Below are 71,210 nucleotides of genomic sequence, written 5' to 3' on the forward strand. Positions count from 1 at the left end.
GGTGAGCTGTTTCAAGGAAACAGTCGATCCCTCATCATCTTTTAAGTTTTAGTTTCAGCTTTGATGCTCAAGGAGCTTTACTTACAAGAGGAAAAAATGCAAGATTTTTAACTTATAGAGCCAACGGTAGAACTTGTAGCCTCCGAAGAAAGCAAGCGAGTTCGCATAGCTGCTATAGTTGCGAATCTCGGCTTTAGCGACTTTACGAGCCTTGGCTCCCAGGACATGTGCTTCTTGTAGAAAGTAGAGGAATCCATGTAGCTATTATAGTCATACATTTCGACTTTAACGTCTGCATGAGCCTTGGCCCTCCCTCGACATGTTGATAAATTTTTAACTTGTAGAGCCGGCGGCTGGACAAGTGATTCCCATAAAAAGCAGAGGAATCCGCATAGCTACTATAGTTGTACAATTTAGCTTTAGCGGCTGCACGAGCCTTGGCCCTCCTGGGGCATGTTGCGAAATTTTTAACTTATAAAGTCGACAGCCTGACACGTGTTTCTCAAAGAAGGCAGAGGAATCTGCGAAGCTGCTATAGTCGTATATTTCAGCTTTAGTTCCTACAAAACTTAAACCGTAAATCGTTAACCATAAGCTTTGCTTTTAAATAAGCAGACAGGTCCACGTAGTCATAATAGGTATAAGCCTTAGCTTACAGATTGCCTAGGGCTGCCAACAATTAGGTCGTCAGGTGAGTGTCTTACTTACAAAAGCAAACAACCCGCGTGACCGCTTCAGGCGTTGTCCCTGGCTCTCGAAAGAGTTTTAGGCTTGTGGTGTTGGCAAAATCGTGCCTCAGATGCCATATCTTGTCGAGCTGCTAGTCATATGATGTGCTAAGTTATACGTAGCTCGGTACAGATCATTAAGGCAGCAATTGTAACTTGATTCCATAGGTCGTTTAACTAGTATTCCAACACGTTAGAGTCGAGTTATGTTCATGAAGACTTGCATGTTGAGGACAGATTATTTAGTCACGTGAATTCTTTCATGGGCAGGGATCCTACACTTAGCGTCTCTTTCGGTTAAAGACCCAAGCTTCTACTGAATTGAATCCTTCAGTCAACTAAGGCTTTTTAGGAAAAAGTCTCGAAGCAGTCCGACGTAGATAGTCGATGCATTCAATGGGAACTGAGTAGTCGTAAAACCCATCCACGTTTGGATATCTCGAATCAGTTTACCCACTCCTGATAGGAGAACACACGCTATGTCTGCAAGGGCAGGGGCGTCTTCTGCTTACATAGGGGTGGTTAGTTTGTTTATGCATTCGACCCAAGCTTGTGCATAATTCCTCAATCTTCATTGAAAATAGAGAAATGTATTAACTTTTCTTGTAAGCATTAATAGCATAACAACTGATGGTCCTCAGCATGTGAAGTCATGTTCGTTGAGCTGCTTAAGTCTTTGAACTTTATTTATCTTAAACAGGGTCCAAGGAATGGTGGGAGGTTACACGTAGTATTTTCTTAGGTTGTAGGCATTCCACTGCTTTTTGATTTCTTTGTCGCTCATAGTAGTGAGGGTATAGCTGCCATTTTTGCCTACTCAGCTGATTTTGTACTGACTTTCCCAGATGGGAGCCATCTTTTTGGAGCCTTCTCGACGGGCTGTTATAAAGGCTTTTATGAGGACTAAGTCTCCTGGCTGGAACTTCCGGATCTTCACCTTCGTGTTGTAGCTGGAGAAGAATTGATGTTGATAGGCCGCAAAGTAGGTGATAACCTTCTCGAACTCTTCATCTGCCAAGTATAAGTTTGTAGCCATCTCTTTCTCTTTCTGCTCAAAATTCGACAGTACAGTGTTGATGCTTAGTACCATGACATTGGGAGGGATGATCGCCTCAAAGCCATATGCCAGGAAGAATGAAGTTTTGTCAGTTGCTCATCTCTTGGCGGTGCGATATGGTCATAGAACACCGATGAGCTCATATAGCCACTTGCCCTTCTTGTCTGAGAAGAACTTCTTGAGGTAGTTAAGAATGGTGCTTTGGCCTACCCATTGCCTTGCGGATACTGGGGCATGGACATGTGCTGCTTGATGCCATATTTTTCGAAAAACTTCACCAAGTCTTTGCCCACGACCTACAAACCATTGTCTGTGATGATAGAGTGAGGGATACTAAAGCGGCATATGATGTTCTTCCATATGAAGCGCTTTATGCTCGTTTAGGTAGTTGTAGTCATGGGTTTGGCTTCGACCCATTTTGTGAAGTAGTCGGTCGCTATGATCATCATGCCTCTGCCCCTAGTGGCAGGCGGCATTAGTAAAAACTTGTTGCGTAAATTAGATAACAAAAATTAAACTCATTAAGTCTTGAATTTTAGTTTTTGCAAGTATATGAATCAGATGATTGTATAGCATATAAGCACAGATATCGTCCCACAGAGATTAAATTGATTCTAAAAGTCTTACTAACCAAATTGGAACAAATTATAATTGGGAAGCTTTAATTGAAAAGATAAAAGATTTGATTTAAACTAAAAAAGAAATATGACTTTAAAATAAAATACATGAAATAATAAAATTATAAACATAAGAAAATAAAGCCTAGGCATCCGAATTCACCATAACCAATTCTACTTAATTCCCTTAATATGTTATGCTCAAGTAGTTCCCCAATATTGATGATCAATTTTCCCTAAATTATTTGACAGCCATGGCATCTGGTTACATAAAAAATATCATTAATGTTAATCCTCTATGGTATCTAGATGGATTTAAACAAGTAAGAACCCATTAAGCTCTATGGAAATCGTTGGAAAATCACACAAACCCTAATTGTATGGCATCTGCCAATAAGTGGTTATGTTATCAATTGCAATAAGCTAAACCCAAGTTAATATGGCATCTACTCTAACTTGCATCAAATCAACCTAATTTAAACTTAGATGGTGATCAAGCATCTAAATAAAAATCAAGCGCATTATGAATAGCAAAAGATACTCAATAAGGAAGAAAAACTTGATAACAACAATGCCACAAGGCAATTAAGTATTCATGATTAGGCTACATCGTAGCCCTAGTAAAGAAAAAAAAAACTATAAACTTCTCTTCCTCTTCCCTTCTTTGCCGCAGCACCCTAAAGTGTGATATATTGTGGTGGCTTAATCCTTTACAATGGAGAACCAATCTCTATATATAAAACCCACGGCAAGCATTGAAAAGACCAAGTAGAAATGGTCAAATAAATGACTATTAATCTTAGCTCTAATGGACCTTTAAGTCCTTATTAAAGAAAATGAAAAATAACGGAAATAATAACAACTAATAATTTAATTCTCTCTTATACTCCAATGAATAGCATCTCCATGTCCATTTGATCTCCAAAACCGTTGCAGTTTCATGCATTTATCTTGGTGTAGTTAATTAGCCTTTTGCTCCACTGGAATTACTCTAGACACCCGAAAAACTTGTTTTTCACTCCTTTTTTGCATAACTCCGATATTGAATATCTATAAATTAAAACAATATAATTAGTGCATTTAACTCATTCAAATAGACAAAATCCAAAGGAAATATACGATAAGAATATATGAAAATAGGCACCCATGACCTACAAAGTCAATCGCACACTGCATGAATGGCCAAGGGCTCATTTGCAGGTGGAGTTCATTGGAGGGTAGTGCGAGCACGAGCTTGAAGTTTTGGCAGCTATCGCACCTTTGTACATATTCATTGGCATCTTGAAGCATGGTTGGCCAGTAGTAACCTACGTTAAGAGCTTTTTACCCTAGGGAGCGGCCTCCAGAATGGTTTCCACATATGCCTTCGTGGATTGAGCTAAGAATCTTCAAGTCGTTGGGAGGTGATAAGCAACAGAGATTTGGTTTAAGAATGATCTCTGAATGAGCACATCGTTTCACATGTAATGGTGTGCTGCCCTCATATGGAGCTTCCTGGACTTTAATCTGTTTATGGGAAGCGTTTTGTTGACTATGTAGTCGATGATGGGGTCTTGCCAACTCGGAGTTGTGTTGATCTGCGCCACCTCGACTGCTAGTTCCTCATCTATGCTCAAGTTTTCTAGTACTCAACTGGGATAGAGCGCTTGAGATGATGGTCTAAGGCAGAGCCTAGGCTAACTAGTGTGTCTGCGTGGGCATTTTCTGCTTGTGGAACCTGATTAAGTATGTACGCCTGGAACGTCTCTAGCTACTCTCACACCTTCTCGAGGTATTGGGCCATCTTTGGATGTTTTGCTACGTACTCCTCCAAGGTTTTGGTGGTAATCAACTGAAATCGGAGACCTACTAGTAAGGCTTCATACTTTGCTTCATTGTTTGACGCCTTGAAGCTTAGAGTGATCGCCTACTCAAGCATAAAACTTTTTTGGGTAATGAAAATTATGGCTATTCTCGATCCCTAGTAGTTATATGATTTGTTGACGTGCAAGTAACAAAAATCTCTTGCAAATAGGGCTGGTGCGGCTGGGGCATGCTCGACTACCTCTGGGGTATTTTTGAGCTGAGTTGCTGCGTCATTCAGGCTTAGGGTGAATTCTGCTACGAAGTCTGCCAATGCCTGGGCTTTTATGGTCGCGCAGGGTTGGTATGCTAAGCCGTATTGGCCAAGTTCTAATGCCCATTTCATCACTTGTTGAGAAACGTCCAAACTATGCAAAACTGACCACAGTGGGTACTTGAAAGTACCCATACTATGCATCTGGGTCATGACGATGACCGGATGTCCTTGAAAGTAAGGTCTGAGCTTCCAAGCTATAACAACTAGTGCCAAAATTAGATTTTTTGGTCTTTGGGTACCTGGTTTCCGCATCGAGGAAAACTTTGGATGTATAAAAGACAAGCAGTTTAGCCCCCAGCTCTTCTCATATGAGGGCAGAGTTCACTACTACCTCTGATACCGCCAGATAGATGTACAGGTTATCTGCTACTTCCGGCTTAGATAGTAGTAGAGGTGACGTTAAGTACTGCTTCAGATCCTGAAATGCTTTCTCACACTCATCATCCTATTTGTCTCTCTGCGCCCTTTTGATTGCCTTGAAAAAAGGCTTGCATTAGTCGGTGGATCGCGAGAGGAAACGATTGAATGCAGCTGCTCATCCAGTTAGACTTTGGATCTCTTTCAGAGTTTTGGGAGACTTCATGTTCAGGATTGCTCTAATTTGCCTTAGATAAGACTCGATTCCTCGCTAGGTTATAAGGTACCCTAAGAATCGGCCTGAGAAGACACCAAAAGTGCATTTAGCTGGGTTAAGGTTTATTTTGTACTCTCAAAAGATGTCAAAAGTCTTTGCCAAGTTGCCAAGGTAGTTTGACTATTGCTTGCCTTTCACCACGATATCGTCGACATATACTTTCATAGTTACTCCGATTTGCTTCTTGAACATTGCGTTTATGAGTCATTGGTAGGTTACTCTTGCGTTCTTGAGGCCAAAGGGCATGACCTTGTAGCAGTATGTGCCTCACTCAATCATGAATGCAGTTTTCTCCTTGTCAGACTCGTACATGGCAATCTGATTGTAGTCTTAGTATGCATCCACGAAGATGAGCTGCTAATTCCCGGATGTTGATTCAACGAGTAGGTTGATTCAGGGAACCGGGTAATTGTCTTTAGGGCACACCTTATTGAGGTTGGTGAAATCCATGCATACTCTTCATTTGCCCTTCTCTTTTTTCATCACCAGCACGACGTTGGCCAGCCATGCTGAGTGCATCACTTCCTCAATAAATTCAACCTTCAGTAACTTGTCGATCTCTGCCTTAATAATCGTTACTTGCTCGTGTGCAAATTGTCGACTTTTCTGGATCACAGGTTTGGCAATGGGGTCGACGTACAGTGTGTGACAGGCTATCGCTGGATCAATACTGGGCATGTCATAGGGTGACCATGCGAAAACATCACGATTTTCTTAGGGAAAATCATGAGTTCTTCATTCTCCGTCAGGCTCAAATGTGAGCCAATCCTAGCAGCCTTCTCGGTGTCCTCCTCGAGTTTCCATCCTGATTCATCTGCCAGGGCATTGTTAACTTCAATGCCATCTTCCTAATCCGCCTACTGTGTTTGCTATTTGGTGGAGGTTGAATTGTTTTTCTGCACTTTAGCTGCTATTGCTGGGGTGAAAGACTTCTTCTTCGACTCCTTGAGAACTTGTAAAGTGCACCGCCAAGACATGGCCTGGTCGTCTTTGATATCTCTGACTGTTTTTCCTAATATGTGAAATTAGATCTTCTGATACTCGATCGAGGTCACAACTCCAATCTTCACTAGCTAAGGTCAGCCTAATATACTGTTATGAGGAGATCCGTTGATGACGATCATAAAGGTTTGTGATGAGACAATTGAAAGGCTGGTTACGTCGAGCGTGATTGTGCCAATGGCAATTAAGGTAAGTCCGTTGAATTCATTTAAAACCTCTACTTTATGTTTGATTGTGCTCTCCAGGCCTATCTTCTGGATGACTGGCAGTTGTATGATATTGACTGAGCTGTCGTTGTCCACCATAATCATGTCTACGATGGCATGGGCCAGTTAAATAGAAATCACCAAGGCGTCATTGTGGGGAAAGTTTACTCCCTCAACATCCTGCTCGGTGAAGGTAACAATTGGTCCAAGTACAACATCTATGACATGAACCTGAAAGACCGATCTCTCCTACTGGATTTTCCTTTTCTAAGAACTATTGGTGGCCCTCAAATGCTCAAATCTGGCAAACATGTCGTTGATTTCGATCCTCTTAGCTAGCCTATCGACATACTGGTCGCACTTGCCTTCCTTCATAAACTTCTCAAGGTATTTCATCCATATGGTGCAGTCGTTGGTTGCATGCCCTGAACCTCTGTGGAATGCACAGTACTTCGTCTAGTTCGTCTTAAAGGTGTCTCCCTTCATAGGTTGTGACATTTTAAACCACGGCTTGTTCTTAAGGTCTTGAAGGATTTAGTTGATTGGGATTGAAAACTTGGTGTACGTCTTGGGTGCCGAACCTCCATTCACCAAGGATCGGTCCATGTATCTGTCTTCTGGCTTGTTTTTGTTATTGAGCGGTTTATCGCCTGCTTTTTTCTGAGTTGGCTCTACGTCTTTACACGACTGCTCAGGAGGCTTCTAAGAGTGTTTTTCTACCAAAGCATAAAAATTGACCAAGGTCAAGTTCTCGCCCATTATCAGTTCTTCAAAAAGTGGGTGATTTACTAGGAGTCATTTTCGGAAGACTAAGCATTCAATGTTGTCATCACATCCAACAATCTTCGCCTTTTCCGCCTAAAACCTCTTGACGTAAGTGCGGAGTGACTCCTTCGGGTTCTTCTTCATTCTGAATAGGTGGTCAGACTTCTTCTTGATCGAGCAGTAGGACGAATATTCCTTAGTGAAAACCAAGGAAAGTTCGCTGAAGTTCTAGATTAAACATGGCGGCGGGTTGTGAAACCGTTCTTGCGCCTCGCCCTAAAGCATCATGGCAAAGATTTTGCACATGAAAACGTCATTGTTGCAATAGAAGGTCATGGTGCTTCGGTAGTGCATTAAGTGTATGTCCGAATCTTCATCTCCTTTGAACAAAGTGAAATATGGCAGCCTAAACTTATGTGGTGGCTCCGTGTGCTCGAGCTTGTCTGTAAACGGTGACCTGCTCATGTTGGCCACATCATTATGAAAGGCATTGCCAGTAGTATCAATGCAATGGAATCCATGTTGCTGCTCTGCCACGAGCCTTTACACTTCCTCCTAGATTTACGCCTGGTGAGACAGCGAAGCCTCCAACTGCCCAAGTGTTCACATGCTGGTCCATGTTGCTCTTTGGCATGTCCTGATCGTCTGTGTCACGGTTGCAATGCACGTGGTTCATTCTGTGATGCTCGTCGTCGCGCTTAGTGGGAGCTCCTAGTGGAACTTAAGCTAGATTGCTCCCGTGCTCTCTTTGGTTTACTATGCGGTTGTCTACTCTGGTGCATCGCATGAGATTTTCCTTGTAGGCCTAGCCTCATGTGGACTATTCGCTTGGAATGTCCTGAGTGTTCATCGAAGTATGGACCCAACCTCGAATACACACTTACCCATGAGCCGAGTCAGGAATAAACGCTTCTATATGCACTGAGGCTAGAAAAAATGTTTTCTTGAAAGCCCAAATGAGAGTTCACAATATCCGAACAAACGGTTCGTGGCAGGCTATGTTGTCGGAACATCGCTGAAATGAGTCACATTCTTCTGCCCTCGTACTGCTTCGGGACACCTTGTTGGGGGAGCACTGCTTCTCGATCCGCTCAAGGAGTTGGTTCACCAAGGTGGTCTGTTGCGCAATAGCGCTTGTCAAATTGGTGAACTGCTAGGGCAGGTGGTGCTCACCATTTAAATTGGAAGAATCTGGATAATAGGCGTCTCTATGTGTGGTGGAAGTGTAGTGGACTGCATGTACAAAGCTTAAGCCCAAACCTGGCATTCTTGTAGAAAAGTGAGGTGAAAATAACCCTGGGTTGATCGCATGATCGGTGGTCGAAATCTGGATTGCTGAATATGGTCTCGAATTGGATTAGACAGTGGGCCAGGTCTGTAGAGCGGGTCACAAGGTAGGCCAACCTGGTTGGGTGGCTAGGCCGTGTATGTAGGCACACTGGGCTTGTGCATGTGGCAGCTGGCCTTAAGCCTGCACTGGGCGTTAGGTCGGTGCTTGCTCCTCACCGGCTTGGGCTTGGTTGGTAGCCAAGTGGGATCGAGCTACCTCTGTAGCGAGTTGGGCCTGGGCTATTACAACTTGGGCTGCTGGCTGGGCTCTAGCTGCTGCAGCTTGGGTTACAGTGGTTTGGGGCTCTTGGGCTCGGTCTACTTCTTTGCAGACCTAGGCCTTCTACCTATGGGCTAGTGGATGGACTTGGGTCTCCTGCCCAGGATTTTGGTGGTCTGTGCGTTGCAAGAGCTGTGGTACAGGAACTTGGGCAGCGGCCTGGTGGCCTTGCAGTGGCTCCTGGGTTGCAGTGGTGGTGATGGTGTAGCTCCGTGGCAATGAGGCTCCTCCTACCGTCACGTTAAGCCTTGAGGATCGCCGTCGTGGGGCTATGTCCTCATCTCTACTCTCTGATCCAAATCCTTGTACATACGGGGTTCCGTTTGTCGTGGTTTCTGAATTTCCTACCGTTGTATCCTTTCTTTAGGGATTCATCAAGAAACTTTTCTAGGAAAAATTAATTGATACGACGTGTGAGAAATTTAACTAACAGAAAATTCAAGAAACCAAATGCAAGAGGCTTATTTGAGTATTTGAATCAGCTCTCAATGGAAGCACCAATTTGTCGATGCAAATTTCTGTCGTCTTCAATCTTGATAAAAATGCACCTACAAAACAATCAACATCTTTGATCAATGACCTAAGCCTCACGCGCCCACGAGGTGGGGGTGAGGGTTAGGCCAATGGATTTCCAATGCCTAAGTTAGTTTCTCTTAGAAGAGTAAAGTGTTTAAGGCTTTTTAGAGTAGCAAAAAGCTTCTTGAAATTTGGTAGAATATGGGGTATATATAGGGGAGCGACCGGCCATAGTGTTAGGATTTTACCCTACACATGACGGCATCCTATTAGCCTAGTTTTAATGGAGAAATATTCTCAATATATTAAACAGGAAATAATATCTTGAGATAATGGAGTAATTATCCTTAATTGATTTAAATAGGGATTACTTACTTAAATGGAATCAATCTTCAATTGAGAATGTATTAAAGATAAGATTTGAGTAATTAATCCTTATTTTTAATGCTTTGACTTTTCCTTGCCAATGGCAGGTGAGCTATGGGCAGTCGTATTCAGCTGCTGGGACCTTCATGGGTATGAGCTGCGCGTGGGAGTATCTGAGAAGCATGCCCATTTAATGAGGGCAATCTTGTCTTTCTTGAGCAAAAGTCCACGTGTCGCCTCTAGAATTTTTGGGATCGTTTTAGGCTCCACAGATAATATCGAAATTTCCGGGATCCATACTGAACCGATCTCGAACCTTTCGATACAAGAATCGGGGTTATATATATATATTTATTTATTTATTTTGGTGGCATGCATGTTGAATGTTGAACACGATTAGTTTGATGGTAAACTATATTAGAATTATAAGTTGTTTGGAACTTTGGAATGTCAATTTGACTTGATATAAATAAATTGGTATTTCAATTGGTATGAAATTTCAAATTGGTATGAGGTAAAAAGCTTAAATTTTATTGAATTTTTTTCACAAATGGTCCCTAAAGATTGATCAAACTCATCATTTTGGTCCCTCACTTTCAAAACCAATCAATGTCGTCCCTAACATTAACTACCCCATATCAATTTGGTCATTCCATTAAGATTTCGTCAACTAATCTATTACTTTGTATGTGGGACCCACAAATCCAATGAAATGGTGACACGTGGATTACACAAAATAAGGGTTTTTATCACAAATGGTTCGTGACATTAATCCAACTTCTCATTTTGGTCCCTGAGTTTCAAAAATCGATACATCCCACAACCCTAATTGGAAAAAAAAAAAAAAATAAATAAATAAAAATTCAATCTAAATTCGATAAAATTGAATCGAAATTCAATTCAAATTTGATAGGATTATAACCCAACTAGAAAGAATGAGGAGTAAGTTCAGGAGGCCAAATACTTTAGTGGTGTCTACTGCTTCCTTTTCTTTTTTAGCATACCCTGATGATGAAGATGATAATTTTTTTTTCTTTTAGTTTTGGTTTTTAGTTTCTCATTTTACTTTTAGTTTTAAATCTTAAAAATATAGTTCTTATAGTTAATCCACGTGGCGCCATATGATTGGACTAATGGGACAACAAATATTGACGAAACTTTAACAGAATGATTAAATTAACGTGCGGTATTGAAAGTCGGGGACCAAATTTATAGATTATTCAAACTCAGGGACCAAAATGAGGAATTTGATCAATGTGAATGACCATTTGCGATAAAAAAAAAAAAACCCTTATTTTGTGTAATCCACGTATCACCATTCCATTGGATTTATGGGTCCCATATACAAACTAACATAATAGTTGATGGAATCTTAACGGAAAGACCAAATTGATGTACGGAAGCAAATGTTAGGGACGACATTACTTGATTTTGAAAGTGAGGGACCAAAATGATGAGTTTGATCAATCTCAGGGATCATTTGTGATAAAAATCTAATTTTAATTGATATAAAATTGGGCAACAAAATTTTAGGCCACAAGCCCAAATTTTAGCCCACAACCCATAAATCTAAAATTTCAGCTCAAGACCCAAATCCAATCCCGATGCCACAAAAAATGGTTAAAATATGGCGGTTTCAAAGTAGCCACCTGTAGAAAAAGATATATGGGCTGAAAAGTATGTTTCATTGATACATGAATAAGTATATATACAATTACATTCCTTGCATAGCAAGGACTATTCCTCCAAGTTAGGAATACAATCATAATTTAATTCTAACTATTTTCCTACTTGTCTAACACTCCCCCTCAAGTTGGAGAGTGGATGTCAAGAACTTCCAACTTGCGTAACATAGTCGAAAACTTTTCCTCACTATAGTCGAGAGACTTGGTGAACAAGTCCACCAATTGGTGCACCGTACCAACATACTTGGTCATTATAGTGCCATCTACAATCTTATCTCATATAAAGTGAAAATCCATCTCAATGTGACGAGTCTGCTTATGAAAAACGGGATTAACGGTTATATGCAACACCGCTTGATTATCACAAAATAAAACGGAAGGGCCAGCTAAGGGAATGTTCAAATCCTTCAACAAAAATCGAAGCCAAATTACCTCACAACAAGCACCTGCCATAGCCCTATATTCCGCTTTAGCTGATTTCGTCCGCCATGAAATCAAAGAATTTCCCAAGAATACACAATACCCAGTAGTCGAACGGCAAGTGATAGGACTGATAGGAGCATATTCATGCGACTTAAATGGCTTGTTCTCGTGCATTTACGTTATGTTTCTTTAGTTATTTTAGTACTTTAAGCTATTTTCGTGTGTTTATAGGTCCAAAGGGCTAAAGGAGCAAAAAGATGCATTTTGGAGACTTTTGGAGCACTTTTGGGCTAAGGATGGATAGCTTATGCTTGGAGCCAAAGTGTTGGACGAAATTGAAGACCTAATTGAAGACCAAAGTGTTGGAACCTTGTTCTCTTTAGTTTTAGGACATTTAAAACCTTTCCTAATCCCAATCATGTCATGCATAACACACATCCATTCTAACACATTGTCATTGCACATGCATTTCCTTTATTAGTTAATTCACATGCTCCATACTTATCATCACCACTCATTACTTATCACTTATCATTCACCACTTATCATATCATACATTCATTTATCACTTATCATAATCATTCACTTATCACTTAACATATCATACACTTATCACTTATCACTCATAATCATCTACAACATCCACCTACTTCACCTACAACATCCACCTAATTCACCTACAACATCCACCTACTTCACCTACAACATCCACCTAATTCACCTACAACATCCACCTACTTCACCTACAACATCCACCTACTTCACCTACAAATGACATAGCCATATGTTCCCTCCACTACTCCTATAAATACCCTTGCATTCATTCATTCATAAACATCTCATTTTCATACACAACACACCACAAACACATCTCTTTCTCTCTTAGCCGTGAGTCTCCCTTAGAATCCAAAAACCATCTATCTATTTCCACCACTTCCCAACCCTCCAAACCACTCCTCATCCATTTCCATAATCCCCCAAACCTCACCTTAGACCTTGTGCTACAACAACGAGGAAGATAAGAGGGCCTAAACGTTCATACAATTCAAGTTGAGTTGTTGGAATGTTTGGGTGTTTCTTTGATTTCAAAGTTTAAATTCAATTCTCTTTGTTTTGTACGTATAAGGATTGGAAGAGAAGAGTGTCTAAACATTCATACAATTCAAGTTGAGTTGTTGGAATGTTTAGGTGTTTCTTTGATTTCAAAGTTATGAGGAACTAAACCCTTTTTGGCTAGGGGTGATTTCAATACCATGATTATTTATGTGATATGAATTGATGAATTCCGGTTATGAACTCTTGATTCGTGAATGCAATTGGCTTAACTATTTGATGATTAACTTATTTGTGTTTGTTGATTGAGGGTCGACACTTAATTAGCATGCATGAATATGTGGCTAAAGTTTAAGAAGGTTTCACATAATCGTTACTAACTTATACTTGAAAGTAGTGAAGGTCGCTTGTCACGATCGCGTTAAGTTTAATTCTTAGCATGAGTAACATGATGTCATAGTTGCAAATGCTTTGTCAATGCTTATGGTTTTCATTATTCTTAATGATCTTCGATTGTATCTCTATTATGATAACATGTAGGGAACTTTTGAGAATGTTTTGGGTTGTCGAATGATGCCATCCAATCCAATAATATAAGGAAAATCTGAGGGTTAACTAGTGATGTCACGGTTAATTTGGGGCATTGTCGTTCATAATTCAATGAAGGAATAACTGGAAATTGATTCATATGCATAAATATCATGTGTGGAGAAAGAACCTCTAGCTAATTCACCAACCATCTTGTTTCACAACACTTGTTTACAATCTGTCCATTTTTGCATTTTGTTTGTTTATTTCAACTTCGTGAAAACTAAAACCCCTTTTTTTATTTTTCCTTGTTCCCAAGTGTCTTAAATCTGTTTTAATTTAGTTTTTATGTTTTTAAGTCAATTTAGAAGGTTTTAGCAAGCCCTCCTAATCCCCGGTCTAGAACGATCCCTCACTTATCCATTCTACTACAATTGTCAAACGAGGGTTTAATTTATGCGCGTATAATTCTCGCATCAAGGACAACCCGCCCAATCAGAGTCATAAAATGCAGTTAACTTGATCTGGTTGTTAGAACGGAATAATAAGCCTTAACTTGGACTAGACTTCAAATAACGAACAACTCGAAGCGCAGCATCCATATAAGGTATATGTGGTTCGTGCATGAAACAACTCAGAACATGTACAAGATAGGTAATATCCGGCCTAGTTATAGTGAGGTAAATTAATCATCATTTTGAACGCTGATACGATCCAGGATCCTTAAGAAGTTCTCCTTTATCAGATAATTTTGTATCGTCCATAAGAAATGCAATGGGTCATGCTCCCAAAAAACCATAATCCTCGAGAATCTTTAATGCATACTTACGCTGAGAAATGTAAATCTCACATTTGGATCGAGAAACCTCAATACCGAAAAAATATTTTAAATCACCAAGGTCTTTAATCCGAAAATGATCACGGAGAAGAGATTTCAAAGAATCAATAGCACTCACATCATTGCCTGTAATCACAATATCATCCACATAAATGAGCAAGGCTATGAAAGAAGTACCTGACTTTTTGGTAAACAGTGAATAGTCAGCTTTGGATTGTTGAAATCCAACATAAAGAATAACACTAGTGAACTTCGAAAACCATTGGCAAGAAGCCTGCTTGAGGCCGTAAAGAGACTTGTGAAGACGACACACAAGATTCTCCCCCTATCGTCAAATATCAAGAGGGTGAGACATATAAATTTCCTCATTCAAGTCACCATGTAAGAAAGCATTATTAACATCGAGCTGATGAAGAAACCAAGACTGACTACTAGCAAAAACAAGAAGACAACGCACCGTAATCATCTTAGCTAAGGCTAGGCACGGGCTGGGCTGGGCCCAAATTTGGAGGAACCTGACCCTACCCATTTGAAACAGGCCGGTTCGAGACGGATCCACAAATCCAATTACTTTTTCTTTTCTTTTTTTGGTTTTGGGCATACTGCCACCAACCCGCGACCCCTAATTTACCATCACAAAGTCCGCTATGATAAAGACATCGCAGCTGTTTAGGGCTGTGATAAAGTCATCACAAATTTCAATTACAGATTTCGAAATGGCGCCGATCTTCTCGTCAACCTTCAGCGGGTCTGCGAGCTCATCAGAATTAGCCTTTGCAATGGCCTATAATTTCTGATCTAAACAAACACAGATCGCCAAAAAACCCTAATCAATATCAAATCTCTGATACAAACTTCAAATTCAGAAACATTTACTCATAATAATGCATCGTTCATAATTCAACTAATCAAGATCTGCATAAACCCTAGGCATACCTTGATCGGGGAGAAGTGAGAGAAGGCAAAGCAGAAGCAGAACAGAAAGGATCGTCCACTTCCTCATTGTTGCAACTCGAAAACACTTTGAAGAAGAAGTTCTAGTAACTTCGCTCACTGAGATTTATATGTTTTGGGGTTAATTTCCCTATATCTAGAAAACCAAAATCCAAAAATCGAATCCTATTTCAACTCATGCATGCCCCTGAAATGAATTGAATTTCAAAAGCAAGAACACAGTAACCCCTGAATTGGCAGAAATTTCCCAAACAAAACATCATCGAAACAGAAACCATTTTCCGTTTGGTTCAAATATGCAGGCACAACAAGGATATGTACAGATAGGTATAAAGGTACAACCTTCTTAAGCTCGTCTTGGACCTCTTACGACTTCTCGATGGAGAGGACGAGCTTCTCATCGAGGATGAAAGAAAGAGAATCGAGATGATGAGTGGTGCGAATGCCTGGGTTCTCTAAGTCTAGGATGTCATCGAGGACTCGAGGAGGATAAGCAAAGAGCTTCCCAACGACTGTCGCATCCCCAAGACCAAGATCGTGCACCCTCAGCCCCTCTTCCCACTCGATCCTCATGGTTGACAAGCTTCTCAGGGATGGCATGAACGTTGCGGTGGTCACTAGACTTACGACGATGCTGATGTTCTGGGTGGTGAAGAAGATGATTGACAAAGGCAGAGGGTGGGTGGAAGGGAGGAGACGCAAGAGAGAGTCGGGTTTAATTGAGACCTAGGGTAAAAACTGACGGTTAAGATTTGATGATATTGTACTCCTCAATCTCGTCCGTACATTAAAATTACAAACAGGCTAATCTGAGTACCCATTTTTCTATACATTTGGAACCAGCCCTCCCCTAAAATTTCAAGGCCTCGCCCCGCCCCGTTTTTCTTATGTAAAAATTGGAACCGGCTTGTACTCGCCCCGACCCACAATTCCTATACCTGTTTGTCCACCCTTAATCTTAGCAGTAGGGGAAAAAGTGTCATGGTAATCAATACCTTTAGCCTGCGTGAAACCCTTAGCAACCAAACGAGCTTTGTAACGCTCAATAGAACCATCATAATTATACTTTAGTTCGTACACCCACTTACAATCAATGGGAACTTTGCCAGAGGGCAAGGTAGTCAATGTCCAAAACCGTTGGCATGTAAAGCATCAAGTTCCTTGTTCATGGCACGATGCCAATTAGGATCACTAACAGCCTCTGCAAAAGAAGACAACTTCATACTCCGACTAACAGAGTAAATATATGAAAGATGTTTAGGAGAGAAACGGTGGTAAGAAATAAAATTACAAAGTGGATATCGCATACCTCTGGTAGAACCGGGCTGCAAAGTTGAGGATTGGCGTGGAGGCAGAACCACCTTCGAGCAAACGTAGTTTTTTAAATAGGATAAAGGGGTATGGGTACAGAAAGAAGTGCGACTGGGTTGTAAAAGGGCTAGACTTGTCGTGGGTTAGGAAACATCAGGGTGGGTCGTGGGCTAGGAATGGGAGGATCTATGGGTAGGGTGAGGGAATTTGAGGCAATGTTGGTGGAGGGAGCAGGTGGGACCGAGAGTGAATCGGCGGGAGTGTTGGCAGGGGGTGGACAGGTGGGTTGACAGGCGTGGAAGTTAAGGTGAGAATGGGATAGGGATGGATGTAGTCTCGGTGAAAGAAGACAAGAGGGTGGGTGATGTGGCAGCATGGGAAGACAGCAAGTTAGGTGGCGTGGTGTCTAGAGTTAGTTGATAAGAAAAGTCCATGGGAGATAAAAGAGGCAGGGTAGCGTGGGGGTTGGGTAGATGTGTGGGTGATAGCAAAAGGGAAGAAATCTTTGTGAAAAATGACATCTCTACTGGTAAAGGTGCGATAGGTGTCTAAGTCCTATAAGTTGTATGTGTTCTGTCCATAAGGGTAACCAATGAAGTTTGAAAAAGTACCCCATTGTCAAATAAAAAATTGCGAAGAGAAAAAATTCTCCTCTATTATCGGTACGAATGCATTGTATTTTAGTACGAAACTGGGTATTGACATAGGCAAAAAAAAAATTTGATTAGTTGTTGAGTATCATATTTATGTTTCATGAGAATGATCACATGTAAAACGAGAAAAATCATCCACAATAGTTAAAAAATAATGAGCTCCAATAAGGGAAGATTGACGATTTGGACCCCAAATATCATAATGAATTAAAACAAAATGAGAAGTCGTTGAAATTGAACTTAAACCAAAAGGTTGACGAGTTTGTTTTTCCAAAAGAAAAACATCACAAATATGACTAGAATCAAATGAACAATTAAGAAAATTAGATGCTAAAACTTGCAAACAGGTAGAAGAAGGGTGACCAAGACGCCTAGGCCATAGGGAGGATGGTATGGTGATGATGTTGCATAGAGGTTTATGGGTGGGGATAGAGGAGGCAAAGGCCACAAGGTAATATAGATCGCCACGTTGCTTACCTACACTAATCATCGCATTCGAAACTAAGTCCTGCAAAACATACCAAGAGGGAAAAAAGGCTATGGAACACGATAATTCATCTGTAAGCTTACCAACCAATAAAATATCCACTTTAAAATTAGGGACAAATAAAACATCTTTCAAATTAATCGAGGAATTTAAACGAATAGTGCCAGCTAAAGTAATGAGAGCTGAGGCACCATTAAGCAAAGAAACAGGTGGCAAATGCGAAGCAGAAGTATTAACTAAACATGACGCGGAAGAACTGATATGATCTGTACTGTCGCTGTCAATGATCCATTGACCATGAAGAGAAGTGACGGGTAACAAACCTTTAGCAAAGTCATCACTGAAAACGGCATGGGCCTGAGGAGACGAAGAATATTCTGCGTTGTCATTAAAGGCAACAAAAACACAAGAATGCTGCTCGGTTGAAAGATGAGGTATTGCAACCTGCAAGTCGTGCAAAGTGGGCTGGCATTGCACGTGATGGGCTGATGGAGGGACATAGGTAGTGGTACAAGCCTGGTGGTTATTGTTGGGCCGAGGACCAGCAGCGCTGTTGTTGCATCCAGAACTTACAATGTTGTTGATGTGTGAGTAACCAGCAGAAACATTAGAAGTAGCAGACGTTGAGGATTGACAGGATGGCCTCCATAGTTGTCCATGAAAGGGATGGCCAACAGGGTAATCGTGAAGTTTGTGACAAGTTTCGTGTGTGTGGAAGTCATAGTTGCAATAAGTATAGTAGAGAGAAGGACGGTCGGAGGAAGTACAGGAAAAACCACGAGCCGCCATGGCCACAGGTTGGTCTGCAAAACAAAGTGAGCCCCATGAGCGTTGTTTTTCAACCTGAGAAATCGAGGACCAACCGTTAAAAAATCTGTTAAATTAACCGTTAAGTGATGATATGGCAAATATAGGATCCCCATTTGTGCAGATGTGGTTGCCACATTTGTCCACATGGCTAAACACTTAATAAAATAATTAAAATAATTAATTAAAGAAAAAAAAAACAGAAACTCCCTCTTCATCTTCCTTACCCAAGCCACCCTTCCATCCTCTCCATGACTCCACCATTTTCCCCCATCACTTCTATACCTTTCTCTAACCATAAATCCCCTTCATCTTCCTTCTCCTATCACTAATCCTTTGCCCTAAAATTTTCCCTCCCCAGGTCGCAAGCCAATCCACCCCTTCCCTCATCACTTCTACACCTTTATCTAATCATAAGTCCATTTCTTCATCTTCTTTCTGCCATCACCAACCTTTAGTGTAATAGCCCGTCCCGAGAATTTTAAAAACGTACACGTGAAAAGATGATTTTGCCCCTAGCGTGATTTTTCGTTGTGTAGTTGTTCTTTTTGGCTTGGTGTGGCTGGTTTTGCACCACACACTCACCCTCACTGTTTTCCCCTATCCCTGCACCTGTCCCGAGTTCCCTTTCCCATCCCATTTTCTATACAACGTACGGACACACACACAAACTCACCAAATCGTCCCAGATCGAAGAAACTAAGCACATATTCATGCTCGTGAGGCTCGTAGGAGTCTAACCATACCCATTTCAGGTAAGGATACCTTCATTTTCACGTCGAACTCAGGATACCCGATTTTGGGTACTGTTCATGCACACGTAATTTCTCATGTTTTTGGGAATTTCAAGCTTGTAGGAAGCTTGGTGAGGTCCCTAGGAGGCTCGGGGTGGTTCGTTTGAAGGTTTTGGACGTCGGGATCACGAGTTTCGAGGTTGGCCGGAGTTGGGGTGATTTTCCAGGTGAGATTTTGTGGATTTTAGCACTTGAAAGTAGTATGATTTTGTTCCTCTCGTTGTAAGCTTCATTTTGGTACCAATTTTATGAAATTTGGTCGAAAAACGAAGAAGTTACAAAGGTTTGAAAATTTCCCGATTTTCCAGCGCCGGCGACGGCGCCGGAGCCTCGTCGGAGAAGACGACGGAATATTCCGTCAAAACTGACGGAATATTCCTGACGCCGTTGACGGTTACCGTTAGGGATAATGGAATATTCCTGACGGCGTTAACTGACACCGTCAGCGTGCCAGGCACTTGCCTGCGCGTGGCCGGCGTGTGCGGCGGTGAAAAATTATTTTAAAAATATGGGGATATTCCTGAGGTTGAGTACATCACGTTGGTGTATTCATACACCCCATTTGAGCATTGTATGAGAAGTTATTTCTAAAGGTTGGTTATGTGTTTTAAAATTAACGTTTTTGTAGTTGTTTCGCATATAGGTGAATCCTATCCCGAGGACGAGCGTGGTCACTCGAGGCAGGGGGTTACGACCCTTCCACTTACCAGTGAGTGGGCTTTTGGTTTTCCGTATATACCTATATACTTATATTTTTCCCAGAAAGTGATTTAAAACGTTTATTCGTTTTTTGCCATATTTTATATTGCCGTTTGTTATGCATGGTTAGTTGCATATATATGTGTGTATGTATTGGTGCTGCGGACGCACAGGTAAGTGCCAGGTAAGTGTAATTCATGTTTACTTTCAGTAATGATTTGAGATGCATAGAGAGCTCATAACCTGCACCCCCGGTGTTAGTGCTCCCGCCCCGAGTTGGGCACAGTCCTTCACGTGATGTTCACCTCCCGCACCACACGCTCAACTTGGATCCAAGTTAGGTGCACAGTCCTGTCGTACAGACCACTCTAGGTGGTTCCGACTCTTAGGTGACCCGCGATTATTCGCCCAACCTTCACGTGATCATAGCACTTGAGCGTATATATATGTTACACCCAGGCCTGTCGTACAGACCACTTTAGGTGGTTCCGACTCGTGTGCAGGTCTAGTTAGTGAGATTGAGATTTGAGCTCTAGATTCAGCCGTACAGGTCACGTTAGGTGACTCCGGCTGACAGATTATTTGATGTTGATATGATTTTACCTGAGCACTTACATTTCATTCTGAGGTTTTGGCACGGCATATTCTTGAGCATGATTGGCATATATATATATATATATATATATATATATATCTATTTTATGGGAAGTATACAGGTTTTACGGCGAGGGGTTAGAACTTATTTGTTAAATGGTTTTCGAAAAGCTTTGTTTTTGCCCACTCACGCTTTTGTTTTGCACCCTTCCAGGTTCTAGTTGGCTAACACGTTTGGTGGTTTCCCTGAGGATTTTCTCGGCATATCTGACAGACGATCACCAGCGTAGGACCACCTTCGAGTGTACTTTTGTTGCGACATTTTCTTTTAAACTGCTTTAGGCTTTATGCTCTGAACTTAGCGTCGCACTTACGTTGCACTGGTTTATTGTTACCTTATGTAAGGCTAGTTTTTATTTATTCATACTATTTACATTATTATTTTATTAGCTTCCGCACTGTGCACATGGTTACGTCACTTCCACGTGACGGCCAGCATGCCCTGATCTAGGTCGGGGTGTGTCATTTAGCCCCAAATTTTTCCCACCCCAAGTCGCACGCTACCGCCACCCCTTACCTATCACGAAGGAATTGCATGATGAGGGTCTGATCTCAGGCAGCAGCGATGGCATGATACTGCTCGGTGGCGCAAATCTGGCTTAGCTTGGTGTCGATACTGGAAGTCCCGATTCAAGGAGGCTCAATGTCGTTGCTATCGAACATGAGCTTGGTGGGTGGTCGAAGGAGAAGGTCAAATCATTGGAAAACCAAACGGTGGCGGAGGTTAGAGAGGGTTGGCGTTTGATGGGGAAGATAGGTTTTTGGGTTTTTTTTTTTGGATTTGAGAAGGAGTTCAAAATTAATGGAGAAAAGGGTGGGTGATGAGGGATGAGAGAAGGGGGTGGGCTCAGGTGGGGAAGCCGAAGGGGATTTTTAGTTTTTTTTTTTTTTTTTTTTTTTTTTTTAAATTTTACTTTCCTTTAATTAATTATTTTAAATTTTAAATTTTTTATTAAGTGTTTAGCCACGTTAGCACAAATGGGGACCCCATATTTGCCATGTCATCACTTAACGGTTGTATGAAATTGAAATAAAATAATACTAAATGTATGAGATTGAAATGTTTTAAAGATATTGTATAATGTTGTAATTGCACCGAAACCTGAGGGGGTAAAATGTAATTATCCAAAAAAAAGCTAGGGTTTGAAACTTGCTCTGTATACCACGTAGAAAAAGATATATGGGCTGAAAGTTATGTTTCATTGATACGTGAATAAGTATATATACAATTACATTCCTTGCATAGCAAGAACTATTCCAACAAGTTAAGAATGAAATCACAATTTAATTCTAACTATTTTCCTACTTGTCTAACACCACCTCTCACCCTACCTATTAAAAGAAACACTAGAGCAGGTAGGCACTGCAATATTAAGACAAAAACCTTCATGCAGTTGTGAGGTGTGAAAGATAAAATCTTATATTGAAATTGGACAAGGACCAAACTTTGAAGGATTTTATTTATTGTAAGAGTTGTTTTACATTAATTCACATTAAAGGAAGATAGATTGAACTCGAAACACAATGAAAGACAAATCATTATTGACAATCGTGCAAGAGTTTATAAGGAGGTTTGAGTCACTCCTCGCACTGTTAATCAGTTTGCAGTAAAAACTCAATTTTCTTGTTCAATATGTTTTCTATGGTTTATTCTCTCTAGCGAGATGATTATTAAAAGATGAGAGAAAAGTTGTCTGAAAAAAAATGAGTATATATAATATGTAGGCATGTTTTAGTGCAATAAGTAAATTTTTGGATAAATTACACAAAAGTACCTCAATTATGGGTCGAATCACAATCTCATACCTCATGTTTTAAATATTGTAATGTCATACCTCAACTTATGAATTCGTTGCAATGTCAGACCTCCATTAAGTTTTTTGTCAATTTGGTTTTTAAATAATGACGTGGTAGGAACGAAACCACTCATTTGCCAAGTGGAATAAATTAATAATTAATTAATTATTTTGAGTCTCATTCCTGTCATGTCATCATTTAAAAACCAAATTGACAAAAAATTTAATGGAGGTTTGACATTACAACGAATTCATAAGTTGAGATATGACATTACAATGTTTAAAACATGTGGTATGAAATTATGATTCGACCCATAATTAGGTAGTTTTGTATAATTTACCCAAAATTTTTGTCCATATTCACAAATACAGTGCTCACCATTCAACCTCTTAGTTATAGATGATTAGAATACTGCTACATTGTAGGCAAATGAGAATTGATTTGTATACTAAAAAATGTTGTATGGTGTAAATGCTCATTGTAAAATGTGATCTACCAAGTATGATCATACCTTTACAAAATTGTCAAAAAAAATGTCTTGGTACGTTTATTAGGTTGAAAGGCACTTTGCCTATAAAACAATCATCTAAGTAAGAGAGGAGAGCACACGGAAGGGAAGAGGAAAGAAACACATCCAAGTTTACCTCTAAAGCTTCACCCCTGCATGTTCAAGTTTGTTTTTGAATCGTGTTTTTACTTTTTATATGCTACTTACAAAAGATTTAAATTTTTAACCAACGAGTAGTCCAGCACATAGGCATTATTTGTCTTAGCTAAAAGCCAGCTTTGTCATTTTTAGTTGCAAACTCGTTATTTTTTAGATTCGAATCTAAAATCTTACAAGTTAAAAGAATACTAATAAACTATAATATTAAGTGTTGTGCGGCTTTGTCTCTTAGTAATAGTATAGATAACAATGACTAATTGATTAAAAATCGTATTAGTGCTAAATTATGCTAGTAATCTTTGTATTTGTTTGGCATTTCCCTCTCCAGTCAATACCACCTCGCTGGTAAAACGACGCATGTATACGGTTAACTACACTTGCAAAACGGCGCTCGGTGGGCCACCAATCCTCTATGTTGAAGCACAACAGATATAGGAACTATTATCCTCATGAGCGTGAGGATGAAATCGGCGGTTAGGTACAACTCTCAAGCGAGGGAGCATCCTCATATGCTGTACTTGGTTACAAACACACGAAACCCCACGGGCCACGGAAATTTTTTTTTTTTTTGAACAAATAATATTATTTCCATTAAAGTGAAGATGTAGGCTAAGCTTATATGCTAATAATAATGTGATTCAAATTAACATTTGATAACAATCAAACTTAGATCTTTAACTTATAAATGAAAAGAAATACTATTGTCGCTGGCTCGTTATTCTCCAAAATATACGTAGACGCTGGCAAATCCGAAATTCCGCAAAACTACGGCGCCCATTTTGGGATCCCAAACGGCGTCGCTTGAAATACCGCGACGACCCACGTCATCGTCCTCAGAGCTTCCCAGTCTGAGACACAGCAGATATAGAGAGAGAAGGGCCCTTGACAATCAGATTACCAAAACGCAGCGTTTCGCCTGGAAAATCATGAGGAACCGGCGGTTTGCACAGGTCACGACGAGCGACGACGAAGACGACGACGTCGCACCCCGGAGCCACCAGCAGTCGGCGGGGGATACATCGTCGCGGAAGAGGAAGCAGGTGAAGCTTCGAGAAGGGGACAACGAAGAGTCGGGGGAGGAGGAGAAGCAGAAGAGTAAGAAGAAGAGGAGAGGGAAGGAGAAAGAGGCCGAAACGGCGTCAGGTAGCGAAGACGAGGAGGAGGAGCCACACGTGGTGGAGGACGCAAAGCCGATTGGCGAGGTCGTTAAGCTTTCCGGGAAGGGAAGGGGCCGGAGGCAGCATTACAAGGCGTTTGAGTATGACGGGACCCGATTTGACCTGGTCAGTTTGCGTTTTCGGGCTGGGTTTTGGGATTTTGTGTTTGGTGCTTGGGTTTTAGGGTTCTGATTTTCTCGCATTGTTTGAATAATTGGTTTGAATTTAAGAATTTAAGAAATTGTGAATTCTGGGTACTTTTTTTTATATCTTGAAATTTTTGGTTTTGATTGTTGGGTTTGTAGGGTTTGGCGAATTGGGTGGTTGTTTGGTTGAATTTTGTTTTGGTTTTGATTCATTGCTGCAAAGTAAGAATATTTACTACTTATTGTTTGGAAAATGTTGTTGTTTAAGCTGGCATTGTGGTATCATTTAATTTGGAACATCTCTGCCCCTTTGTATTAAGCAACTAAACTTCCACTGGGAATCCTAGAATTCGAGTTGCATTTTCTTCTAAGACAGTTAACGATTGGATGAAAACATATTATCCAAATTTCCAAAAGGGAATGATTGAGTTTTGTATGCAGACAAACTCGTTGGTGTCGTCTTCCTGTGATTAGGGAGGCAATTGAATGTTCTGGAATTTTTGTCTATTAGTTAAACATAGCTCTTTTTACCCCTTTTTTTGGATATATTTTATGTTTCCCCTCCCGGATAAACTCTACATGCGGTTTGTAGAGGAGAAGTAATTTTGCATGTTCAATTCCGAACCAGAGAATGTTAGATGTTGAAGCAAATAGTCTTCTTATGAGTTTGAAGCAAATAGCTCCTCAGCTAATATGCTACGAAAACATGGGATGAGTGTCAGCTCTAGGTACATGAAAGCTTCAGATTTGAGTGTTTTCCATAGACTTTCTGTGTTCCGAGTCTCCAGCAGCCATACTCTTCTTGTCCCTTTGACAAGAAGATGCTGTAAAATTCAAATTACGTGTCTTTGTAAAGATTTTTCATTGCTTATCGTTTTCTTCTGTTTCTTGCTGTTGGTATAATGTATATGCTTTCCTTACGCACAGAAAATTGTTATCAAGTGTTTCATGTTAAATGTGATATTTCTATATATTTTTATGCTCAGGATGTTTGACAAATGTTGTTGCCACTTGAACTTCTGTACACCTGTTGGTTTTGTGTACTGTCCCTTTTTTTTCATCTTGATATTGTGTGATACTTTTTTGTGTGTCTATATATATACATACATATATATATATATATATAATTTTCAAATGGTTTAGATTAAAGCTCATTTATTTGATTCAGATTCCCTAGGTTCTGAATATCTCTTGATTTTTAAATGAGGTATCACTTGTTTATTTCATTAATGTTTTGCGCTGATCATTTAATCACTCTGTAGGAGGATCCGGTTCTTCTAACTCCTGAGGATACCAGACAAAAGCCTTATGTGGCAATTATCAAGGTACATGCTTTATGAAATCATATTATCACTTTTGTATATGGATATTATTTTTGGTTCTTTTAAACATTTTGCCTTTCACATTGTTTAATTTATTTGCATTTCATTACTTGAGGTCCTAGCTTCTAAAATATATAGTAGATCAGAAGTGAAATTCAGGTTATGACAAATTGTTCAGATTGTGAAACATGGTTATTTTTTAGTATGGTGATATATTTTTGGTTGAAAACAACTAACTGTAGGGGTTTTTATATGATGAAGATTTCTATGTTTTCTTCTAGTATATGTTGATTTAAGATCACGAGGAAACAACTATACTACTAGCAGATGTGCATTTTCTGGCAAAAGAACATGTATAGATGTAACAAAGATATAGGGATCATATATACATATACATGGTGACAGTCTCAAATACAGGCGAGCCTCATGGGGATAAGCATGCTGATTGCTTCACATATTGTTATTCACTTCTCACCCTATGATTCACTTTGTCCTCACCTTTGACTATTTAATTATACATCTTTTGCTTGAATATTTTTCCTCAAGTTTCTTGGCATGTTGGTCTGTGTTCTATTATGCTTTTTGGTGGGCTTCTAGTTATTTGAAGTTATGGGCAACAGATTTGCTTTCTGTTTTTTTATTTGTATGCACTTATTCTCTTTCGTCTCCTTCACTTTCACAATGACTTAATTTTAATTTTCTGACTGTTGGAACTGGGGATTAATTAGGATATAAGCAGGACCGGAGGTGGGAGCATGATGGTATTAGGACAGTGGTTTTATCGTCCTGAAGAGGCAGAGAAAAAAGCTGGTGGAAACTGGCAGTCAACTGATACAAGGGAGTTGTTCTATAGTTTCCATCGTGATGAGGTTCCTGCAGAATCTGTAATGCATAAATGTTTGGTGCATTTTGTTCCGTTAAACAAACAGCTTCCAAGTCGTAAACAGCATCCTGGCTTCATTGTGCAAAAGGTGTATGACACCCAAGGGAAAAAACTCTGGAAGCTGACAGATAGAGACTACGAAGAGGATAAGCAACATGAGATTGACTTGCTAGTTCAGAAAACTATTAAACTATTGGGAGAACTTCCTGATATAGAGATTGCAGATAACAATGTTTATCAGGATGATCAGTTGAAGACTAAAAGAAGTCTGATTAAAAAGAATATATCACCCCTTGATGTTTCTAGGGTGGAAGAAGCAACTGCTAGGCCTGGTCACAATCAAAAAGCTGAAACACCTGGAAGCTGCCCAACAAGCAACTCAGAATATCATTCCATTTTAGCAAAGTCCATGGCACTAACTGGAGACACACTACGTGACAGATGGTTGGAGAAACTTCTACAAAATATCCGGCACCACGTATGGAACTCTGCTGACACTACAAACGGTATTGAAAAGAGAAAATCTGGCTTTGATGATATTGATCATGAAAGTGACCGTAAGCCCACAGAAGTTGGAAATGGATCTCAGGATAATGTCAAGGTATGTAGTGAATGCTTTTCCCCCCTCAGTTTGGCAGCTCTATATTTATCCTTTGGTTTTCTGACAAATAGGGTGCACTGGAAATCGGGAGTGGAGTCTCTGGGAGATGTTATAAGTTATAACTCACACGTTAACTTTATTTCTTTTCAGAGTGGCAACACGTCTTTTCTCTGGCCAGAGGATGCTGTTCGTGCAGTTACTTCTCTAGAGAAGGCTTCGCATGAGTCTCTCTCCTCAGATTTCCTAAAGTATAACCAGAAGTTGCGGCAACTGGGATTCAATCTCCAGGTCAGAAGGCTCTGTGTGCTTGTATGCTCATGGTCATGCATATGTGTGCAGATAACATACTCTTGAAAAGACCTTCCAACTGTGTTATAAGAATGTTGCATTTTTCCATTCATAAATGAACATTGTCTTTTTTATTTGTTTGAGGTCCAAACTTTTTTAGTCTTTAAACGTCTTTGTTTTCTATTCAAATGTCTTTTTTCTCTCGTTTTATTCTTATATTTCTTCTCTTGGCAGAAAAATTCATTCCTAGCCCGTCGTCTGCTAAATCGAGAGTTGGAACCTTTAACAATAGTGAACATGTCACCTGAGGAGTTAAAGGTATGGTCTTTATCATGGCTTGATTTGTAGGTGGTTGATTTTTATGGTGATTCTCAAGGAAGATTAATTCTGATTCGATTTTGATCAGACCCAGTTTTCTTTAGCTGTTTTTGGTCACACTGGACATATTTGTAACATCTATGCTGACTAATTCTTCCTTGTAGTCTAACTTACTGTTAGCTAATTTTGGAGGGATGGAAGGTATTTATGCCAACAGTGGTAGTAGACACGTCTCTTATATCTTTGGATGTTGTTCCTTTTTTTTTTTATCATGTTCATGTAAGGTTTTTCTAGGAAAAAAGTTTGGTAAGGCTGTTCAGTTGGTTGGTGGAGCATTTATCAAGGAAAGTGAATGACGATAAACGTGTTTGATAGTTGGTTCTTTGGGTTGAAGTGGGTTATTCATAGAGAATCTCTTTATGCTTTCAGCTTTAGGTCCAACTAGTCTTCAAAGCAGATAGCCATAGAGAAATTGTTGGTACTCTTAGGTTTTAGGTTCTGCATGTTGATTTGTTTGTTTATAAAAATCAATAAACTTCAATTCCTTTCTGGCAGCAAAATCTTGAATGCATATTTAACAATTTTTCAGTAACATCTAAAGAGGTCTATTTTGGTCGCGAGTGCTCCAATTTTTTTCATTGATAATGGAAAATTGCCTAATGAAAATGTATCCTATTATGGAATAGCACAGAAATTCATGTAAACTATTTCATTTCTGTTGAATTAAGGCATGTTTGAGTTGATTTGCTCTTTTCTTTTGCATATTTTTAATGTTGTTCATAAGATTTACTAAAGAGTAATTTCGTGGATGTTCATATGTGGGGTTTTATTGCCATTGTTGGACTAGATGAAGAGAAGGAATACTTAGCTTTTGGTGAAAGATGTAGAGTCAAGATTGCTTCAGCAAATTCTTTAGGTATTTATGCCTTGGCTGGGAGTCTGGGACTCGGGATTACTTGCTCACCTTTTCTCTCATAGTATGAAGGTGTCAGTTGAGAATAAAATAAAATGCTTCTGTGCTTCCCTCTGCCCTGGGTTGAGTATGGCCTCTTGAGATGTTACCTTTTGAGTATCCGTGTATAATAAGCAGACAAGATGTTGTTGCAAATTGCAATAGCCAACTTTTGGTTTAGACAAAAGTGATAATGCTATTGTTGCTCTTGCTGTCAAGGTTTTGATTTGTCATTAAACGTGACCTTTTAATGAACTTCAGGAGGGTTTAACAGCTGAGGAGAGAGCAAAGAAGGAGCCTGATGATTGGGAGCGTATGCAGGTGATTTTATTTGTACCCATTGTTGACTTCTTGCTCTGCAGCACATACGTTTTGTGCACATTGTTGACTTCTTGCCCGTGAAACAGATGACTGACGCTCGTTGCTCAAGATGCTCAGAGTTCAAAGTGGGAGTTAGGGACATTATTCAAGCAGGACACAGTGCTCGCTATCAGGTTAGTGCATATAGAGATTAATATATGATATGCATCCAACCATAGTCTATAGGCTAGTGGCAATTGCTTTTGCCACTATATTTTACTCTATAAACTGGGATAATACACTGTTGGGAGCAACACGAAATAATGGGTAATGTTTGAGGGCTAAGTATGGTGTCAAATAGTCCAGCTCTGACAAAAATACCAAGAAGAAAACATGTCTCTGGTATCACACCAATTGCAGAGTGGGGGTTGACCTAAGTAATCTGAAAGTCCTACCCACTGTCTATAAACCAAGCATCAACTATGACTATTGAGTTGGCAACACAAACCAATTTTCCCTTTAAATTAAAAGTTATAACATTTCATACATGTATCAAAACCTATGATCAGCGTATTACACATTGTGATCGCTACATCAGTTATTTTGTTTCAAAGTTTGAATTGCATACATTTAAGTCCCTAAACTTTTGATATTTTAGCTGTAATCTAACTAAAATAGGTGGTGAAGATGGATGAAAGAAGTTTTTGCGTTATCTCTATCTACCAAAGTTTTCTGGTTCTCGTTGGGTCCTCTTTCCGACATTTGATTGTTTATTTCACTGATAGGTGATAAGGCCATTTGCTCTGTTAACTTCATTTTCCTTTTAGTTAAAAGGAAGAATGCATGAACATTGTTTTTTCAAGGGTAATTTAGATTGTGACAGAGCTATATCCCTAGTTTGCTTGTTGCAAATTTACCCTCTCATGCTTTTTTTTTTTTTTTTTTTTTTTTTTTTTTTAAAGCTGGAGTGTATTGCCTGTGGTCATTCATGGTATGCTGCCCGGGATGCGGTTTCAATGCTCACAATTGATGCACCCAGTTCTAACAAGAATGTGGGGACGGCTCCTTTGGCCACTGCCAAGTTTGAAGATGTTGAAAAGAAGCTGGCGAGCCCACGTGAGCCTGACAAGACAACCAAGGACGCTCTAAGAAAAACAACTGAAGCATATATGCCGGTGTTGGAAGCGCAAAGATCACTTAGCAAGTTCAAAAGGGAAGAAAATTCTGATTCTGCAAAGAAAGCCGAGTAGAGGTGCTGCGGTCTTGATAGTTTATGGATAGGTGGATGAATTATGTAGGAAATGCAGCCTTGGTAATTTTTGTACAGCCGTATACACATGCATATGTTAGTTAAAGCGGTCTTGAACCCCCGGGGGATTAGGGTAGTTAATTTTGACTTGAATTCTGTATCTGCTGCTGATGCTCCAGAGATAGAATTGCACTAACCGAGCAGACAAGTAAAGGAGATAGAGATGCCTTGTACTTGTTTTCTCTGTCACCATTATTCTGTTGAGTTTCGTGGGTGTTTATTTCCTTGTGTTTGCTTACACGTGGGTTGGGTGTTATTTTCTTTTGAGTACAACGATATAATGATGTATTTTACACTAAGGAGATGGAGAGTTCTGTTAAGTCACATAATAGGCAATCTATTTGATATTGAATTTATTATCCACGAGATTCAAACATAAGATTTCTTACTTACAAGTGAAGAGGAATACCATCAGACCAAAATATTGAACAGGGGTTGGGTGTTTATTTGTTTACCCGATGAGAGTTACCATACCAGTTACAAAATCCTTTGACTAAAATATAAAGGTATTAAAGCCAAAATAGTCCTTGAGATTGTCATAATTTTGTACTTTGCTGCTTGAGTTTGAAATCAATAGAAGTGGTATAAGTTTGTCTACTGTCAATTATTTTGGTCTTTTTATGAAAAATCTTTATTAAATAAGGATTAAAATAATAAAAATATCCACAATTCAATAAATAATTAGCCAAAATGATTAGTGAAAATAGTAAATTTGACATTTTGTCTTTATTTAATTGTGATGTACTGACCAAAAAATAAATAATAGTGGACAAATTCAGAAACCAATTCTATCGATTTTAAATTTTAGATACCATTTTAGATAAAAGATAATGCCACGAAAATTAAATTTTTTAAAATTAAATTTACAAATCAAATAATATGATTATTGATAATTAAATTTTTACTTAGGCATTGATTAATATTCTTATTTTGTGACACATCATTTTCGTCTCTCTATCGTTACCTTACTAAAAGCCTAAAACTAAATGGGATTGCGTGACTCGAGTCCAAGATTCCGTGGGCTTGATGTAACCGACCGCTCGGCCTAAAACCAATCACATGCATATGGATTTACCCATTTTTCCTTTAGCTTTGGGGTCCATGCCTTTCCCATTCCCCAACAGTAGACTTCCCATCATTTTCATTGACTCACTTGTGTCTTCTTCTTTTTTCATTCTGAGGGACCACTTGACTTAAATAACCCTCCTAAACTAAACAATTTATAGCATGTGATTATATTTCGTTCAAATTAATGTTTTAATTTTTAAAGTTTTATTTTCGATTTTCATTATTTTTATCGAAACAACCCATATCGATATCGATCTTTGATATATTCATCGATATTTTCACAAATTTGCATTTTGATATTTTCGCTAATGCAGATATTTTAAACACTAATTATACCACTTAAAAGTTGTTTCATTACACATTCTTTCCAACTAATCTTTTTAGTGTTGGCTTTGTGCTTATTCCCTTTTTTTACCCTAATTTTTCTCAAATCTCATTAGTTTGAAATCATTTAATAAAAATAATCCAATAAAAAAGGAGATCAAATCTCCTGCATCCAAAATAGATGTAGCCTTAATATGGCCCCAATTATTGATTGACATATATTAATTTTATGACAAGAAAGTTAAGAAAAGTTTAATTTATAAACACGTGTCCATCAGCGATTGAGGACACAGAGAGACCACATCCATTTTGGACGGAGAAGATTTGATCCCATCCAAAAGTGATCCTATTGAGAAGATGGCATTTGAAGATAATACTAGAGGGCTGTCTTGTCAACTAAGAAGTATCTAAATTTTGAAAATTTGAGGAGTTTTAGGGTAATTATAATTAAATTATAGTAGGGCAAGATCTGCATTTCACTAAATTAATTTAATGATTTGATTAATTGATTAATTATAGGGAACCGTCAGATTAATTGCGGGATTCCAGTCTTTGATATTTGCAATTTCCCAAAACCATAAAACATAATAATTAATTTGTGGCAGTGCGAGGTAAAGGACACCAACCTTAATCTAATCAATGGCATCAGAATTCCAAAAATACCCCTTAAACAAGGCATTTCAATGGTCCAGAAGAATGCTTTATAGTCTTTCTAAACATGGGTGCTCTCTCCAAGGGCGCCATGTGTACAAATAAATTATAACCCAGAAAATTGAAATTAAAAAAAAAAAAAAAAAAAAAAAAACACAAAAAGAAAGAGAAAAAAGTTACAAAAAAAATGGAAAAGTTAAATCCACACGATATTTTGTGGGTTCAATTCTTACCAATAGTGAATAGCAAGATGGTGGTCAAGAAAAAGTTGATATGCTTCTGTAAGTCTTTCTTGATCTCTAAAAGGGTGGACTGCTTGAAGAAACCTCTAACTAATCTTGGTTTTTTTTTTTGTTTTTTTTGGAAACCCAACTAATCCTGTTTTGAAAGAGAAATAAAAAAAAAGAAAAATTAATGAAAAGAATTTAAAAATTTTGAGTTTTAACTATAATGATAAAATAAAAAGTAAAATAAATAATACTATGATTGATTTTTTTATGTAAAAATGTAATTTTTTATTAAACTAAACGGGTTTAAAGAGTAGGCAGCAGCCCTTTGTCTCTTCAATGCTACAAAACTCTTGTTTGCACTCTTCCTCTTGTGTGTGTGGCTTGAGGACAGATCTTCACTGTGAAGTGTGAAGTCACACACTCTCTCTCTCTCTCTCTCGGCATGCTTTCTCTCTCTGATTACATTGTCTCACCCTTCATCCACCTTTTTCTCTCTCTCTCTAGACCTCACTTTTTGTGTCTCATGCTTTACTGCTCTTGGCCTTGTTCTGATTAGTCTCCTTTTCCTTTTTATCTCGAGTGAAATATATATTTACACTTTTGGGAGTTTTGGGTTTTTTTTTGCTGTTGAAGATTCAAGGAGACTTTGAGTGGAAGAGATTGAAGAACATGATTGCATCTGCCGGTAGCTTGGTGGGTTTTCCTTTGGCTTCACTTATCTGAGAGATCTGCTCTGTGGTGGGGTAAGCACATTTTCTGCAACCATTATTTTTTTGGTTGCCTTCAAATGCAAGTGAAAATACAAGCAACTTCTTTTCTGGAATATATAGCTTTTGGCTGTACTGCTTTACTCATTTGGGTGCTTTTGAAGTCATTAGAATTTCTTGTGTGCTTTTGGGTTATGGGTTTTCATTTTTGGAGAGATCAAGTTCTGGTTTTTTGAGGTTTATGTGATCTCAAAGTTTGGAATCTTTGATGGGTTTTGTGCCTTTTCAAACAATGGTTTCTGCCAAGGTGAGGATTGTTCAACTATTTTTTTTTTTTCAATAATTCTTGGAATTCTGCAAATTAGAGATCTAATTTTCTGCAGATAGAGAAGTGCATTGGATTCAGTATATCTGTGCAAGTAAATTGCTATTTGAAATATAATTTCTTCGTTTTTATCAATTTTGCAGAAAGCGTATCCCTTTTCATAGTGCATTGTATTTAGACAGATTTATTTTGGCAGATGAGATGTAGTAACTGCCATTGGTGTTAATTTTTGTTGCAGCTGAATGCTTTTCTTTGGTGTATTTATTTCTGTTCAATGTATTTGCCTGCCTATTTTGGGGAAAGAATTTAGGACTCGTTTGAAAGTGCTTTTAAAATGGCTGAAACTGCTTTTGATGAAAATGTTTTTGGAACCAATCCTTAGTAAAAATGCAAGTGAATCCTGGAGAAACACTGCTTCCTACAAGAAGCACATAACTGGTGCTTCTTGCAGGTAGCACTTTAAGTACTTCTAAACGAGCCCTTAATTTTAATGTAGAAACTGCATGTCATTTTTAGCAGTGTTGTTAGGATTAAATTATATCCTGCAGGTCTTGATTTTTGTTGATATTGTTTCCATCTTTGTTGCAGAGTTTCCGATCTGTCAATGGGATTAGAGATGGATTTCGATAGAAATTGCACGGTAGGTTTGAGTCCTAACACTGTGCTTCCAACTCATTGTCCTCGTTCCCATGGTGAAAGAAGGAGCACAAAAGGAAAATTAAAACGTAAAGATGATTTATCGAGCATAAAGGAGGATTTCGTGGAAGTCAGCTTTCATCACTATCGCAGCGCTTCTTGTAAAAGTGTTCCATCTAGGCCTGTTGTTAACGTAGACCTTAAGCGTGGTTCTATATATCAAAGCTCCAAGGAGGTACAAAATATTAAGAAAATGGGCACTGTTGAATTTAGGAGAAAAGTTGGAATGCCGCGAAGTAGTGACACCTCTTTCTCTTACCGAATTGTTGACACAATGTGTAGTTCAGATGAGGAGAGTACACAGAATAGGTCTTCAGTAGCATCTTTGAAATCAGACTTGAATGCACCATCTGTTGGCCGGCCTCATGTTGAACCATGCTCATCAGATAGTTTGATTGATATTTGTATGGATCCCGATTACAGGGAAAAGCACTCTGCTGAAGCTTTACGAGAATTCTCAGTGGATCTGAAACTAAGAAGTGATGCTGTTGCTGGACCTCTAAATAATGGTAATGAACTTCTGGAAAGAGACCAAGTTCACACATTGCACAAGTCTTTCTCCGCTAAGGTGGAAATGCTCCAATCTCGTTCCCCACCAGAGAGTGCTCGCTCATCCAGGGTCAGCTCAAAGACCCGGTTCAGCCCTATTATAAAGATGTTTGATCCATTCATGAAGTCTAAGTCTTTGAGAACTCCGAGTTATGTAGTGGAACCTGGCAGAGCCAAAACGACTGAGCCGGCAAACATGACAAGAAACAGGTCACATAAAAAATCTTTGTTGCCAGTCTATTCAAATACAGCACAGAGTCCAGATTGTGATCCTCCGCGTATCAACCGAGATAACCACCAATCGGTTGTTGCATGCTCGCCAGTTCACCTACATGGCCATCTCAAGTTACAAAATAAGCACGGAATGCCATTTTTTGAGTTCTCGTTGAAGTGCTCAGGAGACGTCTTGGTGGCCAGGACATGGAAAGCAGATAATGCTATTAATTGGGTGTATACCTTTCACTCCATCGGAAGCAGAAAGAAGAGCAATGCCAGCGGTTGGGGATTATATGGTATTGACAGAGATTCTTCAATGGTGGGACAGATGCAAGTGTCCTGTTACCTATGTTCGGAACTCAAAGATGGAGTTTTTGAAAATTCCATGGTGACGGAGTTTGTGGTGTATGATATCGCTCATGCAAGGAAAACGTTTGCAGCCCAAGAAAACTCTAATAGTAGCCTTGATGATGTTAAACCTCCCAAAGGTTCTAGTCCAGGCACAGTTGGGGCAACTATAAAGTTGGATGAGTCTTGTCCCACCAAGGTCAAACTTCAACAAAAACATGCTTCCAACAGCAGTGATAACGATACTTCAGGCTGGCCGTCTGCAGATTTGCATCCAAGCCTTGAAATTGCAGCCATCGTTATGCAAGTTCCTTTAGAAAAGAGAGAGAGCTTGAAATACAAGAGAGGGGATAAAATTAGTGATAAAGTACATCGAAACCTACTGTCCATGGGAGAACAGAAGAAGGAGGCTGCCCCTGATAGCCAAAGTCCAGGAAACTTACAGGTGGTGGTACCAGCTGGAAACCATGGCACACCGAGTGCTGAAAGCAGCGGTCCTTCATCATTACTAGATCGGTGGAGGTTGGGTGGAGGCTGTGACTGTGGTGGCTGGGACATGTCCTGTCCTCTTACTGTCTTAAGCAATCCCCACACCAAAAGCGCTGATGATCAACTATTGGCAGAGAATCAGAAGCTTATGGAACTTTATGTTCAGGTTTGACGTTGGAGAAAATTTTCATGATCATAGCTTGAATTGAATAAATCTTCTTTTTGTTAAATTCTGAACTAAAAAGAATTCTAGAGACAACGGGTTTGATTTTGCTGGTTCCTCCCCATTGAAGAATCGTAGTTGACTAGCTGCTAATTTCGTTCTTCATTAATTTTGTTCATGCTTGGTAACATATATGTAGGGAATCTCATAAGCTATTGCTCAACTTTGATTTGTTCGCAGGGATCGAAGGAGAAGGCACCAGCAGTGATCATGACAATGGTTGAAGAGGGACACTATGCAGTTGATTTTCATGCCCGGTTATCTACACTACAAGCATTTTCTACATGTGTTGCCATTTTGCACGGTACAGAAACATCCGCAGCCGCAGGGCAGGAGAGGAACACACAGTTGTCACAATGCAGTTCATTGAAAGTAGTGCTTGAGGAAGAAGTGAAGTACTTAATTGAAGCAGTTACGGCAGGGGAGAAGAAGGAAGTAGCTAAGAGGGTGAAAAAAATCCAACCGTCTTATGTACTGAACCCTCCCTTCTCTCCAATTGCTCGGGTGTAGATTTCCTGCTGCATCTATGGTTTGCTCCGGAGAATCCCACAAGGGATTTAGAGATGACCCCGAGTCTAACCAGCACCAAGTGGAAGGGCATCGGCAACAGATGGCCGAGACGACATTTACACAGATACTGAGGGTCATTTAGTATAAAAAAAGTTGTGGCAAGGCTCAACAGGCAACTGAGTGAGGCGAAAAGGACTTGCTGAAGCGGGCGAGGCTTGCCATTGCCGGAGGGAGGGTTAGCACCATCAAGGAGGGTCTAAAATCTAGATCATTTAGAATTGTATCATTGAATATGTTCATCGACGACGTCGATAATCCAAATGCAGCAGCATACAACACTGTCCATATAGAAACCTGTAGGGGAAGCATAAAGAAGTAAGCATATGAGAATTGGGAGATAGCAGTTAGCATAGCGGTCCTTTCTCTTTTGCAAATTTTTGTTTTTATCAAATTTGGTTGATTTGTACTTTATAAATTAGGAGGGAGAAGACAACATCCATGACTAATTACTGTATAATATAAGAATACAAACTTTGTTAGAAAATAATTATCTCATAAATTTATGTCACTGCTTAACGGCCTGTCGTTTTACGCAACAGAGTAAAACATTAAAATTTTACACCGGGATCAAACTCGGGTCACAGGCAGGAATACTTACCACTATACTACGACGACCTTCTTGACAACAAATAGGTTATTTAGGTATTATAAATCAATTGAGTAATTTAAAGCAAGAATTCTGGCTGTGTAATATTATAATAAACCCAAAACCAAGTAGGTGCTTCTATTTCCAATTTTGAAAGAGATCTAAGTTCGAATCTCCCTTTTTCATTTTCTTGAAAAAATTATAGCAGCGTTTTCACGGAAAAAAATGAAAATGAAAATGGGTTTGCCCTCCTTGGAATCATGACACGAAAATTAGTTTAGACCAAGAGCTACTCTTTTTTCCGTATATTTTGTAAGAATTTGAAATGCGAATAAAGTTACACTAGTGTTAGAAAAATGGACACAAAATTATACATATATCGATACACATCTGCACATATTGATCCACATTTGCACCTACGCCGACCGTACATCCTTTTCTTATCAACAACTTTCACATACAAAATTTGAATGCAATCATTCTCCTATAAAAGCTGAAGAATTCTTGTATCTCTGGTCATGAATGTTGAGCATGCAGTTCAGATGATGCTTGTGAAGATGGTGATGGAATTGATGATGGCAGCACTGGATCATTGTCCATATTTTGTTTGTATTGAATTCTTTGAACATCGGTTTGGGGACTCTCCAAAGAGAACAATCTCTTGAAAAATTCGTACGATGCAAAGAAGATCGCTCCTTGAGACATATACATAATCAATCTCGGAGTCAATCCCCTGACAATGACAATAAGAAAATCAGTCATGCTATCGTCATATCAAGCATACAGCTCAATGGAAATTTTGTTTGCAAGGGTTTCCCCATAAAATTGCTGGGTAGGACGAGATGAAATCAGCTCATTGATGATAAAAAGAACGATTCTTCTGACCTACGAATGAGAAGAAACGGAATAAGAAATACCTGTAGAGGCCTTGCAGACCTTCACTCTTTCCTATTTCCTGAAGGGCATGAATCACACCATTATACTGGCTCATAGAACCCGGAATCTGCATAACACAAACTTTTTAAGAAGCACAGACAACATATATAAAGTTCGTTATAGTATTTACAAAGTGTAAAAGTCCAGGTAACATGCGACCTGTTCAAACTCTACAGACACAAAATGTCAAAACAAATGTCCTCCCCAGTCACATTCTACTTCAAAAGTCTCAAGTGGATAATATCTTACCCTTGCAATGCTCTTAGAAACCTATTTTGGGAAGCTAGTACAGAATCTATGGACAAAGTAGCTGGTGTGAATCGCTAAATAAAGGCTGAGACATTTTGGATCATGAAATACCCTGACTGTAATTGTTCAACATCACAATAAGTTCAATAATAAATGCGTCAAAATTGCAAACCTGAGTCTGCAATCTTGTCTTCACAACATCAAAAGGAGTTGTAAATAAAGCAGCAGTAGATCCCGCTATTCCTCCACAAACTAGCTGCACAAGCGGAAAAATAATGTTAATAAAAATCAGATGATAAGAGAAAGAAAACACTAGCTAAGCCAATTGCAAGAAGGTAGATTATAGTTAAAACTGAAGATGTTCGGCATAGAGGAAGGAAACAAACTGTTTGTAATGTGGTGGGTTGGACACCAGCTTCTTTTGGAGACAGCATAAATTGCTTCAAGCTTTCATATGTGTAGAACTACAGTAAAGACAGAAAGCTAAAATAAGACGAATAAAAATAACCGTAGGCAGTTGAATGAATCCACAATACAAACAAAGCAAGAGGACATGTCTGATACTGTCTCTCCTCGCGCATGTTTTTTGTTGACTCAAATTCCTTTCTCTAGCACAAAAACTAAATCGTACGTAGAAACAACTGACCTTGACAATTGAGTGAGGAACGTTCCTGCAGAGTACAGCTCCCCATCCAGCATACAGTGATGGCAAACCTCCCTTCCGAATGATTCCAACAAATGCATTCCTGAAAAAATAAATGAATGGGGGAATCTGAATACTAACAAAACAGAAGTTCTATGTGTGGACCATGCCAGAACCAGAGTTGATAGCTAAAACGAAGAAATGTCTAAAGCCGCTACAAAGGAAATGACATTGACTTTACAGTACTATTACAAATAAAAGTTCAAATACTTTAAAATAAAAATCTGAATGGATAAAGCAATCAAAATAAATGGCTACAAACACTTGACTAAATACCATGTCAATTGTGATATAGGCAACAGATAATACAAGGATCTTAAAGATATACCAGCAGCTGTGATAGTGTGAACCAACTTGCATCTGCTGCTTTATACGCTCACTAGGAGTAAAAATAAAGGAAGTAGCAATGCTTGCACAACCGCCTGCCACGCAGTGGGCAAAAGAGTAATACTCCTGCAAAAAAATGAAATGGGTGAGACTTTGAAAGCCTAAATGCAACGCATTGGCAATAATTACCAATAAGGCCTACGAGTCTACGACTCCACAACATGTTATGGACTTTTTTTGTTCTCCCCCCCCCCCCTCCCTCCCACTTCCACATGACAATTAGAGTTGCAAATAAATAAATTAAACAAATTAATTAGTTGAGGAGACAGAGAAGTATAGGGACCAAGCCAGAGGGAAAAGCAAGATGGTAGAGATAGTAAAAAGTCAAAATGGTACCTTTGGAAAAAGAGGAAGTAAAGCACCCTTGACTGATTCATATGTGAAAGTATAAACTGCAGAAATTGGAGCCGATGATGCAATGTTGGTCGCAATACCACGATAAAGTCCAGTTAAACCTAAAATCAATTTCACCGCTATCAGTTATGTGACATCTTAAGAGAATGCCTTCTAGAGGGTAACGAAGATAAAATTAGTCAATAACGTTTATTCTCCTGAATTCCCATAAATCAACTCACCTCTATCAGACACAATTGATTTTCCAATGTCGTATATAGACTTCTGCTCAGCTCGGCAGGATTGAACAACAGTCTTAATTGTATCAACAGGATGAAGACAAATGCTAACAAATACTCCAGACAATGCACCTGCAAAGGCATGCTCTTGCTTAGGAAGAGTATAACGACGCTTTTCACATGCTAATGCACAGATCTCTGCCTTGCATTCATCTTGGATAATATACTTTTCGGATCGTTTCTTTTTGTTCCCAAGTAGTTCATGATGATCTGTCTTAGGATGACATTCTTCAAACACATCATTACAGGAAACAATCGAGTCTATATGATAGTCCGTATATAGATTAGAATATGGGGTCCTTGAAATACTACCATCTGCCACACTGCCTACTGAACTCAGGAAGTAATCAGAAGACAGAGAGGTGCTTCTATCCATCTCCAAGTTTCCATTCTCATATGATGATAAATGGTATTTGTAACATTCAATTACAGCAGGATTTTCAGCATTTGCGGCCAATTTCTCTGAATGACTAGTTGTATCTCCTGAAATAGATCGGCCTGCAATGCTCACTGTTTCTCCTGGAATGCAGTACTGACCAGTTCTGTTATCAATCTCAGTCACTTTGACTGGGCAGTTTAACCCAGAAGAAATCATATCACCCATCCATCCATATATACTTCCCAATTGGTATGAGACTTCTAAACTTGCAAGCCCATTTCCCCTCCAAGATTCTTGAGACACACTCGCACCATCATGCAAAAACCTCCAAAATGATGAATGAGAATAACTTCTACTGCAAGGTTCGAATACTGAAATCTTTTCACTTACCTGCAGAAAATCTAAACTCGATTGGATTGCGGGTGGAAATGGACCAAAATTCCTGAAATCAACAGACAAGTACTCACTCTTGGCTGAAATAGGTGCCGTGTCATTTCCTTCCCCACCTATATCAGCCAAGAATACCTCCTTCTGACAGCCACCGTCATTTTGGTTTGAATGTGCCTTGGGTTGAAAAAAACCAAGAGGACGACTTGCACAATCCCATATCTGGCCAACTGCTGCGATGAGCTCAGCAGTGCTCAATATCTCACGAGGCTTAGGCTGCAACTTTCTACTGCATTGCTTATTAACTTTATCAGAAATGGCGGGGGCAGATTCTTCATGAACAAAACCAGGAAGCCCAGAGGATGCCTGACCAACTGGGTACCACCTGTATTTGATCGAAGGTTGATCATTCTTATGCAGTTTATTGCCCCCTGCCATTTTCTTAAATCTCTTAAGGTGTTCCTTGAAAAAGAAGAGTACAATGTCTTGAAATACAAGCAACTGCAAAGGGAATTAACAGATTGCATCACTGAATGGAACTAAAAACATAGAAATAACCATATTTAATCTCACTTATTGCCATTTGATCTCTCTCCCCTCATAATTACATATCATTGTATAAACTCTAATCGGAAGAATTCAGCCAACCACTTTCAGTAAGAACAACAATAGAAAACATTTAAACGGCAATAATGTTACTTACCAGTCAATTTCCTCCCATTTCTTATTAACTGCAGATTATATAAAACGAACTCGGCCCCAGCTTCCCCAATCCACAGGAGCACAACGACCCGATTAACGACACAGAAACCCTGAATAGTAATTGAAAATTCACAAAGTGAGACATAATTCCATCTCAATTAACACCCTCAAACATTTTGTCCAATAAAAAACCCTAAGGTGCAACACATTCAACTTTCATATGAAATACCATTAGACTATATAATCCACTTATATATGAAACATAATAATCTTCTAAAAACATTCAATCAAGTGAAAATTGAACATAAAAGCATTCAATCATCTGATTATTTTCTCTTCCAACTTTCTCAGCAACCAAACAGGAAAAATTATCAAAAGAACAAATCATTTCTCCGGAAAAAGAATTGAACCTCAACAGAAGCGGCCGCGGGGGAGCCGAAGTCAGAACCTCTGTCCTTCTGCGGAACATTTCCAGGGAAAAGAATTGGGGAAAATATTAGGGTTTAAGGAGCAGTGGTGTAGGGTTTTATACAGTGATTTGTGCGCAGCATAAATTCAAAGTACGCCTTCATATATCACAACGCCTACGCTACCAAATTCAAAGTAAGCCAAAGTATGCCTCTCACTTACGTTGTCCGTGCTTCCCTGTTTATGTGGTAACGGTTAATTCATGTTAATATTTTATATTACTATTTATTTTTGTCTTATTATCTTTATAAAAAAAATAATATAAAATATTGACGTGACTTAACCGTGACCACACAAAACAGGAGGGCACCAGAAGTGGAAGGGCAGACAATTCTTGTCCAATTACGATGATTCTAAAATGAGGAAATTACATGGGCAATACACCTTAAAAATATTTGTTATTACAAATATGACACTCGCAACTCCCACGATGGTGTCTAGTCAAGTTGCGACTGCCTAGGTAAACCGCAAAATTTTGAATCTGAATATTTTTCAAACAATTGGAATGCATTTAAAGATTTTGAAAATTCTAAATTTTCGATCTGAATTTTTTTAAGTGTTTTGGAACTTACTCCGATAAGACCAACTCTAATTTTTTAGTAAGTCCTAAAATTTATCTTTTATTCCCCTCAAAACACTCCAACCCTTATTCTGAAATGGGGCTAAGTGTTAGAACACACTCCAACCCTTGTTCTAAATATTTTGGAGTAAGTCCTCAAATTTCCCTTCTTTTCCCCTCAAAACACTCCAACCCCCATCTTTACTTGTGCATGTTCTGTGTAATGATGGTCTTCCTTGCCCCTCCCCCACCCTAAGTTTTCAACTGGTAGTGTGAGGAGTGACACTTTTAGCATTAGATGCGGCATCATGGAATCTTGTACCTCCTTACATTACTCGATCTAATTGTCGTCTTTGGCTGTTTTCCTCAGGGTAGGCTCTCTCTGTAAAACTTTGGCATCTCTTACTCGGATAATGTTATATCTTGTTCACCAAAAAATTTTTTTCAAATTTCAACCAAGATTTAGCCCAAAATTTGTGGTGGAGCTCACATGTGAGAGTGAGAAAGGACAATTGAAGCTCACCCGTCAAGCAAGGACACACGGCACGCGCCTCACCCAACAGGTCTCCTGACCCCACCCATGTGGCCATGTCAACCACTTGCCTGCAAGAAGAATGAGCCTAACTGCTCTTTTCCATCATCCAATGGCTCTAATTCAAATGGACCAATTGTCCAGAATTATATTTGTATTGTTTTTGTTTTAAATTTATAATTTAATAAAATGCAACTGCTGATATTTAATATGATCAAATCTAATAGTATAAAAAAGATCTAACGGCCCAAATTTAAATCCAACAGTTAAAATAATTTTAAAAAATAATTTAACTCAAAATTCACCCAAAAACTGTATAAATACCTATGTATTTGTTCAAACATCCGCACAAACTCACTTTTCTCCTCCAATTCTTCCAAATTTTCTTTCTACCATCTTCCAAAACCATTTCTTCCCATATATTTGTTTCATGTGTTTTGTGTTTATACATCTCTATCATGTGTTTCATATTCTTCCATAATGTTTCATGAGTTTTATGTGTTAATTTAGTGATTTTTCAATATTTATCGGAATTTAAATATTTTTAGGTTAAGATGTTCATAAAATTAATTTAGGATAGTCTACATAAATTTTTTTTTAAAGTTAATTTTAAAAAAAATTAGCCTAAATTCATTTTTTAATAATCTGGGGTTAAAATTTTAGACCAAAAGGGTTGGAGCAGAAATATTGTTTCTGGGTTAAAGCCTAAATTTTCTGGGCTAAAAATTTTAGGTTTTACTCCAAGGGTTGGAGATGGTCTAAAAATACATACGAATTTTTTTTTTATTTTTTATAGTTATTTACTCAAATTATAGTTTTTCAATCCACTTTTTATTTTATTTTTTTTTGTCATTTTTAGATATATTTTGTTCATTGTTTTTAGAATTAAGTACCCAAAATCTCTCAACCTTTTAGTGTCATCCCAAATTGGTGTCAATTTTTTTAAACATTTCAAACAAGTACCTAACCTATTGAAAATCTCACATTTTTTAAGTCCCATTTAATATTTACCATTAACTGCACATGTGGCAATAATGGGTCCCACTTATTTGCTTACTTGGACACTAAAATAATAATAAAAATAACTTCAAAAAAGACATGAAGATGAAAAAATAAAAATAAATAAACAAAGTCACGAATAAAATGGAAAATAAAAATGAAGATTGGGAAAATTCCTAACACAAAAGAAGGTTAAGAATTCATATAGGGTCTTGATGAGCTTGTTTCTGCTCATGTGATTTCCTCATTTGCCAATTTTTAGCTAGTAAAGCTACGAGTTCTTCTTTCTAGGCGGTGAAGATGGTGGTGGCCGCATCATGGCAGTCCATACCATTTCGACAACCTCCATGGCCTTTTTCTTGATGTTGGTCGCTTGATTTGTAGGGTGAAGTTTGCAGTTGTGCGTTGGGTTTGGAAGTAATGGCCTGAAGGGGATGGTGGTGACAATTACTTGGTGGAGGCCATGCTTTCATGACCTTATATTGATGTAGGATACAAAGCAATACCTAGTTAATTTAACAAAAATGTAGTTACGGGTTAGCGGATATGACATTTTTAATAGGTTGGGTACTTGTTTGGAATGTTTAAAAAGTTGAGACCAATTTGGAATGACACTAAAAGGTTGGAGGGTTTTAAGTACTTAATCCTTGTTTTAATACTAAATATACATTTATATATTAAAAAGAATAAGCATACCAATGTACCATAAAAATCAATTGAATTTATACATAACCATTATCAAATATTTCAAAAAAAAAAATTTATTGATGTACGAAAAAGTTAGAGCTATATGAAAGTTAGAGGAATATTTTTAGATATGCCAAAAATTCTGAATTTAAGAATTGTGGTCCGATTCTGAAATTTTGAAAGAGAAATTGAAAACCTCGTTTTTGATACAAACCTTTCCAAACACACCCCTAGCCGGCACATCAATCGTTGGTAAAATTACTTGGCGACCAATTAAGCCGGGGACACGAAATATCCCAATACGCGAGGGATTTAAAAAGCATCTTCTTTTTTTTTTTCCCATATCAAATAGGTAATAATTAAGCAATTGATTTCCTAATCCAAACTGGTTCAGTATTCACATCCTACAAATAGCTAGCCGGTCATTCTATTTCATTTATCACTAACCATTATTCTATCTCTCTCTCTCTCTCTCTCTCTCTCACGCACATATACAGTGAAGTTGCACATCATGGATATTATCACCAGAAACCTTAGCTCCGATGAGGTCTTTGTTTCTTCTCATGAACCAAAACCCTATTTCGTGTTTCGCCCCTTCTTTAAATATTCAAGAATGATGGAAGACGAAGACGACGAACAAGCAGAAGAAGAAAGTCTCCACAGAGCTAACCCCAAGCCCTGCTTCCAGCACTTCATATGTTCACCAAGTCTCAACTACTCTGACGTTAGGGTGCACTTCACAATATATTCACGAAGTTTCAACTACTCTGACGTTTGGGTGCACTTCTCAGTGCCCACAATATGTTCACAAAGTTTCAACTACTCTAACGTTAGGGTGCACTACCCACAATGTGTTCACGAAGTTTCAACTACTCTAACGTTAGGGTTTCTGTCTTCGATGTTGTCCGCCAACAAGAGAGAAGCAGATATTCAAAACCCTTCTCCTTTCCGTTATCCGAACCGTCAACAACTACCACCGCTCAAAGTGAACAATATTAAGCAGGAAGCCGAGGAGGAGGAGGAGGAAGAGACCTGGAAAATCAAGAAGATGCTGATGAGAGGTGACCTCGGAAACACCTGCAGATTTTTGGAGACAAAAAGTTTGGTGGCATGATAACTCATATATTTCATGCATTTATGCCATCCATGTCTAGTCTCTTTGTGATGTTTTTGAGTTAAACTAGTTGCATTTTATCTTATTTTGTGTTAATGTGCGGTTACATGTACTTTAGGATCAATTTGAAGGCAAAAGAAATGAAAACATGTCATTTTTGGGGTTGACCCTTATTCAAACGTGGAAAGAAGTTTAATGACCTGTTTTGAAGCCCAAATAAAGAATCCAAGACGAATCTGGCTTGTTAGAAGAAGAACATAATGGAAAGGGAATTGGGATATCTAGCTTGATTTGCAGGTGCTAAATAAGGCAAAAACGTGCAAAATAAAGGCTAAGTTGCTGGGATCACTTTGGAATATCTTGCAACCCCATTTAGCATATAAATACTAGGGTTTCATATCACTTTTACACAAGCGCCCCTTGGGGTCGCCTAGAGCTCTCTCTCTTCTCTTTCTTTAGCCTTTCTTTTAGAAACAAAACCCTATTTCCTTTCACCATCCGCTGCCACCAAAGAAACCACGCAGCCGCACTATTCTTGAATGATTTCCACATCAGAATTGGTTCAAGGGGGTTTCTTCTATGAACTTTAATTTCACTCATGTTGTTCTTGATATTTATATATTATGTAATCATGTTGTGTAATTAAGTTCATAGCTAGGGAATTCGATGTAGCCTTGCAAACCTACTCTATGTTATTAAGTTAAAGTATTCAAATTATCAATCTATGTTCTTGTTTCATTCACTGATTTTATAGTATAATTTGTTTGTTAATCTTAATGTTTGATCACCATTAGGACTGCTTATGAATTATTTGATCAGGGTTATAGTGCACATCATGCTTAATCTTGGTGGACATGTGAATGAATGAAGAAACTGATATGCATACATCCTGTCATGTGATTTCTTTGGTTCTTTGAAGTTTTCTTGTTCTTAATGGATTCTTACTAGCATTTGATCACAACCACACATCAAATGGATGATCATAAATAAGTAAAACGAACACTAGTTGCAGATTGGAGAGTTGAATGCGTTTTGACTTAATTTTCATGGAATTGACTTGTAATGGTGAAATCAGTATCCCTATTCTGTTCCCATTGTTTCTGAATCAATCTATCCTTCATCTTTATCTTGTCTTGCATTTAAGTTACTTTAGCTTTCAAAACAAAAATCTAAATTCAGTTTTCATTTTCATTGCTTAGTTAGGGTTCTCAAAAAGCTAGTCATTTGTAGAGTTCTAATCAATCCATGTGGTTCGACACCCTTACTTGTGTCATTATCCTATCCTTATATTTGCATTTGAAAGGAACACAACATGGCTAACCATCTGCTGCGTTACTGGAACCACGAATTTGTCGAAAGAGTTTTGGTTAGCAACTAGCAAGGGTGCCAGAGTTATAGTATGCAACTGCGATACGAATTCAAACCAAAATTTGAGTGTCAGGTATTGAAGAGCTCCCACAGTTACCTTCTCAATGGAAGGTGGGGCAAGTTTGCGAAGAGGAGAAGGTTGAAGGAGGGTGATGAAATTGGACTTTACTGGGATGCTCCGACTTTCAGGTTCATGTTTTCGGTTCTCCGACGGGCAGACCAACCAACCAGCTGCTATTCAACCTCAACAGTCACGGTAGCAAAAAGGATCGGAGAAAGAAGAAGAAATTTTAGTCAATTCTCTGTTAATTATCATCTTTAGTGAACTTATTGATTACTTCTCTTTATTGTCTTTTCTTTTGGTACATTCCAATTTTTCCATTAGCTTTATGGACGACTTTCTTAATTTCGTTTTACGAGGAAGATCTTGTAACATTTTCTCTTTCAACTCGTTTACCTTCTTTAATTCGAAAGAACAAGAGAATTTGATTTATGTTTATGTACTCAATATGTACGAACATACAGAAATACGGTAAGATTATACTGTACCTGAGCATTGTCACGTGGTATATCATATTCACCTATGTTCAAACAATTGGTTGTAATATTATACCTAAATTAAGAAGAAATAAATAATTCATCCAAAAACTATCCGCCACCTCGTACTTTTGGCACAATATTTTATAATGTTGGCACGGGAATTATGCTAAAAATATGAGGCGGCGGAGGGTCAGAGTTCCACCTTTCAGAGATCTCCTTAGCATTTCTCTAAAAATAAAGGATTGTGAAATTAAAATAGAGAAAAATAATATAAAAAAAATAAGGGTAATAGTGTACAAAATGGAGAGATCCCAAAAATCGAAGTTTTTTATACTATTGATTCTTAAGTACATATAGTACAATGTCAAAGTCTGAAGTCTCCAGTTGCCATTTTTCAATATCAAGACAAATGGAAACTACTAATAGACTACTAGTAGGAGCAGAAATTCAAATCGCATTAGTACAGTGAGTTTCTGAGAACAATGCCAGGGAAGTTAAACTCTATCGCCGTCCAGATCACGTTTTAATTCCAGCGTTTGGAAGACCTCACTGACGAGCTGCTGCCGGCAGTAGATTTCCGAGGACCTGTAATGCATTAGGGGAATGAGTAAAGAGAAGGGGCGGCGTCGAGAGAAGGAAATGAAGGGGGGAGGGAACGGAGGTTTGGAGAATTACAGTAGCAACGGTTAAAGTAAATGAATGGCTACTAGTCTAATGCTTGAATACAACACAACTGTTAAATGCAGACATAAGGATTCAGATACATACTTGGCAAAGCCTTTGAGGAACTTCTGATAATTGACATCCGAGTAGCCTTTGTTTCTGCTAACTTAGGTGATGGCTTTGGAAGTTTAGATGGTGCAAACCTTGAATCCAGATAAAAAGGAACAATTGAAGCATTAGATTTGAAGGAATGAAGCGTGTTTAATGACTAGAGTTGGGTAAATATGAAACCTTCCAAGTTCCAACCTCAATTCAAATCAAAATTTTGAAACGTTGACCAATTAACAAATGGTGCATAAAAAAGTTGAGAATTTCAGAAGGAAAAGTTAGCAACCTTTTATACTGTCAACCAGCATTCTGGCAATTTAGAAAATGTCAAGCATGACAAGTGCAGCCAGCAACAATTAAATAATGGCCCAGATAATTTCAGCAATTAATTATTGTTCTTACTAACAAAATAGCACGTTATCAATCACACGAGGTTGTGAGGAAATGGGAAACTCACCTTACTGTGCGCTGGGATGGTGTCTTCTCGCCTCGAGCATTCTCAGCTTGAGTTTTTGTGACATCTGTATTTCCAGCATTTGTATTTTCTGTTGGTTTTGTAACATCAGGGAAAAAAGAAAACTCCATAAAACTGGCCATGGAACCCTCGGTTTCTGTTCCCATTGAGAGACCGCCATCAGATATGTCGCTTAATCTCTCCCCAGAATCTTCCTCACCAAAGCCCAAGAGCTCAAAATCTTCAATGATTTTTTGACTTGACTCATCTCCATGCTTTTGTTGAGTCGAGTGCTCCTTGTGACGTCTAAAGTCATCTATTGACTGCTCAGAACTGCCGTCAGAATGCTTTCCTCTACCTCCATACTTTGGTTGAGTTGAATGGCCATTATGATTTCTAAAGTCATCCAGTGACTTATCAGAACCAGCTTCGGGATTCTTTGTCTCACCTCCATGATATGACCGAAGCGAATGTTCCTTAGTATCTTTAAAGTCATCTGCTGACAGCTGAGAACTATCTTCAGAATGGTTTGCCTCACCTTCATGCTTTGTATGTTCCTTGTGATGTCTAAAGTCATCCATTGACTGAGAACTACCTCCATTCTTTGACTGAGGAAAATCTTCCCTACGATTTCTAAGGTCATCTATTGACAGCTGAGAACTAACTTCAGAACGCTTATCACTATAATATCCTGAGTGTCTTCTGCGTGGACTTTTTTGGCTCAGTCGAGGAGACCCAATTGAATGTCTTCTTGGAGAGGAAGACGCAAATCTTAGTGAGCTCATGCCACGGTGTAACCCATTACTATTAACCTTCAGCAATCGTTCAATCTCCTCATCTTTCTTAGCAATTGTGTCCCTGAAGGATGCCACCTGCAAGATTTAACAGAATTACACAATGGAATAAAAACATTTTCTCTCTAATTCTGAGGGGATACAATATTTGTCAGCTTTGCAGTGTTGCAACCCCAATATTTCATCTTGCCAGCTGATAATGTCAATATTATTAATCTGGGAACTTTTTTTTTCTGGCCAAAGGAAAACCTCCTACAATCATTGAGGCTTTATTCCCAAAAGCCACAGTATTGGGAGGTCATAATGTGAACATGAAAAATACCCCTCCTATGAGCTACCATGGAACAAATGCTTTCAATCAACATATCCTTTATTACATACACCAAGTCATTGAGTATGCAAAGTATTCTCAACTATTCTCAACAGTCTACCAGGAATAGACCCAAAGGCAATGCTGGAAACAGCATCAAAATAGGGCGCCTAAACAGAAAAAGGCAAGTTCATGTTAGAACTATTCTCTATTGGTAGTTGACATGCTAAGTAGGGCACCATCACACGTGGCAGGTGCATGCTCTGCTCTCTGAGCAGCAATTTGAAGTGGGAAGCCAGAAACACTTAGCATTAAAGGAACTACAGATGCAGTTAACTCTCGTTATAGCAAATTTATTCCATTGGTGCCTGCAATGCTCACTAAACCTCCGAGCTACTTTTTTGCCTTTTTTTTTTTTTTTTTTTCAATGGAACAGAGTTAATGACCAGCAATAGCATTCCTAGTTGACAACCCATTACTTTCATAGGAAATAAAGAAAAAGAATCAAAAGGACATTCAATTTTCTTTAACCTCTACTTATTTTACAATATAGTGAACTAATTTGAAAAGGTAACAGAAATTATCTTAACTTAATCCAAAAGGCACAAAGGAACTACATCTGTATACATATTCAAAAAATAAGTATTTGTACCTGTTCCATAAGTTCTCTCACATATCTTCCCTCTTTGTTGCTCCGGGCAGCACCTAATTCAACACCAGAAACCCTCTCTGCAAACTTCAGTGTACTTGTAGTTTCAGCAAAGGATTGAACATCCGGATTCAGCTGTACAAACATAAGTGTCTTTGCTTGACCACCTACAGTTAGGGAAGCAAAGCAATAAATAAACAATCCACAAATTGAAGATGGTGAGAATTATAGAACATAACTTGCATACCATAACAATGAACTTGTCATCAAGAATGAAACCAAATAATTGAACAAGTACCTAAAGAACTCTGAAGCACTTGAGTTAATTTGCTGTTTCTATACGGTACATGTGAAGACTTCTGTGCAAGAGCAAAAATCACATCCCCGAGAGCAGACAGTGATTTGTTTATGTGCTGTGCCTCCCTAAGCCTATCTCCAGTAGCTTCAGAGCGATCCACTCGTTCGCTTCCGGCAAGATCCACGAGGTGTAGACTACCACGCATTGAAGTGTCAGACTTCAAGTCCACGCCACGAACATGAACAGTCAAAACACTGCACCATTTTTATTGATTAAAAAGCATGTCTCATGGCAGAACAATTAATAGAATGTCGGTCAAAAAACCTCTCTACTCAGAATATAACCTATGAGATCTGCTGCTTCTTTCATTTAGGGCCGTGGCACCAACTGCCCGGTTCATCAACCCAATATTCATTAACTTTAGGACATCTGCAGTTGAATTAACTGGATGCATGCTTGCATCAGGGACAGCCAACCCATTTGGTTGGGTAGTATTCCAAATCCCAAGTGTGTGCAAGTTAAAGGAAACCAAATCTTATGTAATACCAAAATGAGGAATCATATAAAATAAATAAATATGAACAAAACTATTAGTCAACACAAGCACCCACTTCTCAACCGTGGCATTTGAAAAGGTAACACAAATTAACGTAAGGAAGGATATCTTTTTTGGGGACCCTCACTTGAGAGTAGATCACGAACTTGTTCATTATATATCTCTACCATTTGAACACCAACTTCATAAGCTATGGAGTGTTCCCTGCTCTGAGATATTTGGAAAAGATCATTTAATGCTCGATAGTTGACACCCCAGTCATCTGTCGATGATACACTAGGCCCAGTCTAGAAGTAACACAAAAAATATGTCAAGACACAGGTAAAAATAATTTCAACTGTTGATCTGAGAAATCAAAAAACATACATAAACTCTTACCATGGTATATGTCTTTCCTGAACCAGTTTGACCATAGGCAAATATACAAACATTGTATCCATCAAGGACAGAACGAATCAATGGTTGGGTGTCTAAAAATACGTCCTCTGTTGACATAGGTGAATATAAGTTTGCCAATAGTAATGACAAAAATCAATGCCAACATCCGTGTTATACAGTATTAGATATTAAATACCTTGTGTAGCTGCAGGACCAAATACTTTGTTAAATTTAAACAGCCTGCGACTGTCTTTTCCTTGTTTAGAGGGATTTGCAATAACTAGATCACCATTTTCACCAACATATTCTATGGTGGTTTGCTTTTGGCTTTGACCCGGAAGGAATGGTCTTATTCGACAGTACACTCTAATATTACCTTCATAAAAAAAGCATCATAACCAACCAACCCGAAATCAATTCAAAATATGATAATAACATTATTATAATTGACAATATACCTTTCAAATCCTGAACCTCATTATACAATTTCCGATTTTCATCAAGAACAGCATGATACTTTTCAGCAGCATCTGTCAGTCCTTTAAGCTTCAAACCTTCAATATGAAAAGCATAAATTGTGAAGAGATGCCCTTCCCAAGAAAACATTACAAATTATCAGAAAAATTAGAAATTAATTATCAATCTTACCCAAGTAATTAAAATCTTCGGAGTAACTTCTTTTTGTCTTCAAGATTTCATGTCTAGTGGACTCCAAAGCGCCACTTAATTCCTGTCAAGCATCAGTATATCAGGTTGTAGAATCAACGTCAACACATTGAATCCATGAGACAAAATTAAAGCCAATAACGACAAACCTGCAAAGCTCCAGATTGGTAAGTTACGAAACTTTGATATGTGCGTTCTTTATTTTTCCATCTCCCTGATTCATTTTCCAAAGATGCCTCTAGTTCTTTCTGGTTCTGCTTTGAATCTGTTAGTATGCTCTCAAGTTCTTTTAACTTCCTTTCCAGTTGAAGTTTAGCTTCTTTTGCATTTGCCTCTAACTTCTGGCAGTAACTTTCATGTCGACTTGTGGCCAATTCTAGTTCTTGTTTCAGTGTTGAAATCTCTGAATCCCTGTGATACTTCTCTTCCTTTAATCGCACCGCATCTTCCTCCTCAAGCTTTTTCTGCTCCTCTATATCAAACTTCTCAAGCTGCAAGAAAATAATAACCATATTATAACAATTATATAAAAGTTTCCTAAAACAAGAACTAGAAATCGCCTGCCTTTTTCTACATATGAAAACGTATCCCACAAATAATATCCGAGAGTCTTGTTTTGTTATTTAATCAGCATTTTCATAGTTTAGATGAGATGAGAATATTAAAAAGTTAATTATCCTTAATTCAATAGCGGGCTCTTCAGCAAATCAGGTATACACACATACAACAACCACCACCAAGCCTTATCCCATTAAGTGGGGTCGACTGTATGAATCCTAGAATGCCAATGCGCTCAGTTTTGCACCAAGTCTTCCGTTAGCTCCAAGTCTATAGTTAGCAAATTAGGTATAGATGGAGACAAGATTAATAAAAATAAATCATGCATGCTTCCCCAACAAGTGTTATTTCATAGAATGTCAACCAAGAAAGCATATGAGAACGGCATACATGTTACACATATTACACAGCTATCTACACTAAGTCATAGATTCACAGGTTGGGTTTGTGTAGCAGAATCAGTTTTCCGGACTTCTGTACCTATACCTTGAAGTAGGATTCTTAGGAAGAAGTGAAAAATAGCCATTCTCAGTTCAATATTTTAGAAATAGTTGAAGTATTTTATTATCAGGACCACCAAAGACTTTTTCCTTGGAAGCACCGAGTTAAGGGCACGGTCATAATTATGACTCATTTATGAAGTCAAAGCTAATGGGTCCAGGAAACCCACTTCTTTCCCAGGGTTTACAAAAAACTTTTGCATTTAGACATGGGAAGCAAAACACAAACTAATTATACCAACCAAACATGAAAATAGAACACTAAACCCATTCCTTAACCATGATTCCATAACAAACACATATGCATAGTTCTTAACTCACACGGCGATATCATTAACAAAAAAGAACATATGAATTTGAATGGATGAGATATTCAAAAGATGGGTAAAAGAGAAGATGTGCAAGAAATACACGTGTTTCAAAGAGTTTTAAGACAAAAAAAGTCATTGAAATCAAAGAATCAACAGTAATAAACACTTCGTCATTGCTAAATTCAAGATAGGAATAAAAGATTGAAATTGCACCTTGATATTCTGAAGCTGTTTCAGAACAACCTAAAGGAAGATGGGAAGAAGGAACAACAAATGAAAATCGATTAGATTAATATCGAAAATGATAATTTAAAATTAAAAAGGGGAGCATCAACAAAAACATATTAGTCAGTGTACCTCATTTTCTTCGGTAGTCCCGGATGCAAGGGTTTCAAGTACTTTTATTTTCAATAGAAACTTCTCCTCACGGGCCTTATATATGTTGTTTTGCTACAAGAACCCAACATGAAAATTTGAACCCTTAAAACTCATGAATAGAATAAGAACATGATATTTCTTGAGAAAAACAAAGCCTGAAGAATTTACAATTCTCAAGTTCACCGCCTGATTTGCGAATCTCTGTTCAATCACTTGCATGACTTTTCTTAGAAGATATGCTACACACTGAAATTTTTTATAACAGATAACAGTTAGAGATACAAAATAAAATGTACAGCACAAAAAAGAAAATAAATAACTGTGAATGGATTCATGAACGCTTTTACTGGTGTCCATGTATCCTCTTACGGCCATACATGAGGTACATCACCATTGTTTCTGTCGATACTGTCATCCAGAATCTTATTCCCAACATTGAAAAGTGCTCGAGTAGATGCATTCTGCAACAGAGAAAAATTGCAATATAGAACTAAAGTTTCACTAAGATACAGCAATAACTTATCATTATATGTACACCTAACAGAATGTAACAAGAAACAAAAGGGTCAAGAGATTACATCTAAACTGCTTGATTTGACGGATTCCAAAATCTTCGCATCTGAGAAATCAACAAAACTCCCCTGCTTCAGTTGCTGTCCAATATGATGTACTAAATCAGCTGATGGATCTGAAAACAAGGGGGGAAAGGAAAACAAAAGTGATGTATTAACAATATTGTCGCACATATGCAAAAACAAAATCAAAATAACATGCGCAACCCGCCACCCTTTCACTCCGAACATCCAGTCTAACTTTATAAGGCTGTTGCACTTAAGTATTAACAAAAGTACCCCAAAGAAAAAGGGCTCACACATCTAGCTTCAAACCCTACCCCTCTAACGCCTAGATTCACCCAGTTGAGCACTAATGCTGCTTGGCACACAGTCTACATGATCTCATATACGCAGCATATAATTGGAATAAAATCTAACACAGACCAGCATCATGGACAAAATTATATCACTACAAAAACATAGAGAACAGTCATAGTCATAGATACCTTTCTAGGGAGGATTTCTCACTTGAAAGTGGTACAAATAATACCTTCAACCCTAAACAACTTACCACATTTAATTTTATGTATGCTCTTCTTGATCATGTTTGCAAGCAAAGCTGAGAAAAAAGTAGCCTAAATTTTTAACAAGATAAATCCAAAAACTAAGTTGAGTTCCATTATTGTGATTTCTCTCATGTGCACCAGTTAGATGACCACAAAAAACTCTTGAAAATATTAAAGCATCTAAACCGAGATATTCAAATAAAATTTCTAAAATTTGTTCCTACATGTATGTTCATACTTCATACAAGTCTATGATTTCCTACCTGTCACTTGAGATGTTGAGTCACTTGAATTTCCTTGAGTATCTTGTCTATTTTGAGTAGATTGTTGTCCAAATGTTGAGATATCCCCTTGGGAACGATCAATTCCCTCTAAAGATTCTACCCCCAACAAATCACTTTCTGTCCTTGTTAGGTGTTTACTGTTTTCTCCCCAAAAACCAAAATCAAAAGAAGATTTAAGTGCACCAAGGCATTGCAACACTGGCACAAGAGATCCCTGCAATTAATCCCAAACCATCAATTGATACAAGGAAATTAAGAGTTAGTTAAAAAAGATAGTGAAGAACCAAGGGTTATTTTACCTCACCAAATACTGGTACTGGACAATCCATCCAGTATAATTCTGAATGAACCTAGGACTTATTATTGGGCTGGTCAGATAGAGATATATATTATGGTTTTATAGGGAACCAGAACAAGCTTCCTCTTGCAGTTGGTACATACACCCCATGTAAAATAAACCCAGAACTCTGTGGATAACAGAGCTAAGGCCAAGTTGGCCACACGATGCTTAGTTTTAATTTTATTGTATGTAACCAAGGGGACCAGGTTGCTCAGTTTCATGATTATGCTGAGGTTAAAATAGCTTCTATGAAACCAGAAGTAAATAATCCACAAGTTTGGAAAGGGTTGAAAACTGAAGTAGTCAGAGAAATATCAGTTTAACTACCTGCTCTAGGTCTATTAGGTCAAAGCGAGGGAATCCTAATTCATCCACAGCTGCCAGAAACCTCTTGACATTTGCGAAACCAGGGTCCGAACTCCCTCCCTAAATCAGGGCAAAAAACATTCAGAGGAAGAATACAACATAAAAAAAATAAAAAAAGGTACTACCAAATACAGAACTAATAAAACTTAAAAAAAAAATAGAAGGAAACAACCTTAACAATCGTGAAGCATAGAAAAATTAATACACAAAGATGTTTATAAGCAAACAAACCAGAACAGTAATCCTACCATTTCAACTGAACCAGGACACAACTTATTTAAAATTCTGCATAAAACAGTGCCATCAACCAAACAGGCTCTGAGTTCCTCCTCGGAAGCATCCAATGGCAATCTTAAATAAGGAACAATAAAATTCAACCACTCAACCAGCGATAATATCTGGTTGTCTGCAAAAAGGAAACAGAGTTCAAACGTAAATCATGGGAAGAAGGAGCTCCAAATGGGACCAATTTTGTTTACATAAGTCCAGATATATATATATATATATATAGAGAGAGAGAGAGAGAGAGAGGTAGAGAGAGAGTTTACTACCTTCAATTGTGCTGCCGAAATTTTCCACTGGTTCAGCATTTGCAGTTGAAGTCCCATTTAAATTTTCAAACCCCTCCCTTTCATCTATGTGTGACTTTGACACCCCGTTCTCATCTTTGTGTGACTCTAACCGAGTGTTCATGATATAATCTCCAGGAATGTCCTGTTCTTGCTATCAATTGAGGATACGCAGCTACAAGGAAACAATAATACGATGCACATACACCAAAAAGAAAATACATTAGTCTCTGTAACGGGTAAGGAACAAAAATCTTAAGAAGGGGGACAAAAACCATCAACAAATTTCCCTGAGGAAACAACGAACGCCCGTTGTGCACATGTCCCATTATGTATAAATCAACGAATCATCTAAAGTACCATTCCTCAGTTGCAAAGTTAGTAGTTCATAACTTCATGCTGTCATGATGCATTGGCATTCCAACTACATAATCAAATAACTTAAGAAAGATTGAAAATTTCATAACCAAATTCAGCAATTAAATAAATCAACGAAAACCCCATACACGAAAAAAGAAAGCAAAGTTTATATAGTACATCGATCCTTTTCTTCGTACACACTTCATATAATAAGAAAATCACACTCAACTGGCACACACACACACATTCAAATATATGTACATAAATAATTATATACAAATATACATAGAATTGGCTGACATTAAACAATTACATACCAAATAACTACTCTCCTCCTACCTTTACATTATCCTACCCTCAATTTTCCCAGAAACCAAGCAGACCCAAATCATCCACCAACAAAAAAAAAAAAAAAACATCAAAAACCCAAGAAATGACAATGAAATCCCAAACAAAATTCCAACTCAAAATCTCACCTTTCAAATTAGACAACTTCCAGCTGCATTGTCCAATTCTGAAACCCCAAAGAGAAGAACCACAAATCCGACTATCAGATCGGCAAACAAAAACCCTAATTTCAGCAAATATGGTACGAACCTGATTGGACCACAACGCCAGAGAGATCACACCACAGAGAGAGAAAGAGAGAGAGCGCTTCCCGGAGGAATTCGAATTGAAATTCCTCCGAAAATTGCAAATGCCGGAAGGGAAAAAACAAATGCTGGAATTCTGGGGACCGATCCGTTTAAGAAAAATTCAGAAATTAAAATTAAAAATAAATTTTTTTTGTAAATTTTTTTTTTTTTTAATTCGATTTTTGAGGTCCGAGAAGAGAGAGGAAGCAAACGTTGGGGACAATAGGGAGTGAAAAGAAATATATGGGGGATTCGTTGGGAATTTGGGATTATAACTTCCTTCTAAATTTTTATTTCGGACTAAGGGCCTGTAATTTTAGTCATTTACCGTTTGGTCCCTCCTCGACTTTTGGAGTGAAGTTCCCGCCTTGGTATTTTTGTCTTTGTCGTTGTTATTCGAATTTTAAATTTCCAATTAAAGCCTTTCTGTTCGGACAACCAAAACTAATTAATTAAAAACGTAAATTATTATTATTGTTTTTTAATTTAAAGCTCACGAGCGAGCACAGGTTAAGACAGCATCATGCTTACGGCTTATCTATTCCATTTCCGTATTAAGTAATTTGTTAGTTTGTTTTAGAGATAGGGAATGATTCTCTTCCTTCCTATTCTCATCTTATTTCCTTTTTTCCTCTTACATATTGATTTTTGTCTTATTATCTTTGTAAAAAATATCAATATAAGATGTTAACGTGGTTTAACCGTGACATTTCAAATAGGAGAGGAGGGAAAGGAAGAGAATCCTCCTCCTTTAGAGATTGGCATAACTCATCAGTTTGGTTTCTGATATTGAAAATCAATAGAAGTGGTCATTCACCATCAATCATTTTGGTCATTCAATAAAAAATTTCTATTAAACAAGGATAAAATAATAAAAATATTATCAATGTTGTCACTAAATTGATGATATTTTTGTTATTTTGATTATTCTTTAACAATTTATTTACGGAATAACTAAAATGATTGATGATGGGCAAACTCATGGGTCATGGATTTCAAATCTCAGAGACAAAAGTGAAGAATTATGCTAATTTCAAATATCATTTTGACTAAAAACCCTAATTTGTTTAATACATTAACTGTCAATGATTAATAAGGAATATTTCTTTTTAAGAATAAAACTCAATTTCACATTTTGCAAAATTTTAAGGAGATATTTTACCATAAAAGCACAAAGGTAATTTATTTAATTAGTTATTGATTTGGATGTTTTTCTTTATTTTGTTTAAAGTTATGATGAAGTAACTGTTTTGAGCATTCAGTTTAAAAATAGAGAAACTAATGAAAATAACTTGAAAACTTTGAATTTTAATCAAAATGACAAAAAGGTGTTGTAATTGAATAATAGCAGGAGTGACTTTTTAGAGTAAAAATGTTTTTAACGTTAAAAGTGAACAATACCATAAGTGTTTCGTTAAGACTCCCTTAAAAAATACAATAGTAAAAGGAAATGTGAGTAATGATATTGTCACATTTGTGACCTTATGCATGTTATGTTGAATGTTTAATGAAGCAACTGTCTCGAATTTTCACTATTTTTTTTTATTTAATTAGAGATACAATCTAAAAATGTATGAATTATTTATAGGAGTTTTAGAGCATCTCTACCAAAAAAAAAAAAAAAAAAAAAGGATCTAAAATAGTATTGCAGTTTATCATTTTAATAGGTTTTCTGATTTAAAATCTCAATTGACAAGCCGTAATCTATTTGCTAATTTACTTTTTAATTCATTTGGAAATGTTGTTTTTAAATGAACAAAAAATAAGTGAAACAAAACCAATCAAGCACCATATCTATGTGCTAACGCCGGCAAATGTAAATTATACTATGTTTGAATGAGAAAAATAAATTTGAAATTTTGACAAATGTCAAACTTTAAAAATTAAAATGCATCAATTCCCCTGTTTGAATTTATAAATATAAAAGTTTAGAATTTCTGCCTGAAAAAAAGAAAAATGAAATTTAAGATCTCTAATTCTCAATTTCAGAGAAGCAAAATAATATTAAATGTATTAATATATAAGAATAATTATTATACCCCACTGATCTCTCTTTGCAATCCAATACTCAGTTTCACTCTCTACGCCATCCCTCTCTGCAAAATCTGGGTTGTTGGTGTTTAAAAGATACAAAATAATTCTTATTAAATTTAAAATTTAAAATTATGGATTCTTCGAATGAAAAAAAAAATCATATTAAATGGAAAATTTGTATATTTGCTTCTAGGTTCTAAAGGTGTGTAGCCCAAGCTAAAAAAAAAAGTTTTTGGATCACTTTGTGTTTTTGGCAGCCTCAAAGGGTTCTTCAGTTGCCACTTTCATGGAGGTTCTCCTCTCCTCCTTCGCCGTCGTCGTGGCTTTGCCTTCGAATGTGGACTATCTTCTCATATCCCTACCCCATACAGCCACGCCAAACCCTATGTTCGGTTATAAGTAGGAAATTTCAAATGGCTGGAGCGAAAAGAAGCAACGAAAATCTGGTCTTGGGCTTTCCGTAACTTCAACTAAAGGATTCATCTTGTCCGTCCATTTAAACCAAGGGCTTTTATTTTTGTCATAAGATATGTAAATAGGCATGTCAACCGGAGAAAAATTGTTGGGCTTTTAGGTTGGTTTTGTTTCCCTTATTAGGCACAAATTTTGAGTTGTCGTTAGTCCTAACAGAAATCTCAACCCACTCCTAATTGCCAAGGCAAGGGTAATTAACCCAAAAAACTAAGAGCTCGTTTGGATATACTTTTAAAATGAATAAGAGTGATTTGGGTGAAATTTTTTTTGGAAACAATCCTTAGTAAAAATGTTATTATATTCTAGAAAAACACTTAAAATGCTTCCTGGAAGAAGCACATAACTAGTGCTAAAACATCTAAAGTGCTTTTGGAACCCAAGAACATTTTCTCTACAAGCACTTTTAATCATTTTAAAAGCACATCCAAACGAGCCCTAAAAAATGCACCTTCAAGGCCAACTTAAAAAATGGGCCAATTGGTGGGCCTAGAAGCATCGAACTTCTTAGTCATGCTATCCGTGTGTGCCCGAGTGCCACGTGATGTTAGGCTGACGTCGAGCTGACATCAGCCACGTTATAATTTATTTTGCGTTAAGCGCATGCATGATAAGCGCCCATGAAAGGCACGTTAGGGTGACAAAAAATCTCCGTGTCTGAGTCTATGCATGGGCAATGTCGCCCGTTTTAGTGCGTTGGATTTCCAGCTATTAAAATTATTGATTGTTTGATTTACAACAATTAACATAATTTGAATTTAAACCTAACGGTTGGTGCATGTGGCAGATTGTGGGCCTTGGATTTCCAATGGTCATACAATGATCCTTCCTTTTAAGGGGTTAAAGTTTCAAAAAACTGAAGTGACCGTTGTTCCCATTTGGCATAACCTAGGCTGTTGGATTGCAAACTAAATGTAATATAACGATCCATATTAATTCAGTTAAAAGCTAATTGAAAACCAGAAAAATGCAAATTAAAAATTAAAAATTTCCTATAAATACTCCACCATCCTCTTCCACCCTACATCACATCTCAGTATTTCCAAACCAATTACTCTTTCTTCCAAAGTTTACAAATACTTCTATTTAAAAAAAAAAAAAATTAAAAAAAAAAGGCTAATGACATAGGCTCGAATTGGTCGATCATTGAAGATGTTACTCTAAGTGAATGTTGGGTTCGAATTTGTCATAACCCAATTACAGATAATGAGCAGAAGTTGCATCAACTTTGGAAGAAAGTTTATACCGATTTTAGCAAAAATCTTGGCAATAAAAGAATGGAGCAATCTCTAGCATGTCAGTGGAAAACCCTCAACAAAGAATTTACTAGTTGGAGAAAATGCCTCAAACAAACTCAAGATAATCTTCAAAGTGGTGAAAATATATTGGATGAGGTATCAATATTTATTTATTAATTTTGTCAATATTTAAGTTTAAATTGAGTTTTTTTTAGCTCCCTAACTTTTTGTAGGTGCTTCAAGCACAAGCTTGGTACAATGCGGTCAACAAGAACAAGTCATTCACCCATCATGAATGTTGGAATGTTGTCAAGGTTGGCCCAAATACAAAATTGTGGGAAATGGTCCACCATTTGTCATGAACAACACCCCTATGCACTCAACACCAGAAGAAGACCCATGTTCAGGAAGGCGACCGCGTTTAAGTGCCAAAATTGGCAACGATCCATCATTCACTTAGGCCTCATGGTCGAAAGGTTGCGAACAAAAAAGTTGCAAAAGTAGAGTAGAGGTGGGTTCAAAAAACAGAAAACCCAAAAAAGAAGACTAAAAATCGAACTGAGGCAGAAAAGAACCGAACCTGATGTGAAAAACTGAACTAAACCAAAGCTGATTAGTTCAGCTTCGGTTTCTGAGGTTCGAAAATAGAAATGAACATATTATTATTTTTATTTATTTATACTGGTATTTATTTTTTGAGCCTAATTTCAAGCCCAATTTTCAAACTCAAATGTTTTGAAAGGTAAACTTGAAGCTCAAACATGTTAAGAGAAATCTAAGTAACAACGGACTTAGGTCTTTGTTCTTCTGCTTTCTCCCTAGCAGCCACATTTCTCTCCCTCTTCGTTTTCTTTTGTTCCTCCCTAGCAGGCTAGCTATCTTCTTTCCCTTTTCTTTTTCTTTTGTTTCTCACCAGCAGCTATCTTCTCTCCCTCTTCTTTCGTCCTGCCTGAACCTAATCACAAATTCCTTCCTTCGTCTTTCATCTTCGTTCTTCGTCCTTCTGTCATTCGCGATCGCAACTCACCGTCTTTATCCTTCCTAGTTTATGTGTATGAAAAGGCATGCGTCTCGCATATAATGAAGGCAAATGGCTCTCTTTTTTAAGTTCAGTTTTTTCTAGTCTTTTTGTGATGGTTACCAGCCAATGCTGCAAGTGTGTGAAGGTTTTTTATTGTCTATATCAGGTTGTAAAACTCTTGTAATTTCAAATTTGTTCTGCAAGTGTTTTTCATTTTGCATTTTCTCATTGTCAAGCTTTAAAAATTATGGTGGTTAATTTGATTGGGTCTCTATCTATATAATCACAATGCATCTTTTGATTTTATAGCTTTCCCCTGCTATGGTAATTATCTTTTGATTCTTACAGTTAGAGATTGCGGTTTTTAGCACAACATTCTTTAGAAAAAAACCAAAACCGAAAAAAAAACCAAACAGAACAGTAAATTCGGTTTGGTTTTTCAGTTTCAGAAAAAAACCGAACCCACCCCTAGCAAAAAGGGGTTTTTTCCACAAGTGACACGTGGTATTACAAGATTAGTAAAAAGTCTAATCGAAAATCTATCCATAAAATTGTAATTTTGGATAATGATATGTGGCGCAACAAGATTAGTTAAAATTTTTATCTGAAACTGAATATAGTATTAATTTTTTTAATATCAATTGCCTGGGCATTCCATTTACAAGTTGAATATGCACTTAGGCAATCACCATTCACTATGGCAGTAATTGCCTATTGCCCATTTGTCTGGGCAATTATTGCCCATTTGCCTGGACAATTATTGCCTTTTAAAGGTGGACTCACTTTTAAAAAGAGACAAAACACACGATTTCAACAAGAGCATTTCCAATCATTTCAATTCTAAGTCTAAGCCCAAATCCATGGTGTTGACATCAGCGAGTTATTTTAATTTTTTTGTGCCAGGTGCCTGTAAGGGAGATTGACTCCATTCGATATGTTTGAGCCACGGGGCCACATTTCAGATGTCAATTTCAAATTCTCACTTTAATCCAACCATTCTTATTATCTTTGGCAATAAATTCAGAAAACTTAGCAAAAATATCAAAACAGATGAAAAATAAATAAATTTTAAAATTTTCCAACAAATAAAAAAAGCATTTTTACTAAACATCGTCCAACAAAGCATTAAAAAACATCATAATTCAACAAAGCATTAAAAAAACATAAACTCAAGAAAGCATTAAGAAACAACATAATTCAAGAAAACATGAACCAAACAACAATTAAAGCTCCATAATTTTCTTTCAATCTCCAATTGTGTTTGATCAAGTCAAGTTAATGTACGCCATGAATATAAGAAGATTGCATTTCAGTATGATGCTCCATCATCCTGGTGAACAAATGACTATCTCTAAATAATGACCATTTTGGTTACACACATGACGCAACGAGAGCAACCAAAATTTACTCGAAAAGCTCAACAAAGATTCCTGATAGATATGGCTGAAGATAGGAGGATGACACGTGACATAATAAGAGCAATCGAAAACTAGTCGAAAATTTAAACAAGATTTTTTATAGACATGGACACGTGTCATAATCATAATCACCTAATCTAAACTAATCTCATCCATCCATATCTTGAATTATACATTAAAAATAAATAAAATATTGGAGAAATTAGGATGCAATCCCCAACCACCAATATCCTTTGATTGAAATCTATAGATTTTAAATTTTTTTTATCAAAGTCCTTCCACTTTATACACATCAGCATATTTACATTTAAAACTTTATGCCACCTATAAATGTAATTAATTGGGTAAAGTACAAAAAACTACATTAACTATTGATATCACGACACTTTCATACCTCATCTTTTAAAATTGACAATGTCATACCTCATCTTTAGAATTTGGTCCAATGTTATACCTTCCGTTACTTGGCCGTTTACTTTTCAGTTAAATGCTGACGTGGCTTGATTCGGGGCCCACTTTTTATTAAAAAATTATTAAAAACTAAAAAAAAAAATTATTAAATATTTTTTAAATATTAAAAGAAAAGTAAAAAAAATTAAAAAAAAAAACCCCCTCAGTAACCCCCCCAAAGAAGAAGAAGAAGGAGGAGGAAGAGGAAGAAGAAGAATAAGAAGAAGGAGGCCACGAAGGTTTCCCGATTCCACCTTAATGAGATCTGGGTTTTTTTTGTTTTTTTTTTTCCTCCTCATTCTTTTGCAAATTTTTTTTTATTTTTTATTTTTTCTTCTTCTTTTTCCTTCTCCTCCTTCTTCCTCCTTCTTCTTTTGCAGATTTGGTTTTTTTTTTTTTTTTTTTCTTCTTCTTCTTCCTCTTCTTCCTCTCCTTCTTCTTATTCTTCCTCCTCCTTCTTCTTCCTCCTCCTCCTTCTTCTTCTTCTTTTGGGTTGCGGATTCGGGTTTGTTTTTCCTTCTTCTTCCTCTTTCTTCTGGGTTGCAGATTTGGTATTTTTTCTTCTTCTTCTTCTTCTTCTTCTTCTTCTTTTTTCTGGGTTGCAGGAAAGGGATTGGAAGGGAGAAGAAGATGAAGATGGGGGAGAAGAGAGAGAAGAGGGATGCGGCGGGGGGGGGGGGGGAAGGGTACGAATAGAAGGTTTTTTTTTTAATATTTAAAAATTATTAAATGATTTTTTTTAGTTTTTAATAATATTTATTAATTTTTTAATAGAAAGTGGGATCCAGATCAAGCCATGTCAACATTTAACTGAAAAGTAAATGGCCAAGTAACGAAAGGTATAACATTGGACCAAATTCTAAAGATGAGGTATGACATTGTCAACTTTAAAAGATGAGGTATGAAAGTGTCGTGACACCAATAGTTGAGGTAATTTTTTGTACTTTACCCTAATTAATTCATTACTTTTCAAAATTTCGTAAGATTAGTGAGAACTAATCAATTCCTACATTTTAGGCAAAACAAAATATGTTTTGGGAGATAGCTTTTTATTTCGTTTATATCTTAGTTTGAATTCAAGTTATTTATTTAACGGGTACATGTGAATTTAAATACACCCATTGGTGCATTTGGGATATTTGCACCCATAAACATGTTATGGTTTTTCTTGACTTGTTACATATACAATTTTTATAACATGTATATTTGAGCTCCACATTACAATTGGTACATTATTTCTCACAATTACTTTGATGGGGTACAATTATAGTGTGTACATATAAATCTGAGATAATATTATAGATGGGTACAAAGAGAACACAAAAAGGCAGGTTTAATTTGCACTTTGTGGGTAGAAAGACAAAAGAAAATATTGGTTCATGGGTACAAAGATTGAAACATAAACAATTGTTCCGCAAATATACTACAATTAATGGTGATATGAGTTTGCACTCTGCAACTTTTGGATTGCTTGGGTGATTTTACAGAAGAAAATTGTGTGTGGGTTCTAGTTGGCCAGGTTGTACCCGCCAGTAAGCAGTGCTGATTATTTCAAATTTGAAAATCAAATTAAACTGATATTTGGTGTGCTTGATATCACTGCTATGTGTTTTTAATTTGGGATAATTTGGAGGTTAATTAGATTGGATAATCTGGAGGTCTTAGTGGCAAGGTTAGTAATTTAAGGTACATATATGTTTATCGTTAAGATAAGTGTCCCTAAACTAATAAGGCGTGAGTCTTTAATATATGGGACATGAAACTAAGTGTCCCTAAAATATTTCTGAATAGTAAAAGTCGTGTTAGTTACCATTCGCAATGAGTGGAAAATGAATATTAACAATCAGAATAATTTAATATTTAAATGAATAGTAACTGCCATAAGTCTAGTTCTAGATCCAAATCAAAATGGGCGGAAGTCCTTTAAGCCCAGGTTTGGTATTGCTTAAATTATTTTACAAGGGGTTATGAAAAAAGTTGGAGTAAAACTTGTGTTTGGTAAGATCATCTCCAAAGAAAATGTCAAATTATAAGAGTCCAATTACAATTGATGGTTGATGTGGCAATTTGAAGTCTTATGTCAAATTTTGTACTTCTCAAACTGAATTGTCAATCGTATTTTATTATTTAAATAGAGTTTTAAATGGTTGTAATTATTAAAAGAATGTTAAAACAAAATTTTTATTGGTTGAGATGTTAGTAGAATAAGGGATCCACAATTAAAATGAATTAAAAATAAATCTGACATTGATGTCAAATTTGACTCCAAATCATAAAGCCTTCAAATCCATTCAACAAATAATACTTCGGTTGGAAAAGTTTTTTATGTCAAATATGCACAATGGCATTCAACCTAGGATTTTGACATCTTCCTTGGAGACGCTTTAAGTATGTTTTTTCTAAAAAATCACGGGTCATTCAAAATGAAAAAATAGTTAAAAGCAGAAGCAACATTTTGCTCATTCTCAAAACCTACATTTTTTCAAAGGAGGCGGATGAACAGTGCCCTTTAATAAATTTTTCTAAATGGCATTCTTGCCCTCTCTTTCTCCCTTTTCGTCAACCTCAACTTGATGACTTCGATGCTAAGGAACCTCCCCTTCAACGTCTGCACCCTTCTACAATAACTTCGGTGCTAGTGGATTTTCTCTTCAGATTTGATTTTCTGGGTAATTGTATGGTTTTATCTATTTTAGATGGATAAACCATCTTATATAGGTTTCATTTTTATAACGTGCGTGCGAGAGACATTTTTGCATCACGGGCGTTACGCGCCTCAAAATGTCATTCATGCAATTGTCAAACAACATGGGATTTTGGATGCAAGTTCCTACCTAAAGTCCATGAACAATAGTAAGTAGATGTAAATAAAAAAAAAAAAAGTAGATGAAAAGTACTCGTAGCAAAATACATAACTTAAACATCAAAATATAAAACCTACATCACAATATGTACATTATTCACAATATGCATAAAATCTATATGTCACTGTTTCTTTAGAAAAGAAAGTTTACATATTGACATCAATGCTGCAATTTCCACTCATTTGTTCATGATTGATGCTTCAGATTTTCATTGCCAATCTACAAACGATAGTGAGAAAATTAAAATCAAATAAAAATAGTTAATTGGTAAGTGAAAAATGCATACTGAAAGGTTATCGTTAATAAAGTTGTTACCTATTAGGAATTACCATAATTAGCTGGAATGAAGCAAGACTTCTTTGTATACTACATTTTGTGTAAATACTCCTTGTTGGCTATTATGGAGCCATTTTTTACTAACACGGTTGTGGTTGACTTTGAGACCCCAATCAATAAAGCCACATATAATTATCCATGATTGAAGACGTGATCTGGAAGGTAAATGCCTACATGTGGTATTGTCTGGCCTTGAGATTTGTTTATAGTGATAGAGAAACTTAGTTTAACTGGAAACTACTTTCTTGTAAGTTCAAATGGAAGTCTAACAATATCAGTACTTTTGAGAGGGATTCTTGGTAAGAAAACTCTGGATCTGGCAAATTATCCAATTAGAATTTTAGCATCAATAAGATGTCGGTAAGAACCACGACACAATAATCTTATACCATTACACAATCCCAATTTCCGATCAATATTTCTTAAAAGCATAATTGGAGCACCTCTTTTCAGAGTTAACTTGTGCAGAGGCAAACCTCCAAGTGAGATTGAATTCAAGAACTCTGGATCATACAAATTCCTTGTGTCATCCTCAACTAAATCAAATGAATACATTGTCTCTTCTAAACCTGGAAACATATTGCTTATTTTTTCATGCAACATATCAACGTCTTCATTTGTAGGAGTTACCACTGCCCTTTGCACCATGTAGGTTGCATCATTTATATGATCCTCTAAGTCAAGGAAGATTTTGGCAATTAATTGATTAATGAAATGCTCACTCTCCCATGGTATCATCCATAATAACATCTTCATTCCCATCACCAACACAAAGTAAAAATTCTAAAAATTCACGATCATTTATGGATCTCAAATATTTAAAAGTAAAGTATTTGGTTAGAGCTTCATTCGTTTGGCTTTTTTTTTTTTTTTTTTTTTTATTATAAGGATTATAAGGGAGTGGGAATAGATGAAATGTTTCGAATGCGAATACAAAATGGAAATTTATATTCATTTAGAAACGTAAATGTGTAAATTGAACAAAATAAAAATGAAGTTTGTATGCTAATATGATTAGGTTACGTTTTCACATTGAATTGGGGTTCAACATTAGAGGTTCTTTTCTCAAGTCTCAACATTCAGCAAAATGAAGAAAACAAAAGCAAAAAGCCACATCTTCCGCTGTTAGCACCTTCCCTTTTCTTCAAGGCTCACTACCAATAGAAAATCTATGGCAAGAATACACTTTCCCCTCTTTCTTTTTCTTCGAGCCTCAGACAAATGGGTTTGCAACCAATGAGTGTGTAAAAGCATCAAAAGTTGTATTAGTAACATGGATTGTATGTGTTTTCAAAAACTCGGATTTACGAAAAATTGAAAGTGAACGAAAAGTACCATGAGCAAGATTATGCTGTTAAATCAAATAAAAGTGAGATCCATTGAAATATGTACAAATCTAACCAACAATGGAAACCAAAACCCTAACTTTCTCAGAGAAATTTGGGTAGAAAAATTGTAGAAAGAAAGCAAGATGAGAGATATACCCTAAACCCTATACCTCTGGCTCTGGTTGTAATTGCTGGTGATGAATGCTTGGGAGAGAAAAGCTTTTACCTTTCACTCGTTTTTTATTCCTGTAGTCATAACAAACATTCAAACTCCCTGTAAAAACCATTTTATTTCAAATAATCACATAACATCTTCGGCCTTGTCTTCTTAATCCAAAACCATAATCTTACAGGGAAAAAAAACCCATGTCTGTTCCGGTCAGAATTTACATTATTACTTGAGATAATCAAAGGAAAATCAAAAGCTGTCTCGAACAAATTTTTCAATAAGCAATCAATTGGGTAATCCATGAGAACGCAACTAAATTGGCAAAAAGAAATCAAGCATTAAATTGGTAAAATTAGAAGAAGTGAAATGATAAACTAAATAATAATAATTAAATATTTTTTACCAATGAGAGGTTAATCTGTATAGATATTAAGGGTACATGCATATAAATAAGGAGGGATGAAGAAAGTGAGAGAGAGATATCAAACCTTGTTAAAAATAAGCACAAAGCCACCTTTTCCGCTGTTAGCACCTTCCCTTTTCTTCGAGGCTCACTGCCAATAGAAAATCTATGGCAAGAATACGCTTTCCCCACTTTCTTATTCTTCGAGCCTCGACAAATGGGTCTGCAACCAATGAGTGTGTAGAAGCATCAAAAGTTTTGTTAGTAACGTGGATTGTATGTGTTTTCAAAAACTCAGATTTATGAAATTTGAAAGAGAACGAAAAATTAAAACATAAATTACTAAAAGAAAAACAAAAATGAAAGAAAACCGATAACCATTGGAGTTGAGGATTCTCAAAATGAAAGAAATGAACCTAGAGATGCATATGAATTTGGAATTGGAACTTAACACATGTATAAATGAGCACAGGTTCATATTACAATTTTGAGTCATCAAAGAAACTAAGTGAAAGCAACAATTCATACACAATTAAAAAAATTGTTTAAAAGGGGAAGAGAATGAAAATGTAAACATGAATTAGTGATGCAATGGAATTTTTGGTTTTTAAGGAAGAATTGGTATTTGAAAGATCGGATCCTCACCAATTTCTGTCACTGGCTCTCCCTTTTCTTTTCATTACCAGGAATACACTTTCCCCACCATCCTTATTATTTGAAATTCATGAAACTACAAATATTCAGGACAGAGCAAAATTTAGTTATAAAAGCATATAAATTCAACAACAAAAGTGAAATGAATGAAGGCATGCATATGTGAACAATAGATTACAAAGCATATCTGAACTGTAGTTTACAAACTGTCATGGATTACACACAAAAAATAAACATGAAAGGAAATCCAAATTGATAACTGATCGGTTTGGAAAAGAGAGGCTAATGTTGAAAATTTCAATCGAAGATTCACTTAACATCGCCTCAACTTTTCAAAGACCACCCCAAAAATCTCATAAGAAAACTATGCCAAACAACCATTAACTGGACAAAGTCGAGTTTCCCTTACATTTTGATTTAGAGTCGACTATCATGCATAAATTTCCGGAGGTCTCTTTTCTGAGTGTTAAGCATCTTCCCAGGTTTAGTTCTTTTTTTTTTTTTTTTCTCCAAGAAATCAAACCTCCACATCCTTCTGGGTTCTTTGATTAAGTGTAATATTTGGCTTCTCAAGTATCTGACAACTAAGCAACAAAAATGCGCTTCCTAGTTTCACATTGCCATTGTTTAACAAAGAACCCTAAAATATTTTGAAAGA

The 71,210-nt window shown here is 37.4% G+C and overlaps 4 protein-coding genes and 1 long non-coding RNA gene across 8 annotated transcripts; 2 read left to right on the forward strand and 3 right to left on the reverse strand.

Moving 5' to 3' along the window:
- The first annotated feature begins 23,855 nt into the window (after window positions 1-23,855).
- LOC103954799 lies at window positions 23,856-30,465 on the forward strand. The gene is made up of 8 exons (XM_048589556.1): window positions 23,856-24,252; window positions 25,535-25,597; window positions 26,323-27,078; window positions 27,229-27,366; window positions 27,601-27,684; window positions 28,898-28,957; window positions 29,044-29,130; window positions 29,899-30,465. The coding sequence occupies exons 1-8, from the start codon at window positions 23,896-23,898 to the stop codon at window positions 30,184-30,186; spliced, it is 1,833 nt and encodes a 610-aa protein (XP_048445513.1). The 5' UTR covers window positions 23,856-23,895; the 3' UTR covers window positions 30,187-30,465.
- A 2,401-nt stretch (window positions 30,466-32,866) lies between these two features.
- On the forward strand, window positions 32,867-37,128 carry LOC103954847. 2 transcript variants are annotated; one of them, XM_048589904.1, is made up of 3 exons: window positions 32,867-33,261; window positions 34,139-36,014; window positions 36,252-37,128. In XM_048589904.1, the coding sequence occupies exons 2-3, from the start codon at window positions 34,155-34,157 to the stop codon at window positions 36,579-36,581; spliced, it is 2,190 nt and encodes a 729-aa protein (XP_048445861.1). In that variant the 5' UTR covers window positions 32,867-33,261; window positions 34,139-34,154; the 3' UTR covers window positions 36,582-37,128. The 2 variants fall into 2 exon arrangements, with proteins under 2 accessions (XP_048445861.1, XP_048445862.1); XM_048589905.1 differs by lacking the exon at window positions 32,867-33,261 and adding an exon at window positions 33,272-33,532.
- Window positions 37,129-37,573: 445 nt separating this feature from the next.
- Window positions 37,574-41,228, reverse strand: LOC103954837 (S-adenosylmethionine mitochondrial carrier protein). The gene is made up of 8 exons (XM_048589973.1): window positions 40,078-41,228; window positions 39,839-39,957; window positions 39,444-39,568; window positions 39,059-39,158; window positions 38,799-38,876; window positions 38,585-38,668; window positions 38,145-38,230; window positions 37,574-37,960 (listed from the first exon to the last, which is right to left on the reverse strand). Exons 1-8 carry the CDS (start codon window positions 40,736-40,738, stop codon window positions 37,744-37,746), a joined length of 1,470 nt encoding a protein of 489 aa, XP_048445930.1. The 5' UTR covers window positions 40,739-41,228; the 3' UTR covers window positions 37,574-37,743.
- A 6-nt stretch (window positions 41,229-41,234) lies between these two features.
- On the reverse strand, window positions 41,235-42,224 carry LOC125479864. The gene is made up of 3 exons (XR_007260333.1): window positions 42,013-42,224; window positions 41,604-41,712; window positions 41,235-41,401 (listed from the first exon to the last, which is right to left on the reverse strand). It is a non-coding gene; the product is annotated as an uncharacterized LOC125479864 (long non-coding RNA).
- A 5,952-nt stretch (window positions 42,225-48,176) lies between these two features.
- Window positions 48,177-58,405, reverse strand: LOC125467811 (kinesin-like protein KIN-14J). Of its 3 annotated transcripts, XM_048589532.1 has the most exons (23): window positions 58,129-58,405; window positions 58,008-58,045; window positions 57,154-57,346; window positions 56,851-57,008; window positions 56,564-56,662; window positions 55,876-56,110; window positions 55,071-55,180; window positions 54,870-54,953; window positions 54,661-54,738; window positions 54,472-54,564; window positions 54,328-54,357; window positions 52,895-53,236; window positions 52,728-52,809; window positions 52,538-52,633; window positions 52,276-52,455; window positions 52,080-52,186; window positions 51,810-51,988; window positions 51,490-51,654; window positions 51,146-51,399; window positions 50,851-51,014; window positions 49,098-49,966; window positions 48,638-48,735; window positions 48,177-48,454 (listed from the first exon to the last, which is right to left on the reverse strand). In XM_048589532.1, the coding sequence occupies exons 3-23, from the start codon at window positions 57,293-57,295 to the stop codon at window positions 48,393-48,395; spliced, it is 3,627 nt and encodes a 1,208-aa protein (XP_048445489.1). In that variant the 5' UTR covers window positions 57,296-57,346; window positions 58,008-58,045; window positions 58,129-58,405; the 3' UTR covers window positions 48,177-48,392. The 3 variants fall into 3 exon arrangements, with proteins under 3 accessions (XP_048445489.1, XP_048445490.1, XP_048445488.1); XM_048589533.1 differs by lacking the exon at window positions 58,008-58,045; XM_048589531.1 differs by having other exon boundaries at window positions 58,008-58,405.
- Between the last annotated feature and the right edge of the window lie 12,805 nt (window positions 58,406-71,210).

The sequence above is a fragment of a genome, unplaced genomic scaffold, assembly GCF_019419815.1.
Source record: "Pyrus x bretschneideri cultivar Hongxiangsu unplaced genomic scaffold, Pyrus_bretschneideri_v1 Contig3, whole genome shotgun sequence".
Lineage (NCBI taxonomy): Eukaryota > Viridiplantae > Streptophyta > Magnoliopsida > Rosales > Rosaceae > Pyrus > Pyrus x bretschneideri.

What these genes read in the sequence shown, in the direction of transcription:
- LOC103954799 (XM_048589556.1), top strand. Translation starts at nt 23,896, where the DNA reads ATGAGGAACCGGCGGTTTGCACAGGTCACGACGAGCGACGACGAAGAC. An exon ending in GATCTCAGGATAATGTCAAG is followed by an intron (nt 27,079 to 27,228) that starts GTATGTAGTGAA and finishes ATTTCTTTTCAG; the next exon opens with AGTGGCAACACGTCTTTTCT. An exon ending in AACTGGGATTCAATCTCCAG is followed by an intron (nt 27,367 to 27,600) that starts GTCAGAAGGCTC and finishes TTCTCTTGGCAG; the next exon opens with AAAAATTCATTCCTAGCCCG.
- LOC103954847 (XM_048589904.1), top strand. Translation starts at nt 34,155, where the DNA reads ATGGGATTAGAGATGGATTTCGATAGAAATTGCACGGTAGGTTTGAGT. An exon ending in TTATGGAACTTTATGTTCAG is followed by an intron (nt 36,015 to 36,251) that starts GTTTGACGTTGG and finishes ATTTGTTCGCAG; the next exon opens with GGATCGAAGGAGAAGGCACC.
- LOC103954837 (XM_048589973.1), bottom strand. Translation starts at nt 40,738, where the DNA reads ATGGGTGATATGATTTCTTCTGGGTTAAACTGCCCAGTCAAAGTGACT. An exon ending in AGACAAGATTGCAGACTCAG is followed by an intron (nt 38,231 to 38,584) that starts GTTTGCAATTTT and finishes TGTGTTATGCAG; the next exon opens with ATTCCGGGTTCTATGAGCCA. An exon ending in GGTCTGCAAGGCCTCTACAG is followed by an intron (nt 37,961 to 38,144) that starts GTATTTCTTATT and finishes TGTCATTGTCAG; the next exon opens with GGGATTGACTCCGAGATTGA.
- LOC125467811 (XM_048589533.1), bottom strand. Translation starts at nt 57,295, where the DNA reads ATGAACACTCGGTTAGAGTCACACAAAGATGAGAACGGGGTGTCAAAG. An exon ending in AGGCGGTGAACTTGAGAATT is followed by an intron (nt 54,565 to 54,660) that starts GTAAATTCTTCA and finishes GGGTTCTTGTAG; the next exon opens with CAAAACAACATATATAAGGC. An exon ending in CGAAGATTTTAATTACTTGG is followed by an intron (nt 52,634 to 52,727) that starts GTAAGATTGATA and finishes TTCATATTGAAG; the next exon opens with GTTTGAAGCTTAAAGGACTG.